Below are 72089 nucleotides of genomic sequence, written 5' to 3' on the forward strand. Positions count from 1 at the left end.
AGGGGATAGTTTTATTGCATTTTTATTAATTATTTTTTTTTTTACTACTAATGGCGGCGATCAGCGATTTTTTTCGTGACTGCGACATTATGGCGGACACTTCGGACAATTTTGACACATTTTTGGGACCATTGTCATGTTCACAGCAAAAAATCCATTTAAATTGCATTGTTTATTGTGAAAATGACAGTTGCAGTTTGGGAGTTAACCACAGGGGGCGCTGTAGGAGTTAGGGTTCACCTAGTGTGTGTTTACAACTGTAGGGGGGTGTGGCTGTAGGACTGACGTCATCGATCGAGTCTCCCCTATAAAAGGGATCACTCGATCGATGCAGCGCCACAGTGAAGCACGGGGAAGCCGTGTTTACACACGGCTCTCCCCGTTCTTCAGCCTCGGGGAGCGATCGCGACAGAGCGTCTATAAACGAATAGCCGCGCCGTCGTCCCGGATCGCTCCCCGCGGGAATCCGACCACCGCACGCAGCGGAGGGGGTCCCGATCGAACCCCCCACCCGCTAGAAGGCAAGGACGTATATATACGCCCATCTGCCTGTCCGTGCCATTCTGCGGACGTAAATAGTCGTGCGGCGGGCGTTAAGGGGTTAAAAAGGTAATTTTTTTTTTCCTCAGTTTAGGACGATACGTATTCTTCTACATATTTTTGGTGGACACTTTTGACACATTTTTGGGACCGTTGTCATTTACACAGCGATCGGTGCTATAAAAATGCTCCGATTACTGTGAAAATAACACTGGTAGAGAAGGGGTTAACCACTAGGGGGCGATCAAGGGGTTAAATGTGTTCCCTAACTGTAGGGGGGAGGGGATGGTCATGGGGCACTCACACCGGCTCCATCAATGCAGCCCATCAGTGCCACCCATCAGTGCCCATCACTGCCACCTATCAGTGCCACCTATCAATGCCTACCAGTGCCACCTGTCAATGCCCACCAGTGCCACCCATCAGTGCCACCTTATCAGGGCCTATCAATGCAGCCTTATCGGTGCCCATCAGTGCAGCCCTTCAGTGCCACCCATCAGTGCCCATCACTGCCACCTATCAGTGCCCCTTCTCAGTGCCACCTATCAGTGCCTATCAATGCAGCCCATCAGTGCCTATCAGTGCAGCCCACCACTGCCGCCTCATCAGCGTACATCAATGAAGAAGAAAAATTACCCGTTTGCAAAATTTTATAACAAAATATTTAAAAAAAAATTAAAAAAATGTGGTCTTTTTATTTTTTTTTTTAAAAAAATAAAAAACCGCCGAGGTGATCGAATGCCACCAAAAGAAATCTCTATTTGTAGGGAAAAAAATATATAAAAAAATGTCATTTTGGGTACAGCGTTGTCATTCAAAGTGCGTCAGCGCTGAAAGCCGAAAATAGGCCCTGGCAGGAGGCGGGGTTTAAGTGCCCCGGTAAGCAAGCGGTTAAATTTGTAAACAAAAAGTTCCAGAAAAGGGGGAGGGGTCAGTGAGCGGTTAGGATCCTCGGTGCTCCGGCGACAAATAGTTGGGCTTATGGTCAAGGCCGTCTTTGATATTGATTGGAAACATTTTCTTGGGCCCCTCCCGAGTCAACTATTTTCAGGCTCAAAGGGGAAGCTGCTTTGGGCCCCACAACAATGACTGGGCCCCGGGGCAGCAGCCCCTTTGGGCCCTCCAGAGTCAATTATTTTCAGGCAGTGTAGGCTCAAAAGGGGCAGCTGCTTTGGGCCCCACAACAATGACTGGGCCCCAGGGCAGCAGCCCCTTTGGGCCCTCCAGAGTCAACTATTTTCAGGCAGTGTAGGCTCAAAAGGGGCAGCTGCTTTGGGCCCCACAATAATGACTGGGCCCCCGGGACAGCAGCCCCTTTGGGCCCTCCAGAGTCAACTATTTTCAGGCAGTGTAGGCTCAAAAGGGGCAGCTGCTTTGGGCCCCACAACAATGACTGGGCCCCGGGGCAGCAGCCCCTTTGGGCCCTCCAGAGTCAACTATTTTCAGGCAGTGTAGGCTCAAAAGGGGCAGCTGCTTTGGGCCCCACAACAATGACTGGGCCCCGGGGCAGTAGCCCCTTTGGGCCCTCCCGAGTCAACTATTTGAGTCAGTGTAGGCTCAAAGGGGCAGCTGCTTTGGGCCCCACAACAATGACTGGCCCCGGGGCAGCAGCCCCTTTGGGCCCTCCAGAGTCAACTATTTTCAGGCAGTGAAGGCTCAAAAGGGGCAGCTGCTTTGGGCCCCACAACAATGACTGGGCCCCGGGGCAGCAGCCCCTTTGGGCCCTCCAGAGTTAACTATTTTCAGGCAGTGTAGGCTCGAAAGGGGCAGCTGCTTTGGGCCCCACAACAATGACTGGGCCCCCGGGGCAGCAGCCCCTTTGGGCCCTCCAGAGTCAACTATTTTCAGGCAGTGTAGGCTCAAAAGGGGCAGCTGCTTTGGGCCCCACAACAATGACTGGGCCCCAGGGCAGCAGCCCCTTTGGGCCCTCCAGAGTCAACTATTTTCAGGCAGTGTAGGCTCAAAAGGGGCAGCTGCTTTGGGCCCCACAACAATGACTGGGCCCCCGGGACAGCAGCCCCTTTGGGCCCTCCAGAGTCAACTATTTTCAGGCAGTGTAGGCTCAAAAGGGGCAGCTGCTTTGGGCCCCACAACAATGACTGGGCCCCGGGGCAGCAGCCCCTTTGGGCCCTCCAGAGTCAACTATTTTCAGGCAGTGTAGGCTCAAAAGGGGCAGCTGCTTTGGGCCCCACAACAATGACTGGGCCCCGGGGCAGCAGCCCCTTTGGGCCCTCCAGAGTCAACTATTTTCAGGCAGTGAAGGCTCAAAAGGGGCAGCTGCTTTGGGCCCCACAACAATGACTGGGCCCCGGGGGAGCAGCCCCTTTGGGCCCTCCCGAGTCAACTATTTTCAGGCTCAAAGGGGGAGCTGCTTTGGGCCCCACAACAATGACTGGGCCCGGGGCAGCAGCCCCTTTTGCCCTGCCATAAAGATGGCCCTGCTTACGGTTACAGTCTCCAGCTGGCAGTTGCTGCAGCACCTGGTTACGTCTTGCCGAGTATTATAAATGAAATACAAAACACGTTCCATATGTAAAGCCCTATGTAAATGATTGGTGACGATCAATACCTGCAATAAGTCAAATATTTATATATTGATTTTTATTGTGATGATATTTTGGGGGTTTTGTGCTGACATAGCCAGTTTTCATAGTCATCATTTAGACAGGAAATTATGTCACTTCCTGTGCCCCGCACTATTCTATTTACAAATCTTCAGTGGTTTGGTCTTCTGCTCGCCGGCGTCTTCCCTTTCGGTCTCCTTTATGGTCTCTTTGATCCACTCCAGATAATTCCTCACTCTGCTGTACATTCCGAATTTGCCACATTCCAGTCCCCAGGAGACAATCCCGCCAAGATACAACCTCTCGTCCTCCACTTCTTCCGACACGTACCGGAACATGAGCGGACCGCCGCTGTCACCCTGACAGCTGTCCTTACCGCCTCCGCCCGCGCAGATCATGTTTTCGGTAAAGACTTGGTCGGTGACCACCGAATTCTTGCAGTCTTCGGTTTTGCGGACAGAAACGGGAGCGTACTGGAGGGTGGCAGTTTTCAGTCTCCTGAAATCATCGTTGGGCTTTCCCCAGCCGGCCACATACCCGACTTCATCTATATCTGGGGAGGAGGCCGTCATATTTTCCGGCAGACATACCGGACATATACAGGGACCCATTTCGATCCTTTGACTCAGCTGGACGAGGGCGATGTCATTGTCGTAATTGCGTCGCGCCTCGTTATTTCCTCGGATCCAGCTGGGGTGGATAATGACCTTCTTGGCCACCAGCTCCACCCCTTTCCGGTGCATGACATCACCGGCGAGTATCCGGGGTAGGTTGTGGTCTTGGACCACGTGAGCAGCTGTGAGGACCCACTGATCGGATATGAGCGATCCTCCTCCGATGTCTCCTGATGGGAAATGGATGACCCAAGGGAAGTACCCGTTCTCTGCTGGGGAGCCGCCATATATTCGGGATTGATGCTGCAAGGTGGTTCTGCCACAGACTGGGAATAAATGTAGACAGATATCGAAGAGTTAGTAAATAAAGTGAAAAAACAAAACAAAGTGAGTCGTTAATGTCGTATCTATGACCCTGAGCAGATTACCATATAACACAAGGGGCCGGATTCAGATAGGTTAGCGGATCTTTAGATCTGATTTACGATCCGCCGGCGCAAGTTTTTGAGGCAAGTGCTTAATTCAGAAAGCACTTACCTCAAAACTTGCGGCGGCGTATCGTAAATCCCCACGGCGGAATTCAAATTCCGCGGCTAGGGGGCGTCTACAATTTAAATCAGGCGCGTCCCCGCGCCGATCCAACAGCGCATGCGCCGCCCGCAAATTTTCCCGGCGTGCATTGCTCCAAATGACGTCGCAAGGACGTTATTGGTTTCGACGTCAACGTAAATTACGTCCAGCCGTATTCGCGAACGACTTACGCGAACGACGTCAAAAATTCATAACTCGGCGCGGGAATGACGGCCATACTTAACAGCCACTGTGCACATGGGTTGGTGGGGCTGGACTTTTCCCCCCAAAAAGAGGGTAAAAAAAAAAGCCTGGTACTTCTGCAGGATGAAAGGAGGAGTGCAATGGAAGGAACGTGAGGAAGAGGGTGAAGGACCGCAAATGACATTGGAGTCACGTGACTTGACTACAAACAATGGTCTCCAGGTGACAAAAGACATAAAAACACAAAACTAGAACCCACATAGAAATATATTCTACCTGGTTTGCAGGTGGGGGGGTCAGTTTGTCCTTTGCTGTTCACCCAGACCCCATCCAAAGAGCAGTGATAGGTCTCTGCAAAAAAAAGAGAAACAGGTGTGTGTAATGGAAACCTAAAGAGAACCTGTCTCCTAAGCACCTAAATGCCTGGAGCCATGAAAACAACCCATAGTCCTCTATCTGGAAGGAAAAGGATAAAAGAGAAGTGATGGATTCCATGGTGAAATGACTGGAGAGAATATTTGGGATTTTCTTGGAGTTACCTACGATTATCGGGAATTAAATAGAACTGTGCCTGGTAGAGGAATTCATAGTAAAATCATATGCAGGCTTTTGTTTGGTTGGAAGATGGCGATACTCTGTGCCCCATGGATACTCCGTGCCCCATGGATACTCCGTGCCCCCATAGATACTCCGTGCCCCATGGACACTGCGTGCCCCCATGGATACTCCGCACCCCCATGGATACTCTGTGCCCCATGGATACTCCGCGCCCCATGGATACTCCGCGCCCCATGGATACTCCGTGCCCCCATGGATACTCCGTGCCCCCATGGATACTCTGTGCCCCCATGGATACTCTGTGCCCCCATGGATACTCCGCGCCCCCATGGATACTCCGCGCCCCATGGATACTCCGCGCACCATGGATACTCCGCGCACCATGGATACTCCGCGCACCATGGATACTCCGCGCCCCCATGGATACTCCGTGCCCCCATGGATACTCTGTGCCCCCATGGATACTCTGTGCCCCCATGGATACTCCGCGCCCCCATGGATACTCTGTGCCCCCATGGATACTCCGTGCCCCGTGGATACTCCGTGCCCCCATGGATACTCCGTGCCCCTTGGATACTCCGTGCCCCCATGGATACTCCACGCCCCCATGGAAACTCCGTGCCCCCATGGATACTCCGCGCCCCATGGATACTCCGCGCCCCCATGGATACTCCGCGCCCCCATGGATACTCCGCGCCTCCATGGATACTCCGCGCCCCCATGGATACTCCGCGCCCCATGGATACTCCGCGCCCCATGGATACTCCGTGCCCCTTGGATACTCCGTGCCCCCATAGATACTCCGTGCCCCCATGGATACTCCGTGCCCCCATGGATACTCCGTGCCCCTTGGATACTCCGTGCCCCCATAGATACTCCGTGCCCCCATAGATACTCCGTGCCCCCATGGATACTCCGTGCCCCCATGGATACTCCGTGCCCCCATGGATACTCCGTGTCCCGTGGATACTTCGTGTCCCGTGGATACTCCGTGCCCCCGTGGATACTCCGTGCCCCGTGGATACTCCGTGTTCCGTGGATACTCCGTGCCCCGTAGATACTCCGTGCCCCATGGATACTCCGCGCACCATGGATACTCCGTGCCCCCATGGATACTCCGTGCCCCCATGGATACTCCGTGTCCCTTGGATACTCCGTGCCCCTGTGGATACTCCGTGCCCCCGTGGATACTCCGTGCCCCGTGGATACTCCGTGTTCCGTGGATACTCCGTGTCCCATGGATACTCCATGCCCCTTGGATACTCCGTGCCCTGTGGATACTCCGTGCCCCGTAGATACTCCGTGCCCCATGGATACTCCGCGCACCATGGATACTCCGTGCCCCCATGGATACTCCGCGCCCCCATGGATACTCCGTGCCCCCATGGATACTCCGTGCCCCCATGGATACTCCGTGCCCCATGGATACTCCGTGTCCCCATGGATACTCCGTGTCCCCATGGATACTCCGTGTCCCCATGGATACTCCGTGCCCCATGGATACTCCGTGCCCCTTGGATACCCTGTGCCCCTTGGATACTCCGTGCCCCATGGATACTCCTTGGATACTCCATGTCCCATGGATACTTTGTGCCCCTTGGATACTCCGTGCCCCATGGATACTCCGTGCCCCATGGATACTTTGTGCCCCTTGGATACTCCGTGCCTCTTGGATACTCTGTGCCCCGTGGATACTCTGTGCCCCCTTGCTCACCGACTCCGTGCCCTGTGGATACTGCGTGCCCCCTTGCTCACCGACTCCGTGCCCCATTAATTGTAAACACAGAAGCCGGCACTCGCTTCATTCTGTTGGCTTCTGTTTTTACAATGATGGCGCACCTCTCAGTCACACGGCTCTGCCCACCACAGGAAATGTAGAAAACGAGGCCGGCAGCACCAAACTCACAGCAGCCGCTCCTCCAGAAGCCCTGGGGGGAGAGCTCTGTACTGAGGGGGGTATTGGGGGAGAGCTCTGTACTGAGGGGAGTATTGGGGAGAGCTCTGTACTGAGGGGAGTATTGGGGGAGAGCTCTGTACTGAGGGGAGTATTGGGGGAGAGCTCTGTACTGAGGGGGGTGTTGGGGGAGAGCTCTGTACTGAGGGGAGTATTGGGGGAGAGCTCTGTACTGAGGGGAGTATTGGGGGAGAGCTCTGTACTGAGGGGAGTATTGGGGGAGAGCTCTGTACTGAGGGGAGTATTGGGGGGAGCTCTGTACTGAGGGGAGTATTGGGGGGAGAGCTCTGTACTGAGGGGGGTATTGGGGGGAGCTCTGTACTGAGGGGAGTATTGGGGGGAGAGCTCTGTACTGAGGGGGGTATTGGGGGAGAGCTCTGTACTGAGGGGAGTATTGGGGGAGAGCTCTGTACTGAGGGGAGTATTGGGGGAGAGCTCTGTACTGAGGGGGGTATTGGGGGAGAGCTCTGTACTGAGGGGGGTATTGGGGGAGAGCTCTGTACTGAGGGGGGTATTGGGGGAGAGCTCTGTACTGAGGGGGGTTATGGGGGAGAGCTCTGTACTGAGGGGAGTATTGGGGGAGAGCTCTGTACTGAGGGGGGTATTGGGGGAGAGCTCTGTACTGAGGGGGGTATTGGGGGAGAGCTCTGTACTGAGGGGGGTATTGGGGGAGAGCTCTGTACTGAGGGGGGTATTGGGGGAGAGCTCTGTACTGAGGGGAGTATTGGGGGAGAGCTCTGTACTGAGGGGGGTATTGGGGGGAGCTCTGTACTGAGGGGGGTATTGGGGGAGAGCTCTGTACTGAGGGGGGTATTGGGGGAGAGCTCTGTACTGAGGGGGGTATTGGGGGAGATCTCTGTACTGAGGGGGTATTGGGGGGAGCTCTGTACTGAGGGGAGTATTGGGGGAGAGCTCTGTACTGAGGGGAGTATTGGGGGAGATCTCTGTACTGAGGGGGTATTGGGGGGAGCTCTGTACTGAGGGGGGTATTGGGGGAGAGCTCTGTACTGAGGGGGGTATTGGGGGAGATCTCTGTACTGAGGGGGTATTGGGGGGAGCTCTGTACTGAGGGGGTATTGGGGGGAGCTCTGTACTGAGGGGAGTATTGGGGGAGAGCTCTGTACTGAGGGGAGTATTGGGGGAGATCTCTGTACTGAGGGGGTATTGGGGGGAGCTCTGTACTGAGGGGGTATTGGGGGGAGCTCTGTACTGAGGGGGGTATTGGGGGAGAGCTCTGTACTGAGGGGGGTATTGGGGGAGAGTTCTGCACTGAGGGGAGTATTGGGGGGAGAGATATGAGTGGGCCCTTACTGACATTAGAAGAATAGAGGGCCCTTGGTTGGGGTTTGGGGCCCCAGTCATCACCACTGTCAGTTAAAAGCTCTAACTGACCTCTAATAATAACATTTGGAATACCGCGATTGATTGATTGGTTCTCACCTTCACCGAGGAGGGAATAATAATCCGACTTGCAGTTGTATTTGGCTTCGGATTGGTAAGTGGTCGATTCAAACTTCATTTCCGCAAAATCGGCTTCTTTAGGATTTCCGCAGTCCACAGCTGGAGAAGAGGAAGACCAAGAATTAGAAATCTTACATTCCTTTATCTAGATACACCACGTCTACGAGACTTCCTTTATCCAGATACACCACGTCTACGGGCCTTCCTTTATCTAGATACACCACGTCTACGGGCCTTCCTTTATCTAGATACACCACGTCTATGGGCCTTCCTTTATCCAGATACACCACGTCTGCGGGCCTTCCTTTATCTAGATACACCACATCTACGGGCCTTCCTTTATCTAGATACACCACGTCTATGGGCCTTCCTTTATCTAGATACACCACGTCTACGGGCCTTCCTTTATCTAGATACACCACGTCTATGGGCCTTCCTTTATCTAGATACACCACGTCTGCGGGCCTTCCTTTATCTAGATACACCACGTCTACGGGCCTTCCTTTATCTAGATACACCACGTCTATGGGCCTTCCTTTATCTAGATACACCACGTCTACGGGCCTTCCTTTATCCAGATACACCACGTCTACGGGCCTTCCTTTATCTAGATACACCACGTCTATGGGCCTTCCTTTATCTAGATACACCATGTCTACAGACCTTCCTTTATCTAGATACACCACGTCTACGGGCCTTCCTTTATCCAGATACACCACGTCTACGGGCCTTCCTTTATCCAGATACACCACGTCTACGGGCCTTCCTTTATCCAGATACACCACGTCTACGGGCCTTCCTTTATCTAGATACACTACATCTACGGCCTTCCTTTATCTAGATACACCACGTCTACGGGCCTTCCTTTATCTAGATACACCACGTCTACGGGCCTTCCTTTATCTAGATACACCACGTCTACGGGCCTTCCTTTATCTAGATACACCACGTCTACGGGTCTTCCTTTATCCAGATACACCACGTCTACGGGGCCTTCCTTTATCCAGATACACCACGTCTACGGGCCTTCCTTTATCTAGATACACCACATCTACGGGCCTTCCTTTATCTAGATACACCACGTCTACGGGCCTTCCTTTATCTAGATACACCACGTCTACGGGCCTTCCTTTATCCAGATACACCACGTCTACGGGCCTTCCTTTATCCAGATACACCACGTCTATGGGCCTTCCTTTATCCAGATACACCACGTCTACGGGGCCTTCCTTTATCTAGATACAAGACGTCTATGGGCCTTCCTTTATCTAGATACACCACGTCTACGGGCCTTCCTTTATCTAGATACACTACATCTACGGCCTTCCTTTATCCAGATACACCACGTCTACGGGCCTTCCTTTATCTAGATACACCACGTCTACGGGCCTTCCTTTATCTAGATACACCACGTCTACGGACCTTCCTTTATCTAGATACACCACGTCTACAGGCCTTCCTTTATCTAGATACACCACGTCTACGGGCCTTCCTTTATCTAGATACACCACGTCTACGGGCCTTCCTTTATCTAGATACACCACGTCTACGGGCCTTCCTTTATCCAGATACACCACGTCTACGGGCCTTCCTTTATCCAGATATACCATGTCTACGGGCCTTCCTTTATCTAGATACACCACGTCTACGGGCCTTCCTTTATCTAGATACACCACGTCTACGGGGCCTTCCTTTATCTAGATACACCACGTCTACAGGCCTTCCTTTATCCAGATATACCACGTCTACGGGCCTTCCTTTATCTAGATACACCACATCTACGGACCTTCCTTTATCTAGGTGGCAGCTCACCTCTAATGTCAGTTCACTTTAAATATTTCAAGCAATGTAAAATATCTGATGTGATGAGCGCTTACGCTGGCATTGCAGGTGGGCGTTGCTCCAGGTTCCATCTGCTTGGCATTTGGCCAGGAACGACAGCGTTTTTTTCTAAAAAGAAGAGAGGAGAGGAATTTATGGTAGGAAGACATCTTCAGCTTTGTTATATTTTGTTATACTTTGTTATACTTTGTTGTATTTTGTTATACTTTGTTGTTGTATTTTGTTATACTTTGTTATATTTTGTTATTCTTTATTATATTTTGTTATATTTTGTTATGCTTTGTTATACTTTGTTATATTTTGTTATACTTTGTTATACTTTGTTATACTTTATTATATTTTGTTATTCTTTATTATGTTTTGTTATACTTTGTTATATTTTGTTATACTTTGTTATACTTTATTATACTTTGTTACACTTTGTTATATTTTGTTATACTTTGTTATACTTTGTTATATTTTGTTATACTTTGTTATACTTTGTTACACTTTGTTACATTTTGCTATATTTTGTTATACTTTATTATACTTTGTTATATTTTGTTATATTTTGTTATACTTTGTTATACTTTGTTATATTTTGTTATACTTTGTTATGCTTTGTTATACTTTGTTATATTTTGCTATATTTTGTTATACTTTATTATACTTTGTTATATTTTGTTATATTTTGTTATACTTTGTTATACTTTGTTATACTTTGTTATACTTTGTTATGCTTTGTTATACTTTGTTATACTTTGTTACACTTTGTTACATTTTGCTATATTTTGTTATACTTTATTATACTTTGTTATATTTTGTTATATTTTGTTATACTTTGTTATATTTTGTTATACTTTGTTATGCTTTGTTATACTTTGTTATATTTTGTTATGCTTTGTTATACTTTGTTATATTTTGTTATACTTTGTTATATTTTGTTATATTTTGTTATACTTTGTTATATTTTGTTATATTTTGTTATACTTTGTTACACTTTGTTACATTTTGCTATATTTTGTTATACTTTGTTATTCTTTGTTATATTTTGTTATACTTTGTTATACTTTGTTATACTTTGTTACACTTTGTTACATTTTGCTATATTTTGTTATACTTTGTTATACTTTGTTATATTTTGTTATACTTTGTTATATTTTGTTATACTTTGTTATACTTTGTTGTATTTTGTTATTCTTTGTTATATTTTGTTATACTCTTTTCCATTATGACCACTTACATCTCCGGCCACAATCTCGAATCCTTCCTCGCACCTGACAGTCACCATGTCTTTAAATATATATTTGGCGTTCTGAGGATCCAGGATAGAATTCTCTGTTACCTGATTGGGGCAAGGAATAGCTGTAGAGTAAAGAGAATAAATAAAAAATAAAAAAATGATACACCTTTTATTATTAGTACATTACAATTTTTTAAGGCTAGATACACAGATTCTTGCAGAAGTCCTATGGTGACCCGTTCTTTTTAAGCCCCGCCTCTACCAATTGGTTAAAGCGGAGGTCCACCCAAAAAAAGAAAAAATAGAGTTACGTACCGGTAACGTCTTTTCCAGTAGTCTTTCAGGACAGCCCACAATTGAGAGATACTCCTCCTCTTCCTCTAGGAAACACTGCGCCAGCCCATAAATTTCTCACTCCCCCTGCCAGACCTCAGTTTTTATACGAGCACCTCCGGTCAGCTGGGGAGACACAAGAACATGTTAATAACATACAATTACATATCAACATCATGTCCTGGTCTTGAAATCAGACTTCCTCTATTCGGGTGGGTACCCAGGGCTGTCCTGAAAGACTACTGGAAAAGACGTTACCGGTACGTAACTCTATTTTTCCCCTCCCGTCTTTCAGGACAGCCCACAATTGAGAGGATAACCGAGAACTTACCAACTAGGGTGGGACTATGGCTTGCAAAACCTTTCGTCCAAAGGCTTGCTCACCTGCCGAAACCAGGTCCACCCTGTAGTGTTTAACGAAGGTGGTGTAGCTGGACCATGTTGCTGCTTTGCAAATCTGTTCCGGCGTTGCTCCCGCTCTTTCTGCTTGAGAGGTTGCCAGCGCTCGAGTGGAGTGTGCTTTAATTCCTGTAGGGATATCCCTACCAGCCAAAGTGTATGCTTGCTCAATGCTTAGTCTTAGCCACCTGGCAATAGTGCGCCTGGATGCTTTGCATCCCTTCCTGGTTCCAGAAAATAAAACAAATAGTGAGTCTGACCGTCTAAACGGTTTAGTCACCTCTAAATAATGTAGGATACTTCTCCTAACATCTAACGTACTGAAACGTCGTTCCCTTTCCCCCGAAGGGTTGGAACAAAAAGAGGGTAAAACTATATCTTGACTCCTGTGAAACTTTGAAGTCACTTTAGGAAGAAAGGCTGGATCGGTCTTGAAAACGACCCGATCCGGGAAAATAACACAAAAAGGGGGTCTGATCGATAGAGCTTCTAGCTCGCTGACCCTCCTAGCAGTGGTCACTGCAACCAAAAAAGCTGTTTTTAAGGTTAAATCCCTTAGAGAACAATTATCTAAGGGCTCAAAGGGAGTACCCGTTAGGGTACGCAATACCAGAGACAGGTCCCAACTGGGGAAGGGTGGCCCTCGAGCTGGTCTCTGTCTGGATAGTGCTTTAAAGAACCTGACTATCCAGGGACTGGTGGCCAGAGGTTTTTCTAAATACACCGTAAGTGCCGAAACCTGCCCTTTAAGGGTGCTAACCGAAAGACCCTTATCTGCCCCACACTGAAGAAATTCTAAGACAGCCGTGGGGCTCTGTACAGAACAGGGGCAATTTACACACCATTCGTTGAAACGAAGCCAAACCTTCTTGTAAATTTTGCGGGTCTCCTTTTTTCTACTATTAAGGAGGGTGGCAATTAAACCTTCGGAAAATCCCTTGGATCTTAGTATGGCTTCCTCAGTAGCCACGCTGCTAGCCTCCACCTGTGGACTTGTGGACATAGGACTGGGCCCTGTGATAGAAGATCCTCCCACTGAGGTAGAAATAAGGGTGGTTCTGCCGCTAATTGTTTGAGGACTGAGAACCAAGCCCTCTTGGGCCAGTAAGGAGCTACCAGGACTAGAGAGGTGTGCTCTAATTGGAATTTTCTCAGTACTGCTGGAAGAAGTACCGGAGGTGGGAATGCATAGCATCTTCCGAACTTCCAGCTTTGGGACAGGGCATCCACTCCCCTTGCTCCTTCTCCCTTGTTCAGGGAGAAGAAACAGGGGGCCTTCGCATTTTCTCTTGAGGCGAAGAGGTCCACCTCCAGAGTTCCCCATCTCTTGTTCAGGAGCTGAAAGACCTCCTGGTTGAGGGTCCACTCGCCCTCCCTCAGCTGCCTCCGACTGAGGAAGTCTGCTGTTACGTTTCTTTCTCCCCTCAGAAAGACCGCCGAAAGGTAGAGGGTGTGGATCTCGGCCCAGCCCAGAATCTCTGCTGTCAGGACCGACAAACTTTCGCTTCTCGTGCCGCCCTGCTTGTTTAAATAGGCTACGGCCGATGAATTGTCCGATCTCACCTGAATGTGGTGCCCCTGGAGTTCCTCCTGAAAGAACCTGAGGGCTAGGCCCACTGCCCTCAGCTCCTTCCAATTGGAAGATCTCTTTAGATCTTGGAGACCCCAGGTACCCTGCGCTGGAAGGGACCCCAGGTGCGCTCCCCAGCCCTTGCCGCTTGCGTCTGTGGTTACCACCCGAGACACCGGGATAATCCACAGACGTCCTTGGGTTATGTTGGTGGCCTTTCTCCACCACCAGAGGGATCTTTTTACCTGAAGGGGTACTAGAATCAAGGAGTCTAGGGCTTCTAGGCTGTGATCCCAGACCCTTAGTAGGAAGGCCTGCAGTGGGCGAAAGTGAATCCCTGCCCACTGTACGGCTGGGAGGGCAGATGTCAGCAGACCTAGCGTTGACATCAGGGACCTTAGTGACACCTGTTGATTGTTTTGGAGGGAAGCTACTGCTCTGTCCAACTTCTTGACTTTCTCTACCGGGAGGAACACTCTTGAGAGAGTAGAATCCAGCAGGTACCCTAGGTAAGTGATCTGTTGGGATGGAATTAAACTGGACTTGTCTAGGTTCAGTAACCACCCTAGGTCTGTTAGAACCTTCTTGGTCACTTCCAGGTCCCTGGATAGCTGCTCTGGCGAGGCTGCGAAAAGTAGCAGGTCGTCCAGATAGGCTATGATGGATATTCCCTGAAGTCGCAGAAACGCTAAGGGTTCTGCCAGGATTTTGGTAAAAATCCGGGGCGAGGAGGATAGCCCGAATGGCAGAGCCTGGAACTGGAGGTGTACAATCGTTCCCTCTAGGTCCACGGCCAATCGCAGATAACTCTGAGAATTCTCTGCGATCGGGACGTGTAAGTATGCGTCTCTGAGGTCCAGAGATACCATGAAACAATTGAGGGGAATGAGGGCTCTGACTGTATAAATTGATTCCATACGGAATTTCCTGTATGAAATGGATCTGTTCAGAGGTTTTAGGTTTAGGATTAACCTGTATTTTCCCGAGGGCTTCTTTACCACAAAGATGTGTGAATAAAATCCCCTTCCTTCCTCTGCCCTTGGAACTCTGAGGATGACACTCTGATCCTCTAGCTCCCTTAGAGCTCCCAACAAGGCTTCGGATTTCTCCTTGTCCCTGGGTAGATGGGTGACTAGGTATCTCTGGGGGGGAGGTGATGAAAATTCCAGTCGGTATCCCCCTCTTATGACCGCCAGGACAAACTGGTTTGGGGAGATTGATTCCCATTGTGGGAGAAAGGTCCCCAGTCTTCCTCCCACCCTGACTAACAAGTCATGGGTTTTTAGGGGGCTGGACAGGAGGGTGAAAAATCGCTCCACCTCTGCCTCTGCCCCTGGGGGTCCAAACCCTCTTTTGGCCTGCTGGTTTGGCCCCTTTTTGCTTATGCGGACGAAACCCCCTTCCTGCCTGTACTGTGACTCTCTTTTTAGGAGGAAAGGCTTTCTTTTTGTCCGCCGTGCGGTCTAGTACTGCTTCAAGGCCTGGGCCAAAAAGCAGGTCCCCTGTGAAGGGAATACCACATAACTTGGATTTAGAGGCGCTGTCGCCAGTCCAAGTCTTGAGCCAGAGGGCCCTTCTGGCCGAGTTAGCCAGAACCGCCGATCTGGCCGACATGCGGACTGACTCCGCTGAGGCATCCGCTATATAAGCGACTCCTTGCAGGATAGTAGGGAAGGAGGCTAAAATAGTTTCTGTGACGGTATCGGTATGATATCCCCGTCAACGTTCCCTTCTTCCCATAACGACAATCACCCCAATATTCCACGAGGAGGGATATCCCTGGAATCGCCCAGAAAGCCACACATGAGACAAGCTTACTGCTAGAACAAGACACTTTATTGACACAAAAACTCAGCTTATATGTGGTTACAGCCTGTTAGGAACGCCCCCCTCACACAGTGGGGTTTCCCATACAGATTATAGGAGACAAGTCGGAGCCGACCATGCAGACACGTTTCTTTAGATAAAGACATCAGCGGAGTTAATTACTAGGTGTAACAGCCTGACCACAATGAAGCAATCAGAATAATTAACATGAGCCCCTTATCTAATCATTGTAAACAGTAAGGCCGGTCTCCTTCCCACACACAATAAATCAATTACCATTTGAACTAGGGAGCTGGCTGAGGAAGGGTCATTAACATGTCAATAGCTTGTGACACATGAACCAAGCAGGGAGATTTACACTGACATCCTTCACAATGGCCCCCCTTTTTCTCCCTGCTCCGGCAAACCCGGTTGGACCTTCCCTGGTCCAGTAGGGTTGACGGGTTCAGAGCTTTTAGTCCGAGGTTAACTCCGTTTGGCGTGACTGACCTCCATTGGTAACTGCTTCCGACTCAGGTATGCTACCGGGTCGTCAGATCACACGCCGGTCAGTCCCCAAGTCTTTGTGCGATCTGCAAAGTCACCAGAAGTCAGTGTGAAGACAGCGAATGGGTCTGTGCGCCGCCGTCTAGGTGTCCCGCTATGGGAGGGGGCAGGTTATGGCTCTGAAGTGACAATCACAGGAGATTCATAAAAAGAAAAAGTTATATTTGTTGAAATGCTGTAGCACTGGTGCTCAGAGTCCGGGGGGGGGGGGAGAGGGGACTCAGAGCCCCATAAGGTCAGCCACCCCCTGCTCCCTCCGCAGCCGCCGGTTCTCCTCTTTGAGCTTCTCCAGCTCCATCTCCAGTTCATGGAGCCTGGGGGGGTCAGCCCGCTGTGACCTCAGGTGGTTGTTCTCCTCCTCCATGCGGCTTATGCACTCCTCCAGCTCTATGTACTCACGGATCAGATCCTGCTTGCTCATGTCCTGCAGGCTCTCCACGTGGTCCTTCATCATCAGGAACTGGGTGGTGGTGTAAGGGGCCACCGGTGGGCCCTTGGCGAACATCTCGGCCCGCATCTGGGGTGCCCGCTGCGATTCCATCTCCTCCAGTCGCTTCTTCTCCTCCCAGGTCCGCTGGTTATATGACTTCCAGGACCTCTTCTTCTTGGAGGGTAGCTGGCGGTGCCTCTTTCTGCCCAGCTCCCTCCAAGGCCCCTCCGGCTCATGGCTGTCGCCCATGACCAGCTGACAATGGTGTTCCCTGTTGTCCGTAATAACAGATTGTACCATGAGGGCTTCGTAAGGGGTGCCCAATGGTTCTTCCGGACCCAGCTCCTGGAGATCCCAAGCCGAGTCTACACAATGGGCTGCTGCTGGTGGGCGGTACCCAGGTTGAGACCAATTTGACCTGGTGTTGTCGTTCATGGGGCAATTCTGCTTGAAGTGACCCAACTGTTTGCACCGGAAGCAGCGTTGTTCGTTGTCCTCCTGGCGTGGGTAGCGAGGGCTAGATGTCATCGGTCTGTTAGGCGGTTGGTATCTAGCGGCTGGTGGGTGTGAGGGCGCCGTTGGTTGTGGAGGTTGTACCCGTGGTGTGACCTGGTTTGTCTTGCGAGTATCCGCATATTCATCCGCCAACTTCGCGGCCTCTGGTAGAGTCATGGGCCTGCGATCTCTCACCCAATCTTTGACATCCGTCTGGATGTGATTGTAAAATTGCTCCAGGAGCATTAGTTGCAAAATGTCCTCTGCGGTGGTGGCCTGGCTGCTGTTAACCCAGTTAGAGGCCGACAGGGACAGCTGGCATGCCCATTCTGCGTAAGAGTCTTTCGTGGTTTTGCGCGAGTCCCTGAACTTCTGTCGGTGGGACTCTGGGGTTACTGCATAACGAGCCAGGAGCACTTCTTTAACCCTGGCGTAGCTATGGATATCCTGATCTGGCACGGTACGGAAAGCATCAGAAGCTTTGCCTGACAGTTTGCCTGACAATATTGAAACCCACTCTCTTCTAGCTATTCGGTGCAGGTTACATTGTCGCTCAAAATCCGCCAGGTAGTTATCAATTTCACAGTCCTTTTCATCAAAAGCTTTAAAAGCGCTAAACGGAATCTTCCTTGCGTCTGCTGTGCTGTACTCACTGTTCGTAGAAGGTGCGGCTGCTTGTTGGACTGCTGCCAGTTTTAACTGTAGTTCTGCGTCCCTTATTTGTTTAGCCTCCTCCGCTAACAGGTCCATCACTTTCAGAACCACATCCGGCGTTGGGTTCGGGCCGAACCACGCTAGCTTCTCTCTCATTAGCTTGTTGTTTGGTGACTCCTCCTGAATCACTGGTGTCTCCATCTCTTGTACTGCTGGCGTTGCTGCAATCCCGTCCTCCTGGTCTAGCTCCATTAATTCCGCTATGATGACCCGCTTGGTTTTGTTGCTAGCGATCCTTCCACGAACTTCCAGTAGTTCTTCCAGTGTCTGCTTGGAATCCGGGTGTGAAGGGGAATAGAAGGGAAAAATCCCGCTGCTACCAACCAATTGTGACGGTATCGGTATGATATCCCCGTCAACGTTCCCTTCTTCCCATAACGACAATCACCCCAATATTCCACAAGGAGGGATATCCCTGGAATCGCCCAGAAAGCCACACATGAGACAAGCTTACTGCTAGAACAAGACACTTTATTGACACAAAAACTCAGCTTATATGTGGTTACAGCCTGTTAGGAACGCCCCCCTCACACAGTGGGGTTTCCCATACAGATTATAGGAGACAAGTCGGAGCCGACCATGCAGACACGTTTCTTTAGATAAAGACATCAGCGGAGTTAATTACTAGGTGTAACAGCCTGACCACAATGAAGCAATCAGAATAATTAACATGAGCCCCTTATCTAATCATTGTAAACAGTAAGGCCGGTCTCCTTCCCACACACAATAAATCAATTACCATTTGAACTAGGGAGCTGGCTGAGGAAGGGTCATTAACATGTCAATAGCTTGTGACACATGAACCAAGCAGGGAGATTTACACTGACATCCTTCACAGTTTCCTTATCCGTACCAGCTTCAATGTGCTCCTGAATTTTAGAGAGCCAATGCTCCAGATTGCGAGCCATTACCGTGACGGCAAGTTCTGGTTTAAGATTCCCCATAGTAGAATCCCAACATTTCTTTAATAGGGAATCCATTCTTTTGTCCATAACATCGGACAAAACCCCCATGTCCTCGAACGCTAAATCCGTGTTCCTGGACACTTGGGAGAAGGCGGCGTCTAATTTGGGGCTTTTGTTCCAAACAGATAAAGGATCCTCTGAGAAAGGGAATCTCCTCTTTAGGGATCTGGAAAAAAAGGGTTTCCTTTCAGGATCCTGCCACTCCTTCTTAATGGTCTCAACCAGTATATCATGTACTGGGAAGACCTTTTTCTCTTGCTCCTCCAGACCCCTGTACATTCGATCATGGAGGGTAAGAGGTTTCTTGTCGGTTTGGATACCAAGGGTTGTGTAAACTGCCCCTAAGAGGTCCTCTACCTCATCCAGTGACAATTTGTACCTAGAGGGCTTCCTGGACTCCCCGTCCTGGTCCTCTCCCTCTGACCCCTCTTGAGAATCAGAGGTGGCACTATCTGGAGGAACCTGTTCCTCTTGGGAAGGGCCTGCGGAAACATCTGCCATAGCTGCTGCAATGGGTATGACAGGAGCAGGACCCTGAGCCTGTGGCTGGGTTGTAACCTGGGTAGGGACAGCCAAAGGCTGTAACCTCTCAAACAGAGATTTGAATGAGGAGAACGTGGATGACAGTTCTTTAACAGAGGCTGCAAGTCCTGACTCCTGTTCTAATTCATTTTCCCTGACCAGGGATTGAATGCAATCCCTACATAGGACCTTAGTCCATGTTTCTGGAAGGACATCCCTACAGGAGGCACACTTCCTCTTTGAGCTATGCCTTCCACTACCCGTTTTTTCAATGGCTTTCTGAAACACAGAAAGGGCAGAAAACAACAGTTATAAAAATAAAAAATTTAAAAAATTTAAAAAATTTAGTTACAACCCTGGGAGTGCACCTAGCCCCCTATAAACCCTGGGACTAAGGACTCCCCCTCCCCTGGCCACCCAGGGGGCTTGCCTCCCCATGCATTGAACCCTACATGGAGAGGCAAACCTAAGCTAGAGAGCGCCCCTCCCCAGGGTACTCTTACCTTAGGCTCGCTGGAGGTAGCGTCAGTTGTCAGGGCTGGCTCTGGAGATGCTGCCGACATGACTGCAGGTGGCTGCTTGCTGAGAGCTTCTCCTCGCCTGTGCGAGATCCGACTCCCTCCAGCGTCCGCCCGGACCTCCTATCAGCACCGCGACCCGGAACCGGAAGTCGCGGTTCAAAGGGGAGACATCCGCTCTACGCCGGAAATGACGTCACCCGCCGTCCAGCCCGCTCGGTTCAAAAAAATTCTTTGCGGCCTGTAGTACAGGGCGAGCCTGGATGTCCCCCCCGCTGCGCCCCGCTGGACGAGATAGGGGTCCCCCGCAACCAGGAGCCGCGCTCGGCGTGGAAGGGGTGGCTAATGGTGGGCCTGCACCGCACCAGGATTCACCTGGAAGCCTCTGCTTCCTTAAGGTAAAATAGATGGCCTCAGTCCTCTGCCTGAATTGGCCTAGGTTCCCATGCACAGTGTCTCCCCACCGGAGGAAACACTAATACTGAGGTCTGGCAGGGGGAGTGAGAAATTTATGGGCTGGCGCAGTGTTTCCTAGAGGAAGAGGAGGAGTATCTCTCAATTGTGGGCTGTCCTGAAAGACGGGAGGGGAAAACACAAACACGGGCTCCTTAAAAGAATGGACACTTACCTGTCCTGGGCGCCCGCAATGTCGGCCACCCGAGGCCAACCTGTCCCTCAGTCCTCGGATGCTGCCATCTTTGGTAAGGGAATCAGGAAGCGGCTTCACTTCCCGGTTCCCTACTGCGCATGCGCGAGTCGCGCTGCGCAATCGAAATGGTCCCTGCTGTCTTCTGGGACCCGTGTGTCTCCCAGAAGACAGCGGGGGGCGGGGAGGGGAAGTGGCGTAAGCCCCGCGGGAGTCTATGCCCGGAAATGGGTGCAAATACCTGTATTATTGTGGCATAACCCCCGCGGGAGTCTATGCCCAGAAGTGGGTGCAAATACCTATATTGTACAGGGAACTGCACCCCCCTTCCCCCTGAAAGGTGCCAAATGTGACACGGGGGGGTCCAAAAAGCGGAGGTTCCATTTTTCTGCGTACCTCCGCTTTAAAATACATAAAAAAACAATTAAAAAAAATAATAATTTTTACTTACCTTCCGATCTTCCTTCATGTCCTCCCTCGCGTTGTCTTCTGGGGAATGGAGGCGCGCTGTCTTCTGGGTGATGTGATGGTGAGGCTCTGATGTGATGGGAGGCTCTGATGTGATGGGGGGTCCTCTAATGTGATGGTGAGGCTCTGATGTGATGGGGAGGCTCTGATGTGATGGGAGGCTCTGATGTGATGGGGAGGCACTAATGTGATGGGGTGGTTCTGATGTGATGGGGGACCTCTGATGTGATAGGGAGGCTCTGATGTGATGGGGAGGTTCTGATGAAATTGGGGGTCCTCTGATGTGATGGGGACCTCTGATGTGATAGGGAGGCTCTGATGTGATGGGGAGGTTCTGATGAAATTGGGGGTCCTCTGATGTGATGGGGAGGCTCTGATGTGATAGGGAGGCTCTGATGTGATGGGGAGGTTCTGATGAAATTGGGGGTCCTCTGATGTGATGGGGAGGTTCTGATGAAATTGGGGGTCCTCTGATGTGATGGGGAGGCTCTGATGTGATAGGGAGGCTCTGATGTGATGGGGAGGTTCTGATGAAATTGGGGGTCCTCTGATGTGATGGGGAGGTTCTGATGAAATTGGGGATCCTCTGATGTGATGGGGAGGCTCTGATGTGATGGGGAGGTTCTGATGTGATGGGGAGGCTCTGATGTGATGGTGAGGCTCTGATGTGATGGGGAGGTTCTGATGTGATGGGGGACCTCTTTGTTATATTTTGTTATACTTTGTTATACTTTGTTATACTTTGTTATATTCTGATGTGATGGGGGGGGCCTCTGATGTGAAGGGGGTGGGGCTTTAATGTAATGAAGGAACCTCGGATGTGATGGGGGAGGGGGGGGGGGGCTTTTATGTCACAATAATTTCATCAAGGTGATGGTGTGCATTTTCCGAGGCTCAGGATTCCCACTAATAAAACTAGCAGCTAAAACATGATTGGTTAATGCGGACATCACAGACACTTCTTTCTGCCTTTGTTTCTGAACTAAAGTCCCCTTTAAAATAAAGTATAAATCCGATATTATTATCTCACCGTCTTCTGAGTAGCGCAATTTCCAGCCTTTGTTGTCTCCGCCGCTGTCTGTTTGGAAAAGGACATCCACTTCATAGCTCCCCGTCTCAATGGGGGGAGGGGGGCTTTTCCCACAGAAAGGACCGAACTTGCGCCCTTTGGCTTTTATCTGTGAGGGGGAATTAAACATGCGCTGCCATTAAACTTTTTTTTTAACCACTTAAGCCCCGCATGAAGAGGCATTGCCAGACACAACCGGTTCCCATTCCAGGTCCTGATGCCTTATTTAGACCCATTAGTGACCCATCACTGGTTCTCTGTGCTTCTGTATTAAACGCAGGCAGATCGTGGATGGTGGGAGGAGCAGTGCCTGAAGAACAGCCCCCTCCGTGTCCTTCTCCACGCCCCGTTCTCCCCCGGCCCCCTCCGTGTCCTTCTCCAGCCCCTGTTCTCCCCCGGCCCCCTCTGTGTCCTTCTCCACCCCCCGTTCTCCCCCGGCCCCCTCTGTGTCCTTCTCCACCCTCCGTTCTCCCCCGGCCCCCTCCGTGTCCTTCTCCACCCCCGTTCTCCCCCGGCCCCCTCCGTGTCCTTCTCCACCCCCTGTTCTCCCCCGGCCCCCTCTGTGTCCTTCTCCACCCCCTGTTCTCCCCCGGCCCCCTCCGTGTCCTTCTCCACCCCCGTTCTCCCCCAGCCCCCTCTGTGTCCTTCTCCACCCCCCGTTCTCCCCCGGCCCCCTCCGTGTCCTTCTCCACCCCCCATTCTCCCCCGGCCCCCTCCGTGTCCTTCTCCACCCTCTGTTCTCCCCCGGCCCCCTCCGTGTCCTTCTCCAGCCCCTGTTCTCCCCCGGCCCCCTCTGTGTCCTTCTCCACCCCCTGTTCTCCCCCGGCCCCCTCTGTGTCCTTCTCCACCCCCCGTTCTCCCCCGGCCCCCTCCGTGTCCTTCTCCACCCCCCGTTCTCCCCCGGCCCCCTCTGTGTCCTTCTCCACCCCCCGTTCTCCCCCGGCCCCCTCTGTGTCCTTCTCCACCCTCCGTTCTCCCCCGGCCCCCTCCGTGTCCTTCTCCACCCCCGTTCTCCCCCGGCCCCCTCCGTGTCCTTCTCCACCCCCTGTTCTCCCCCGGCCCCCTCTGTGTCCTTCTCCACCCCCTGTTCTCCCCCGGCCCCCTCTGTGTCCTTCTCCACCCCCCGTTCTCCCCCAGCCCCCTCCGTGTCCTTCTCCACCCCCCGTTCTCCCCCAGCCCCCTCCGTGTCCTTCTCCACCCCCCGTTCTCCCCCAGCCCCCTCTGTGTCCTTCTCCACCCCCCATTCTCCCCCGGCCCCCTCTGTGTCCTTCTCCACCCCCTGTTCTCCCCCAGCCCCCTCCGTGTCCTTCTCCACCCCCCGTTCTCCCCCGGCCCCCTCTGTGTCCTTCTCCACCCCCCATTCGCCCCCCCTGTGTCCTTCTCCACCCCCCATTCTCCCCCAGCCCCCTCTGTGTCCTTCTCCACCCCCCATTCTCCCCCGGCCCCCTCTGTGTCCTTCTCCACCCTCCGTTTTCCCCCAGCCCCCTCTGTGTCCTTCTCCACCCCCCGTTCTCTCCCGGCCCCCTCTGTGCACTTAGGCGCCCCCCACCTCTGCAGGCGCCTGGGTGCAAAGCACCCTGTGCACCCTGCCTAGGATCGGCCCTGTGTGGAAGAGCCGAGACAGCTGCTGAGGGACCCCAGAAGGACCAGGTTTGGGGCCACTCTGTACAAAAGGAGCTGCACAGTGGAGGTAAGTATAACATGTTTGTTATTTAAAAAACATTATTTTTTTTAACTTTACAACCCCTTTAAAAATAAAAAAAACGACTACAATATTTTGCCGCAAAGGGGGGGGGGTGGGGTTGCGGGCGCAAAGCGCCACCTCCCTGAAACGCGTTTCAGCAGGTTGGGATGTCTGCTGTACAATAGTGAAGGTAAGACTGGAATAATGACGCCTTTTTGGAATCGGATGCTCACCATCAAACTGTCATAAGAACAACTCCCATCATCTGCCTCCTCAATATCGAAATCCGTTGGCTGAAAGGTGAGGATGACCTGGTAGCCGGGCTCCAGCAGCACTTTATATTCGCAGAGAGAGTTCTCGGGGTACGGCGAGGGGTATCCAGGGCTGCTAATCTGGCCTCGTAGTTCTGTATACCGGCCCCCGCTACAGTTCACTGCCAAATAGAAAAAAAACATTCGGCTCGCGTTACACATTTCTCAGTATTTTCCTTTCATAGATTCCATTATCACCAACAAAAATTAACCACTTCGGCCCCCGGACCAATATGCAGCTAAAGGACCTGGCCCCTTTTTGCGATTCGGCGCTGCGTCGCTTTAACCGACAATTGCGCGGTCGTGCGACGTGGCTCCCAAACAAAATTGGCGTCCTTTTTTTTTTATCGCCTCCGCGGTTTTTATTTTTCGCGCTATAAACAAAAATAGAGCGACGATTTTGAAAAAAAAAAAAATGCAATATTTTTTTTACTTTTTGCTACAATAAATATCCCCCAAAAAAAGATATTAAAAAAACGTTTTCCTCAGTTTAGGCCGATACGTATTCTTCTACTTATTTTTATTAAAAAACATCGCAATAAGCGTTTATTGATTGGTTTGCGTAAAAGTTATAGGGCCAGATTCTTGTAGAATCTGCGGCGGCGTAGCATAAGCCATTTACACTACGCCGCCGCAAATTACTGGAGCAAGTGCCGTATTCTCCACGCACTTGCTCCGTAATTTGCGTCGGCGTAGTGAAATTGGCCCGGCGTAAGGCCGCGTAATTCAAAGGGGGCGGCTTGTATTTAAATTAAGCGCGCACCCCGCGCCGATCGAACTGCGCATGCGCCGGGCGGAAAAATAGCCCAGTGCGCATGCTCCAGCTCACGATGGAAAACGTCAATGACGCCGACGTGAGCGTCATTGACATAAGGTCGTATTCGACTAACGAAAATGACGTAAACGACGGAAAAAGCCGACGCTGACCCGACGCCATACTTAACTTACGGAACGACGGACCTACGTAAACTTGCCCCTCATTATAGCAGGGGCAAGTTTACGCTTACGGAAACGTCGTAAAATCACTGCGTCGTCCGCGCGTACGTTCGGGAATATCGAGTAAATAGCTAATTTGCATAGACGACGGGGAAAACGACGGAGGCGACACCTAGCGGCGGGAAAAAAAATTGCATTGAAGATCTGACAGCGTAAGAGACTTACGCCTGTCGGATCTAATGGGTATCTATGCGTAACTGATTCTAAGAATCAGTCGCATAGATACCCTGGGCCAGATTAGGACTTACGACTGCGCAAATGGCGTTGCGCCGTCGTAACGCCTTTGAGAATCTGGCCCATAGCGTCTACAAAATAGGGGATAGTTTTATGGCATTTTTATTATTATTATTTTTTTCTAGTAATGGCGATCTGCGATTTTTATCATGACTGCGACATTATGGCGGACACATCGGACACTTTTGACACATTTTTGGGACCATTCACATTTATACAGCGACCAGTGCTATAAAAATGCACTGATTACTGTGAAAATGACACTGGCAGTGAAGGGGTTAACCAGGAGGAGGCGCTGTAGGGGTTAAGTGTGCCCTAAGGGAGTTTTCTTACTGTGTGGGGGCGTGGCTGGGCGTGTGACATCACTGATCGTCGTTCCCTAACACAGGGAACAGACGATCAGTGACAGCCACACTAGGAAGCACAGGGAGAGGTTTGCTTACACTTACCTCTCCCCGTTCTTCCTCTCTGTGACCCGATCGCGGGACACCGGCGGCGATCGGGTCCGATGTTCCCGCGGGGACGGTCAAGGAGGAGAGGACCGGCTCGCGAGCGTGCCGCGCGACCCGCGGCTCAGCTCTTAAAGGGGACGTCACGTACATGTACACCCTTGTGCCCAGCCGATCCATTTTGTTGACGTATATCTGCGTGCGGCGGTCCTCAAGCGGTTAAACAGGACAGTATAGGGTGACCACATTTCCAAACTGTCGTTCAGTGACACCCAAAAATCAGCTTGTGCTGTAACGAATCACAGCACAGCTGGGGGCGGCGGGTGCGCGCACAGAGGGGGAGAGCAGAACGGCAGCGGCACAGAGGGGGAGAGCAGAACGGCAGCGGCACAGAGGGGGAGAGCAGAACGGCAGCGGCACGGAGGGGGAGAGCAGAACGGCAGCGGCACGGAGGGGGAGAGCAGAACGGCAGCGGCACGGAGGGGGAGAGCAGAACGGCAGCGGCACGGAGGGGGAGAGCAGAACGGCAGCGGCACGGAGGGGGAGAGCAGAACGGCAGCGGCACGGAGGGGGAGAGCAGAATGGCAGCGGCACGGAGGGGGGGAGCAGAATGGCAGCGGCACGGAGGGGGGAGCAGAATGGCAGCGGCACGGAGGAGGAGAGCAGAACGGCAGCGGCACGGAGGGGGGACACAGGAGCATGGAGGGAGAGCCAGGTATCGGTAAAGTACTCGGGGAAATGCTTGGTATCGGTCCCGATACTGATACTAGTATCGGTATCGGGACAACCCTGGTTCAAAGAATGTCGGGCAAAACGGTCGGCCCTCGCGCATGTTCACTTCATCAAATCTGGCCCTTGTTAAAAAAAAGTTTGGACACCCCTGCAGTAATGTATCATGAATTGTACTGTAGATACACTGTAGTACTTTTTATCAGGGGGTTCCCTCAAACTGGAAAGTTATTTCAAGGGTTCCTTTGCATTCAAAAAATTGCAGAAGGCCGATCCAGCCCACGGCAGGGTCCCTACATTTGCTATTGGAAACAAAGACAATAAGATCGTTGGGTTACGGCAGGGCTCCTAAAACTTTTTAAACAGGGGGCCAGTTCACTTTGTTGGGGGCCGGATCAATGCAGCCTCATAAATGCCCAACAACGCAGCCTCACCAGTGCCCAGCAATGCAGCCTGTCCAGTGCCCAGCAATGCAGCCTGACCTGTGCCCAGCAATGCAGCCTGACCAGTGCCCAGCAAAGCAGCCTGACCAGTGCCCAGCAATGCAGCCTGTCCAGTGCCCAGCAATGCAGCCTGACTAGTGCCCAGCAACGCAGCCTGACCAGTGCCCAGCAATGCAGCCTGTCCAGTGCCCAGCAATGCAGCCTGTCCAGTGCCCAGCAATGCAGCCTGACTAGTGCCCAGCAAAGCAGCCTGACCAGTGCCCAGCAATGCAGCCTGTCCAGTGCCCAGCAATGCAGCCTGACTAGTGCCCAGCAACGCAGCCTGACCAGTGCCCAGCAATGCAGCCTGACCAGTGCCCAGCAAAGCAGCCTGACCAGTGCCCAGCAATGCAGCCTGTCCAGTGCCCAGCAATGCAGCCTCACCAGTGCCCAGCAACGCAGCCTTACCAGTAATGCAGCTTTACCAGTGCCCATCTATGCAGCCTGACCTGTGCCAAGCAATGCAGCCTGACCTGTGCCCAGCAATGCAGCCTGACTAGTGCTCAGCAATGCAGCCTGACCAGTGCCCAGCAATGCAGCCTGACCAGTGCCCAGAAAAGCAGCCTGTCCAGTGCCCAGCAATGCAGCCTGTCCAGTGCCCAGCAATACAGCCTGTCCAGTGCCCAGCAATGCAGCCTGTCCAGTGCCCAGCAATGCAGCCTGTCCAGTGCCCAGCAATGCAGCCTGTCCAGTGCCCAGCAATGCAGCCTTTCCAGTGCCCAGCAATACAGCCTGTCCAGTGCCCAGCAATGCAGCCTGACCAGTGCCCAGCAATGCAGCCTGACCTGTGCCCAGCAATGCAGCCTGACCTGTGCCCAGCAATGCAGCCTGACCTGTGCCCAGCAATGCAGCCTGACCTGTGCCAAGCAATGCAGCCTGACCTGTGCCCAGCAATGCAGCCTGACTAGTGCCCAGCAATGCAGCCTGACCAGTGCCCAGCAATGCAGCCTGACCTGTGCCCAGCAATGCAGCCTGACTAGTGCCCAGCAATGCAGCCTGACCAGTGCCCAGCAAAGCAGCCTGTCCAGTGCCCAGCAAAGCAGCCTGTCCAGTGCCCAGTAATGCAGCCTGTCCAGTGCCCAGCAATGCAGCCTGTCCAGTGCCCAGCAATGCAGCCTGTCCAGTGCCCAGCAATGCAGCCTGTCCAGTGCCCAGCAATACAGCCTGTCCAGTGCCTAGCAATACAGCCTGTCCAGTGCCCAGCAATACAGCCTGTCCAGTGCCCAGCAATGCAGCCTGACCTGTGCCCAGCAATGCAGCCTGACTAGTGCCCAGCAATGCAGCCTGACCAGTGCCCAGCAAAGCAGCCTGTCCAGTGCCCAGCAATGCAGCCTGTCCAGTGCCCAGCAATGCAGCCTGACCAGTGCCCAGCAGTGCAGCCTGTCCAGTGCCCAGCAATGCAGCCTGTCCAGTGCCCAGCAATGCAGCCTGACCAGTGCCCAGCAATGCAGCCTGACCAGTGCCCAGCAATGCAGCCTGTCCAGTGCCCAGCAATGCAGCCTGTCCAGTGCCCAGCAAAGCAGCCTTTCCAGTGCCCAGCAATGCAGCCTGTCCAGTGCCCAGTAATGCAGCCTGTCCAGTGCCCAGCAATGCAGCCTGTCCAGTGCCCAACAAAGCAGCCTGTCCAGTGCCCAGCAATACAGCCTGTCCAGTGCCCAGCAAAGCAGCCTGTCCAGTGCCCAGCAAAGCAGCCTGTCCAGTGCCCAGCAATGCAGCCTGTCCAGTGCCCAGCAATGCAGCCTGTCCAGTGCCCAGCAAAGCAGCCTGTCCAGTGCCCAGCAATGCAGCCTGTCCAGTGCCCAGCAAAGCAGCCTGTCCAGTGCCCAGCAACGCAGCCTGTCCAGTGCCCAGCAATACAGCCTGTCCAGTGCCCAGCAATGCAGCCTGTCCAGTGCCCAGCAATGCAGCCTGTCCAGTGCCCAGCAATGCAGCCTGTCCAGTGCCCAGCAATGCAGCCTGTCCAGTGCCCAGCAATGCAGCCTGTCCAGTGCCCAGCAACGCAGCCGGTCCAGTGCCCAGTAATTCAGTCAGCCTCTTCTGTACCCAGTAATGCAGCCAGCCTCTCCAGTGAACAGTAATGCAGTCTGGCCTGTGCCCAGTTATGCAGCCTGACCTGTGCCCAAAAGGGCAGGAGGGCCGGGCAAAAGACCTTGGTGGGCCGTATCTGGCCCGCGGGCCGTAGTTTGAGGACCCCTGGGTTACGGTATGTTGATAAAACCATCTAGTGCCGGGTAACGGGCATGTTAGAACCTGAACCTGGTTTTCTTTCACAACACTACGTCTGGGATTTGGGATTACAGAAACGAAACCCATTTTTATGCCACGGGTATAACATGGTTCGTCTCACACAGCAATTCTTACCCATGACGAAGGGTTGGCACAGAAAAAACGATCAAGTCGTTACATGCCCGCTGCTTGGCTCTGGGTGGATTTTTAATCTTGTTTAAATAAAAGTAACATTTTTCTGGAGATCATAGAGGCAAGAGATAAAACAAAGTCATCTTCCAATCTGTCTTTAAAGAGCACCTGTCATGGTCTATTCCTGAGCATTTGTAGATTTCTAATGCATTTGTTCAGTTGGATTGTCAGACATAAGATCTGAGAATGATACAAATATTACATTTTCACAAAGTCGGCTGCCTCCGTTCTTATTAGGGTTGTCCCGATACCACTTTTTTAGGACTGAGTACAAGTACCGATACTTTTTTTCAAGTACTCGCCGATACCGAATACCGATACTTTTTTTAAAATGTGTCCCCAAATGCAGCCATGTCCCCCCCACAGATGCAGCCATGTATCCCCCCATCCAGCCATTGTCTCCCCCAGGGCAGGACTTAGGGTGGTGGGGGCCCCTGGGCTTGAGTGTTGAAGGGGCCCCCTGGAGCCGAGAATTGGGGGGGATCGAAGTTGTTGAGCGGGGGGGGGGGGGGGGGCGAATTGAAGTTGTTGAGCGGGGGGGAGCGCATTAAAGTTGTTGAGCGGGGGGGGATTTTGCAGTTGTTGAGCGGGGGAGTGCCTCTCACCTGTGCCAACAGCCGGGGCCACAGACTGTCATTAGCCCGGCTCTCGCCTTTCTTCCCTTCAGCAGCCACAGTCCTCCACACACCACTCCGGTTCCTCCTGCTTCCGTGCTGCCTCCTCTTGCAGTGCGGGAAAATTAACCCTTTTGCGGGACTGCGGGAAGAAGCTGTCTGTGCGGGAAAGTCCCACAGAATCCGTGCGTGTTGGGAGGTATGCGCAGGGCCGCCATCAGGAATTTTGGGGCCCCTTGCACAGCTTAAGGCATGGGCCCCCTGAAGCAGAGAACCTAGGGGGGGGTGGGGGTGCTGCCGCCTGAAATTGAGAAGCGTGGGGGCCTTTACAAAAAAAAGAAGAAATAAAGAAGAAAACAAATATATATAAATATATGTAGCCATCCGGGGCCCTGGGGACCTCTGGGCCTTTTAATAAAAAGAAAAAATAAACCTCTGGGCCCTTTAATAATAAAAAAAAAAACATTTATAAAAAATACATAAAAAAAGGGAGGTTGCCAAACCCGGGGGCCCTGGGGACCTCTGGGCCTTTTAATAAAAAATAAAAAAATAAACAAAAATAAAAAAATAAACAAAAATAAAAAAAATAAAAAAGGGGGGGGTTGCCACATGGGGCCCTGGGGACCTTTGAGCCCTTTAATAAAAAAAAAAATATATATATATATATATATATATATAAAAAAATGTAATTTTTTTTATAAAAAAATAAAAAAGGTGGGTTGCCATCCGGGGGCCCTGGAGACCCCTGGGCCCTTTAATAATAATAATAAAAAATATATATATATATATATATATATATATATATATATATATATATATATATATATATATATATATATATATATATAATATTATATATATAAAAATAAAAAATATATAAAAAAAAACATTTTTTTACAAAAAATAAATAAAAAAAAGGGGGGTTGCCGTCCGGGGCCCTGGGGGCCTCCGGGCCCCTGGGGACCTCCGGACCCCTAAAAAAAAAAAAAAAAAAAAAAGTTTTTTTTTTTTTTTTTTTTTTTTAAAGGGGGCCCCCTATTGGGTGGGGCCCCTGGGCTTGAGCCCAGTCAAGGCCAATGGTAAGTCCGGCCCTGGTCTCCCCCCATATGCAGCCATGTATCCCCCCATCCAGCCATTGTCACCCCCCATGCAGCCATTGTCACCCCCCCATGCAGCCATTGTCACCCCCCATCCAGCCATTGTCTCCCCCCATGCAGCAATGTATCCCCCCATCCAGCCATTGTCACCCCCATCCAGCAATGTATCCCCCCATCCAGCCATTGTCACCCCCCATCCAGCAATGTATTCCCCCAGCCATTGTCTCCCCCCATCCAGCCATTGTCACCCCCCCATGCAGCCATTGTCACCCCCCATCCAGCCATTGTCACCCCCCATGCAGCCATTGTCACCCCCCATCCAGCCATTGTCTCCCCCCATCCAGCCATTGTCACCCCCCATCCAGCCATCGTCTCCCCCCATGCAGCCATTGTCACCCCCCCCCCCCCCATCCAGTGTCTCCCCCCATCCAGCGTCTCCCCCCATGCAGCCATTGTCACCCCCCATCCAGCATCTCCCCTCATCCCCCCCATCCAGCCATTGTCTCCCCCCATCCAGCGTCTCCCCCCATGCAGCCATGTCCCGCTTACCTGCATCCCCGCTGCCGCCGACTGTGTAATACGCCGGGAACATTACAGCTTTGAATAGCTGTAATGATTCGCACCGCGTATAGACACTCCCCCTCGCTCGGGATTGGACAGTTCACCCGAGCGAGGGGGAGTGTCTATGCGCAGTGCGAATCATTACAGCTATTCAAAGCTGTAATGTTCCCGGCGTATTACACAGTCGGCGGCAGCGGGGATGCGGCGAATGGCGGCGGGATGCGGCGTCACGGCGGCGGCGGCGGGGGGGGAAGTATTTTATATTGGTATCGGGGGTATTTGCGGGAGTACGAGTACTCCCGCAAATACTCGGAATCGGTCCCGATACCGATACTAGTATCGGTATCGGGACAACCCTAGTTCTTATGATGGAAATTTACATCATACTCCAGAATGTTATGAAGAGCGATCAGATGAATTGCAATTATTGCGAAAAGTCCCTCTTTGCCATGAAAATTAACTTAATCCCATTAAAAAATAAATAAAATGACACTGCGTTTGTGAAGAAGGTTTCAGGACACCCAAGGAAGTCCAGCCAGCACCAGGGATTCAGCTGCGGGATCGGAGCACCACCAGTGCAGAGGAGGGGGTGAGGGCACCACCAGTGCAGAGGAGGGGCCGAGGGCACCACCAGTGCAGAGGAGAGGGGTGAGGGCACCACCAGTACAGAGGAGGGGCCGAGGGCACCACCAGTGCAGAGGAGAGGGGTGAGGGCACCACCAGTGCAGAGAAGGGGGGTGAGGGCACCACCAGTGCAGAGGAGGGGGGTGAGGGCACCACCAGTGCAGAGGAGAGGGGTGAGGACACCACCAGTACAGAGGAGGGGGGTGAGGGCACCACCAGTGCAGAGGAGAGGGGTGAGGGCACCACCAGTGCAGAGGAGGGTGGTGAGGGCACCACCAGTGCAGAGGAGGGGGTGAGGGCACCACCAGTGCAGAGGAGAGGGGTGAGGGCACCACCAGTGCAGAGGAGGGTGGTGAGGGCACCACCAGTGCAGAGGAGAGGGGTGAGGGCATCACCAGTGCAGAGGAGGGGGGTGAGGGCACCACCAGTGCAGAGGAGAGGGGTGAGGGCACCACCAGTGCAGAGGAGGGGGGTGAGGGCACCACCAGTGCAGAGGAGAGGGGTGAGGGCACCACCAGTGCAGAGGAGGGTGGTGAGGGCACCACCAGTGCAGAGGAGAGGGGTGAGGGCATCACCAGTGCAGAGGAGGGGGGTGAGGGCACCACCAGTGCAGAGGAGAGGGGTGAGGGCACCACCAGTGCAGAGGAGGGGGGGTGAGGGCACCACCAGTGCAGAAGAGGGGATGAGGGGCACCACCAGTGCAGAGGAGGGGGGTGAGGGCACCACCAGTGCATTGGAGGGGGGTAAGGGCACGAGCAGGGCAGAGGAGAGGGGTGAGGGCACCACCAGTGCAGAGGAGAGGGGTGAGGGCACCACCAGTGCAGAGGAGGGGGGGTAAGGGCTCCACCAGTGCAGAGGAGGGGTAAGGGCACCACCAATTCAGAGGAGGGGTAAGGGCACCACCAGTGCAGAGGTGGGGAATCGGGGCACCAGCAGTGCAGAGGTGGGGGTTTGGGGCACCACCAGTGCAGATCTTGCTCAGGAATGGCAGCAGGCAGGTGTGAGGACATCGGCACACACAATGAGGAGAAGACTTTTGGAGGACGGTCTGGTGTCAAGAAGGGCAGCAAAGAAGCCATTTCTCTCCAGAAAAATCATCAGGGACAGACTGGACAGACTGATGTTCTACAAAAGGTCCAGGGATTGGACTGCTGAGGACTGGGGGGGGGTCATTTTCCCTGATGAATCCCCTTTAACATTGTTTGGGGCATCCGGAAAAAACTTTCCCTGGAGAAGAAAGGGTGACGCCACCATCAGTCCTGTGTCATGCCAACAGTAAAGCATCCTGAGACCATTCATGTGGGGGGGGGGGGGGTCCTTCTCAGACAAGGGAGGGGGGCTTGGAGGGGGGGGGCTCACTCACAATTTGCCATGAATAAAGAATGGTACAAAAACCTCCTCCGAGAACAACTTCTCCCAACCATCCAAGAAGAGTCTGGTGAGGAACAATGTCTTCTCCGGCATGGTGGACCTCCTTCCCATAAGGAAAAAGTCATAACTACGTGGCTTGGGGAACAAAACATTGGAGTTTTGGGTCCCTGGCCAGGAAACTCCCCAGACCTTAATCCCATTGAAAAAGTGGAGGATCCCCCAGGGTGGGGCTTTTTAGGCAACAGTAGTACAAGTAGTCATAGTAGATACAAATCCCATTGAGAACTTCTGGTCAATCCTTAAGGGGCGGGTGAACAAAAAAAAAACACAAATTCTGACAAACTCATTCACGAATCACTTACGCAAACTACGTAAAATTCAAATTTTGCGACGCGGGAACGACGGGTATACGAAAGACGCCGTACGGAAACGACGTAAACTGCGTACGCAGGGCTCGCGCAACGTTGTGAATCGGCGTTAGGGGGGTCTATGCTGATGGAGGGGGTCTGCACTGGGGGGTGTCTATGCGGGGGGGGTCTGCACTGAGGGGAGTCTATGCTGATGGAGGGGGGTCTGCACTGGGGGGTGTCTATGCTGATGGGGTCTGCTCTGGGGGGGGTCTATGCTTATGGAGGTCTGCACTGGGGGGGTCTATACTGAGGGGGGTCTATGCTGATGGAGGGGGGTCTGCACTGGGGGGTGTCTATGCTCAGGGGGTCTGCACTGGGGGGTCTACGCTGATGGGGGTCTGCACTGAGGGGGGGTCTATGCTGATGGGGGTCTGCACTGAGGGGGAGGTCTATACTGATGGAGGGGGTCTGTACTTAATGGGGGGTTTATACTGAGGAAAGGGGGTCTGTAGTTAGTGGAGGGGGGTCTGTACTGAAGAGGGACTATAGTTGGTGGATGGGGGGGGGGGGGTAACACCAATTTTTTTTGCACCGGGTGACACCACTGTTAATATTTGTGTCATTTATAAAACGTATGGCCGCGGCTGTAGAATCCCACATACGATATAACAATTGGAGAGTATAAAAAGTATGGCGGCCAATCAGGTCCTTCCATTCTGTGGTCCATATACTGTATATGGGGACATGTAATACTATAGATCCAGGGCTGGGGGTCTTTACCTCCACAGGTGTGCTGGTCCTCATGCAGGTCGTACTCGGGTGGGCAGGAGCAGAAGTAACCTCCGATGTAGTTGTTGCAGAAATGTGAGCAGGGATTAATGGCGCCGTCTTCACACTCGTCCACGTCTGAGAATAAAAGACACGGAGGAAATCATTACACAGGATTGTCAGGGCCGGGACTTGAACCCGAGACCCCCGCCTGAGTGTGGAGACCACTCTTCTCGCTGGACTTCCTGAGACCCCCGCCTGAGTGTGGAGACCACTCTTCTCACTGGACTTCCTGAGATGCTGGACAGCTCCCTGTCTGACCCATTGGACAACTTCTGCTGAACCTTGAACCCTTTTGCTCCGCCCACGAACTTCCTGATTTAAGCCACGCCTCTGCACTTCCTGTTTGCCGGATTATTTTGCTCTCTCCAGCCAATGGGGTAGATTCAAGAAGCAATTGCGCCTGTGTAACCATAGGTTACACAGCGCAATTGCTTTCTTTCCCCCGGCGTAACGAGTGCTCCTGATTCAGGAACCTCGTTACGCCGACTGCAGCCTAAGATCTGCGCGGCATAAGGCTCTTATGCCCGCATATCTTAGGCTGCATTCTTGCGATGGCCGCTAGGTGGCGTTCCCGTTGTGCTCAGCGTATAGTATGCAAATTGCATACTAACGCCGATTCACAACGTTGCGCGAGCCCTGCGTACGCAGTTTACGTCGTTTGCGTACGGCGGTTTTCGCGTAAGGCTGCCCCTGCTATTAGCAGGGGCAGCCCATGTTACGTATACCCGTCGTTCCCGCGTCGCGAAATTTGAATTTTACGTAGTTTGCGTAAGTGAATCGTGAATGGCGCCGGACGCCATTCACGTTCACTTTGAAGCAAATGACGTCCTTGTGACATCATTTGCCGCAATGCACGTCGGGAAAGTTTCCCGACGGAGCATGCGCTCTACGATCGGCGCGGGAAGGCGCCTAATTTAAATGATTTCCCGCCCCCTACGGGATCATTTAAATTGCGTGCTCTTGCGCCGGGCATTTTTTACCGGCGCGCACGCGCAATTTACGGAGCTTCTGCTCCGTGAATCAAGGGCAGCGGAGCAAATTTGCGGGGGCGCAGGGCAAAAACGTTGCCCTGCGCCTCCGTAAATAATGCGCAATTCTACCTGAATCCGGGCCAATATCTTTAAAATGTACTCAACTGATTATCGGCCTAGATTGATCGATCCGTCTATCGATCTCAGTAAATGTCTGCATTTAAGCAGCAGTTTAACCCCTTCCTTACCGGGCACCTCAACCCCTCCTCCTGCCCAGACCAGTTTTCAGCTTTCAGCGCTGACGCATTTTTTAATGACAATTGCGCGGTCATACGACGCTGTACCCAAATGACATTTTTATATTTTTCCCCCCCACAAATAGAGCTGGTGGTATTTTCTCATCCTCTGCGGTTTATATTTTTTGTTAAAAAAAAAAAATACACAATTAAAAAAATATATATATTGAGGGCTGGATTCAGGTAGAATCGCGCATTGTTACGGCGGCGTAGCGTATCGTATTGACGCTACGCCGCCGTACGTAAGTGAGGCAAGTGCTGTATTCACAAAGCACTTGCCTCTTAAGTTTACGGCGGCGTAGCGTAAATGGGGCCGGCGTAAGCGCGCCTAATTTAAATGAGGATGAGGGGGGCGTGTTTTATGTAAATGAGTGGTGACCCGACATGATACACGCCGTCCGTGTACATGTCCCAGTGTGCATTGCTCCAAAGTACGCCGCAAGGACGTATTGGTTTCGACGTGAACGTAAATTACGTCCAGCCCTATTCGCGAACGACTTACGCAAACGACGTAAAAAATTCAAAATTCGACGCGGGAACGACGTCCATACTTAACACTCATAGACGCAGGAGCAACGTTACGCCGGAAAAGCCTTACGCAAACGACGTAAAAAAAATCCGCCGGGCGCACGTACGTTTGTGAATCGGCGTATATAGGTCATTTGCATATTCTACGCCGAAAACGACGGAAGCGCCACCTAGCGGCCAGCGTAAATATGCACCCTAAGATACGACGGTGTAAGAGACTTACGTCAGTCGTATCTTAGCCTAATTTCGGCGTATCTTGCTTTCTGAATACAGAAAGAAGATACGCCGGCGCAGCTTTGAATTTACGCGGCGCTATAGATACGCCGGCGTAAATTCTTGCTGAATCCGGCCCATATTGTTTTTATATTTTGTTATAAAATTTTGCAAACGGGTGATTTTTCTCCTTCATTGATTTACGCTGATGAGGCTGCACTGATGGGCTGCACTGATGGGCACCGATAAGGCGTCACTGATGGGCACCGATAAGGCGTCACTGATGGGCACCGATAAGGTGGCACTGGTGGGCACTGAGAGGTGACACTGAGAGGTGGCACTGATGGGTGGCACTGAAGAGCATTGATAGGTGACACTGGTGGGCATTGATAGGCGGCACTGGTGGGCACTGAGAGGTGACACTGAGAGGTGGCACTGAAGAGCATTGATAGATGACACTGGTGGGCACTGAGAGGTGACACTGAGAGGTGGCACTGAAGAGAATTGATAGATGACACTGGTGGGCACTGATAGGCAGCACTGGAGGGCACTGATGGGTGGCACTAAAGAGCATTGATAGGTGACACTGGTGGGCATTGATAGGCGGCACTGGTGGGCACTGAGAGGTGACACTGAGAGGTGGCACAGATGGGTGGCACTAAAGAGCATTGATAGGTGACACTGGTGGGCACTGATAGGTGGAACTGGTGGGCACTGAGAGGTGACACTGAGAGGTGGCACTGAAGAGCATTGATAGGTGACACTGGTGGGCACTGATAGGCAGCACTGGTGGGCACTGAGAGGTGGCACTGATGGGTGGCACTGAAGAGCATTGATAGGTGACACTGGTGGGCTCTGAAAAGTGGTACTGAGAGGTGGCACTGATGGGTGGCACTGAAGAGCATTGATAGGTGACACTGGTGGGCACTGATAGGTGGAACTGGTGGGCACTGAGAGGTGGCACTGAAGAGCATTGATAGGGGACACTGGTGGGCACTATTAGGCAGCACTGGTGGGCACTGAGAGGTGACACTGAGAGGTGGCACTGAAGAGCATTGATAGCTGACACTGGTGGGCACTGATAGGCAGCACCGGTGGGCACTGAGAGGTGGCACTGATGGGTGGCACTGAAGAGCATTGATAGGTGACACTGGTGGGCACTGAAAAGTGGCACTAAAAGGTGGCATTGATAGGTGGCACTGATGGCTGGCAGTGATGGGCACTGATGGCTGGCATTGATTGGATTTAATGGGTGGCAGTGATGGGCACTGATGGGTGGCAGTAATGGGCACTGATGGGTGGCAGTAATGGGCACTGATAGGCAGCACTGCTAGGTGGCACTGATGAGGTACTTGGTACTTGGCACCACGTGTCGGCATTAATAGGTGGCACGCATGGGCATTGATAGGTGGCACTGATGAGGTACTTGGTACTTGGCACCACGTGTCGGCATTAATAGGTGGCACGCATGGGCATTGATAGGTGGCCACGCATGGGCACTGTGGGCACTAGCAGGGGGTACTGTGAGGAGGTACTGATGGCACAGAGGAGGCAGATGTGCCTCTTCCCCCTCAGGACCGATGTTCCTTACACATATGCCGGTGATCGGCTTTTTTTTCTCCTTGCGCTGTCAACATGAGGAGAATAAAAAAAACGATTACCGTCTTTTGTTTACATCACGTGATCCGCTGTCATTGGCTGACAGCTGATCACGTGGTAAGGGGCCGGGACCGAGTCTCAGTGACTCGGATGATCACAGCGCGCCCTGCAGGGGTGCACGGGGAGCGCGCGAAGGGGAGGACGTCGATTGATGTCCCCCCGGCATTTGGGGTCCGCGCTGTGGCCGTCATACGGCTATAGCGCGGGCGCCAAGTGGGTAATGGTATCAGAGATGATTGTGCCATAGTGGCCCTTTGGTGGCCCTATCTTCTTCTTCTTCTACTAGGTAGGACAAGGACGCACACATACCCACTGCCACGTAGTAGGCAGAGAATCCCGTGTAGCGCTCCTGGTTGGAGAAGTCAGATGTGAAGAGCAGTTGTAGTGTGTTGGAGGGGTAGTATCTTTCTTTTATGGGGTGTCCGGGGGCCCCCCCCACGTTTCGTCCACATATGGCGTCCTCCACGGCATCTCCGATTACTACCTGGATCAGAAAGAGACACGTTACACCGAAGTCACCGCTAAACCTAAACACTCCTCACAATGACCACTTGTGTAAAGACGTCACATTTCCAGACAGAGAGAGAGGGGGGAGGGGGGAGGGGCATCCACTAACAGGAAATCTGTGTACCCCAAAACCCCCGTCTTCTGATAGTCCTCCTAGCTGCTTAACCACTTCAATACCGGGGGGGCACTTACCCCCCTTCCTGCCCAGGGCAATTTTCAGCTTTCTGCGCTGTCACACTTTGAATGACAATTGCGCGGTCGCGCTACGCTGTACCCAAACTACATTTTTATAATTGTCCCCCAACAGATAGAGATTTCTTTTAGTGGTATTTGATCACCTCTGCGGTTTTTATTTTTTTTCTACTGATGGGCACTGATGAGGAGGCACTGATATGTAGAATTGATGGGCACTGATAGGCGGCAACAATATGCAGCACTGATGGGCACCAATATGCAGCACTGATGGGCACTGACAGGCGGCATTGATTGTCACTGATAGGCGGTACTAATTGGCACTGACAGGTGGCACTGATGGGCAGCACTGATGATGGGGGATATTGACAGGTGTTACTGCTGGGCAGTGATTAGCAATGAGGTGGGCAATGATTGGCACTGTGAAGGACAGTGATTGGCAATGTGGAGGGCAGTGATTGGCAATGTGGTGGGCAATGATTGACACCGTGAAGGGAAGTGAATGGCACTATGGTGGACAGTGAATGGCACTGTGGTGAGCAGTGAATGGCACTGTGGTGGGCAGTGATTTGCAATGTGCTGGGCAGTGAATGGCACTGTGGTGGGCAGTGAATGGCACTGTGGTGGGCAGTGATTGGCAATGTGGAGGGCAGTGAATGCAACTGTGGTGGGCAGTGAATGGTACTGTGATGGGCAGTAATTGGCAATGTGGTGGGCAGTGATTGGCACTGTGATGGGAAGTGATTGGCCCTGAGATGGGCAGTGATTGGCAATGTGGTGGGCAGTGATTGGCAATGTGGTGGGCAGTGATTGGCACTGTGATGGGCAGTGATTGGCTATGTGGTGGGCAGTGAATGGCACTGTGGTGGCCAGTACATGGCACTGTGGAGGGCAGTGAATGGCACTGTGGAGGGCAGTGATTGGCAATGTGGTGGACAGTGATTGGCAATGTGGTGGGCAGTGATTGTCAATGTGGTGGGCAGTGATTGGCACTGTGATGAGCAGTGATTGGCTATGTGGTGGGCAGTGATTGTCAATGTGGTGGGCAGTGATTGGCAATGTGGTGGGCAGTGATTGGCAATGTGGTGGGCAGTTATTGGCACTGTGATGAGCAGTGATTGGCTATGTGGTAGGCAGTGATTGGCACTGTGGTGGCCAGTACATGGCACTGTGGAGGGCAGTGAATGGCACTGTGGTCGGCAGGGATTGGCACTGTGGTGGGCAGTGAATGGCACTGTGATGGGCAGTGATTGGCTATGTGGTGGGCAGTGATTGGCAATGTGGTGGGCAGTGATTGGCACTGTGATGGGCAGTGATTGGCTATGTGGTGGGCAGTGAATGGCACTGTGGTGGCCAGTACATGGCACTGTGGAGGGCAGTGAATGGCACTGTGGAGGGCAGTGATTGGCAATGTGGTGGACAGTGATTGGCAATGTGGTGGGCAGTGATTGTCAATGTGGTGGGCAGTGATTGGCACTGTGATGAGCAGTGATTGGCTATGTGGTGGGCAGTGATTGTCAATGTGGTGGGCAGTGATTGGCAATGTGGTGGGCAGTGATTGGCAATGTGGTGGGCAGTTATTGGCACTGTGATGAGCAGTGATTGGCTATGTGGTAGGCAGTGATTGGCACTGTGGTGGCCAGTACATGGCACTGTGGAGGGCAGTGAATGGCACTGTGGTCGGCAGGGATTGGCACTGTGGTGGGCAGTGAATGGCACTGTGATGGGCAGTGATTGGCAATATGGTGGGCAGTGATTGGCACTGTGGTTGGCAGTGAATGGCACTGTGTTGGGCAGTGATTGGCAATGTGGAGGGCAGTGAATGGCACTGTGGTGGGCAGTGAATGGTACTGTGATGGGCAGTGATTGGCACTGTGATGGGAAGTGATTGGCCCTGAGATGGGCAGTGATTGGCAATGTGGTGGGCAGTGATTGGCAATGTGGTGGGCAGTGATTGGCAATGTGGTGGGCAGTTATTGGCACTGTGATGGGCAGTGATTGGCTATGTGGTGGGCAGTGAATGGCACTGTGGTGGCCAGTAAATGGCACTGTGGAGGGCAGGGATTGGCACTGTGGTGGGCACTTGCATATTTTATTAATGGGGCACTGCTGGGCACTGGTTTGCAGGTGATTGGTACATTTGGGGGGGGCTGTGCTGATAAACAATGTGCTGATTATCAGTACAGCCCCCCCCCCCCTTTTTGACAGGAAGAGCCGCTGATCGGCTCTCCCTGTCAGTGAACCAAAAAATGCCTCCTGGTTCACGCGATGATCAGCTGTGATTGGTCCCAGCTGATCACGTGGTAAGAAGCCTCTGACGGACTGACAAGCCGCACTCGCGATCGCTGCGCTGCACGCCCCTCGCGGGCGCGCGCTGGCATGTTATCCTGCTGCACGTCAATAGACAGGATAACACAACCACCATTTTTTTTTGCAAAATGTGGTAGATTCTGGTGCTGCTAACAGAAAAAGATGACGAAACTTCACCAGAATCTACCAAATTGTGCAGAAAAAAAATGGCAAAAATGTCGTCTCCTAGTGCCCCCCCCCCCCCCCTCACCCACAACTAACTACATAGATTTTCATATCTGCCTCAAGCTTTGTTTTATGGCAAGCGTGTTGTGCTAAACCAGGGGTGTCTAAACTTTCTAAACAAAGGGCCAGTCCTTCAGACTTTAGGGGGTCAGACTGTGGCCAGTGGCAATAGAAAATGTCCTGGTGTCAGTAAACAATACCCCATCATTGGTGTCAGTAAACAATACCCCATCATTGGTGTCAGTGGGAGGAATAGTGTCCCATCATTGGTATCAGTGGGAGGAATAGTGTCCCATCATTGGTGTCAGTGGGAGGAATAGTGTCCCATCATTGGTGTCAGTGGGAGGAATAGTGTCCCATCATTGGTGTCAGTGGGAGGAATAGTGTCCCATCATTGGTATCAGTGGGAGGAATAGTGTCCCATCATTGGTGTCAGTGGGAGGAATAGTGTCCCATCATTGGTGTCAGTGGGAGGAATAGTGTCACATCATTGGTGTCAGTGGGAGGAATAGTGTCCCATCATTGGTGTCAGTGGGAGGAATAGTGTCCCATCATTGGTGTCAGTGGGAGGAATAGTGTCTCATCATTGGTGTCAGTGGGAGGAATAGTGTCCCATCATTGGTGTCAGTGGGAGGAATAGTGTCCCATCATTGGTATCAGTGGGAGGAATGGTGTCCCATCATTGGTGTCAGTGGGAGGAATAGTGTCCCATCATTGGTGTCAGTGGGAGGAATAGTGTCTCATCATTGGTGTCAGTGGGAGGAATAGTGTCCCATCATTGGTGTCAGTGGGAGGAATAGTGTCCCATCATTGGTGTCAGTGGGAGGAATAGTGTCTCATCATTGGTGTCAGTGGGAGGAATAGTGTCCCATCATTGGTGTCAGTGGGAGGAATAGTGTCCCATCATTGGTATCAGTGGGAGGAATGGTGTCCCATCATTGGTGTCAGTGGGAGGAATAGTGTCCCATCATTGGTGTCAGTGGGAGGAATAGTGTCTCATCATTGGTGTCAGTGGGAGGAATAGTGTCCCATCATTGGTATCAGTGGGAGGAATAGTGTCCCATCATTGGTGTCAGTGGGAGGAATAGTGTCCCATCATTGGTGTCAGTGGGAGGAATAGTGCCCCATCATTGGTATCAGTGGGAGGAATAGTGTCCCATCATTGGTGTCAGTGGGAGGAATAGTGTCCCATCATTGGTGTCAGTGGGAGGAATAGTGTCCCGTCATTGGTGTCAGTGGGGGGAATAGTGTCCCATCATTGGTGTCAGTGGGAGGAATAGTGCCCCATCATTGGTATCAGTGGGGGGAATAGTGTCCCGTCATTGGTGTCAGTGGGAGGAATAGTGCCCCATCATTGGTGTCAGTGGGAGGAATAGTGTCCCATCATTGGTGTCAGTGGGAGGAATAGTGTCCCATCATTGGTATCAGTGGGAGGAATGGTGTCCCATCATTGGTGTCAGTGGGAGGAATAGTGTCCCATCATTGGTATCAGTGGGAGGAATAGTGTCCCATCATTGGTGTCTGTGGGAGGAATAGTGTCCGATCATTGGTGTCAGTGGGAGGAATAGTGTCCCATCATTGGTATCAGTGGGAGGAATAGTGTCCCATCATTGGTGTCTGTGGGAGGAATAGTGTCCGATCATTGGTGTCAGTGGGGGGAATAGTGTCCCATCATTGGTGTCAGTGAGAGGAATAGTGTCCCGTCATTGGTGTCAGTGGAAGGAATAGTGTCCCGTCATTGGTGTCAGTGGAAGGAATAGTGTCCCATCATTGGTGTCAGTGGGAGGAATAGTGTCCCATCATTGGTATCAGTGGGAGGAATAGTGTCCCATCATTGGTGTCAGTGAGAGGAATAGTGTCCCGTCATTGGTGTCAGTGGAAGGAATAGTGTCCCATTATTGGTGTCAGTGGAAGGAATAGTGTCCCATCATTGGTATCAGTGGGAGGAATAGTGTCCCATCATTGGTATCAGTGGGAGGAATAGTGTCCCATCATTGGTGTCAGTGAGAGGAATAGTGTCCCATCATTGATGTCAGTGGGAGGAATAGTGTCCCATCATTGGTATCAGTGGGAGGAATAGTGTCCCATCATTGGTATCAGTGGGAGGAATAGTGTCCCATCATTGGTGTCAGTGAGAGGAATAGTGTCCCGTCATTGGTGTCAGTGGAAGGAATGGTGTCCCATCATTGGTGTCAGTGGAAGGAATAGTGTCCCATCATTGGTATCAGTGGGAGGAATAGTGTCCCATCATTGGTGTCAGTGGGAGGAATAGTGTCCCATCATTGATGTCAGTGGGAGGAATAGTGCCCCATCATTGGTGTCAGTGGGAGGAATAGTGTCCCATCATTGGTGTCAGTGGGAGGAATAGTGACCCATCATTGGTATCAGTGGGAGGAATAGTGTCCCATCATTGGTGTCAGTGGGAGGAATAGTGTCCCATCATTGGTGTCAGTGGGAGGAATAGTGTCCCATCATTGGTGTCAGTGGGAGGAATAGTGTCCCATCATTGGTGTCAGTGGGAGGAATAGTGTCCCATCATTGGAGTTGGTGGAAATTGTGCCCCATTGTTGTGTTAATGGATGAAATTGGGCCCCAAGAGATGGATAAAGACAAGCAAAGGGCCAGTTCTGGCCCCAGGGCCGCAGTTTGGAGACCTCTGTGCTATGTCACTTCCTGTCTGGAGTTCCCCTTTAAATCTGTAGGCCCAGAAATGTCTGGCAGTGCCGCGTTCACCTTCAGGGCGTCGTACTCGCACCCATCGGAGGGCTCGATGTCCAGGTGAATGAAGTACAGTCGGATTCCGTAGCCCTCCGGCACCCGCACATCCCAGGATTCCTTGGCGTTATCGGGGTAACCTTGGGGGTAATTGGGAGACGTGATCTCCCCAAACATGGGGGGTGACTCCGCCCCGACACACCCCAGGACAGCGAGAAGCAGCCACCTGCTGAAAAAAAAAAAAAAAAGAAGTCTTATTTATCAAAGGATCTGAAATAAAAACTGTCTGTATTGCTTTACAGCCACCAGTTGCAAGTCAGGTGTTCATTCCTCCCCAGCCAATCTTGGGTCTCGATAGTTGATTGAGTTGGTTGGCGTCCAATCAAAACTGATTGAGTGGGGGAAAGACTAAAACCTCTGCCAGGTTACTACGATCCGGGGGTCTCCAGGAGAGAGATTTCCCAATACTTCCTGGTGACAACCAGACAGGAAGTGAGGGAAAATCTCCAGTACACCACAAATGTATATATATATCAGGGGGCAACAGGCATTACACCTGTAAGGGGCCCGGCTGGCCCCCCCTTCCCGTTTAAAATAATAATAATAATATTTTTTTGCATTACACGAAACGTGGCCGGCGCCTAGTGCAGCACTGCTGTCCCCGCCCACCTTGGAGCCTCCTCCTACTCCAGCACCCAGCGGCAAGCAGCAGGGCAAGCAGCGCTGCATCTGGTGGCAGGCTATGGGTGCCAAGCGGCGCTGCATCTGGTGGCAGGTTTTGGGTGGCAAGCAAGCGGCTCTGCAGCTGGTGGCAGGCTATGGGTGGCAAGCGGCGCTGCATCTGGTGGCAGGCTATGGGTGGCAAGCGGCGCTGCATCTGGTGGCAGGCTATAAATGGCAAGCAGCGCTGCATCTGGTGGCAGGCTATGGGTGCCAAGCGGCTCTGCATCTGGTGGCAGGCTATGGGTGGCAAGCGGCACTGCATCTGGTGGCAGGCTATAAATGGCAAGCGGCGCTGCATCTGGTGGCAGGTTTTGGGTGGCAAGCAAGCGGCTCTGCAGCTGGTGGCAGGCTATGGGTGGCAAGCGGCGCTGCATCTGGTGGCAGGCTATGGGTGGCAAGCAAGTGGCGCTGCATCTGGTGGCAGGCTATGGGTGGCAAGTGGCGCTGCATCTGGTGGCAGGCTATGGGTGGCAAGCGGCGCTGCATCTGGTGGCAGGCTATGGGTGGCAAGCGGTCGCTGCATCTGGTGGCAGGCTATGGGTGGCAAGCGGCGCTGCATCTGGTGGCAGGCTATGGGTGGCAAGCGGTCACTGCATCTGGTGGCAGGCTATGGGTGGCAAGCGAGTGGCTCTGCATCTGGTGGCAGGCTATGGGTGGCAAGCGGCGCTGCATCTGGTGGCTATGGATGGCAAGCGGTTGCTGCATCTGGTGGCAGGCTATGGGTGGCAAGCGGTCACTGCATCTGGTGGCAGGCTATGGGTGGCAAGCGAGTGGCTCTGCATCTGGTGGCAGGCTATGGGTGGCAAGCGGCGCTGCATCTGGTGGCAGGCTATGGGTGGCAAGCGGCGCTGCATCTGGTGGCGAGCTATGGGTGGCAAGCGGTCGCTGGATCTGGTGGCAGGCTATGGGTGGCAAGCGGCGCTGCATCTGGTGGCAAGTGGCACATTCACCTGACAAATAACCCGCCGACAAATTCCCAATGAACCCCGAGACTACATTTACCCCCGCCCCCCCCCCCCCCTCTCATCTTTTTGTTGGGGGGAAGGTGAGAGGTGTGTCCCTGAATGGCACTTTGGACATGTGGCCACCCTAGCGCACGCGTGCTCGCCGCGTACTCCGTGGCAGTGCCCGTGGGTCCCGCTGACTCTATGTCCACCGGTGCTCCGCGAACGTGTTACGGAGCTATGCCTATGTAAACCAAGCATTTCCCCGTTCTGCCTAGTGACAGGACACTGATTTACTGCTCCCTGTTATCGGGAGCGGTGATCAGTGTCGTGTCACTTGTAGCCACGCCCCTCACAGTTAGAATCACTCCATAGGACACACTTAACCCCTTCCTAGCCCCCTAGTGTTTAACCCCCTATCTCCTATACGCTACGCCGCCGTAACTTTGAGAGGCGAGTATAGTATTCTCAAAGATTTTGCCGCCGAAGTTACGGCGGCGTAGCGTATTAGGGCCGGCGTAAGCCCGCCTAATTCAAATGTTGAAGCTGTGGGCGTGTTTTATGTATATTAAGTGTGACCCCACGTAAATGACGTTTTCGATCGAACGGCGCATGCGCCGTCCGTGGACGTATCCCAGTGCGCATGCTCCAAATGACGTCGGCAAATCGTCAATGCTTTCGATGTGAACGTAACTTACGCCCAGCCCCATTCACGGACGAGTTACGGAAACAACGTAAAATTTGACGCGGTTCCGACGTCCATACTTAACATTTGGCTGCGCCATCTTTTGGGTGGTTTATCTTTACGCTTGAAAAGCCCTTACGTAAACGGCGTATCTTTACTGCGACGGCCGTGCGTACGTTCGTGAATAAGCGTATCTAGCTGATTTACATATTTCTAGGCGTAAATCAGCGTACACGACTTAGGAAAACGACGTACCCGACGGGAAAAGACGACGCGGACCCGACGCCATACTTAACATGGCATACGTGGGACTGGCGTAAGGTTACCCCTCATATAGCAGGGGTAACCTTACGCTTACGCAAACGACGTAAGCGACGGTTACGCGACGCGATTTCGTTCGGGAATCGGCGTATCAGGCTCATTTGCATAAACAAATGAGACCTGAACGTAAACGCCACGTAGCGGCCGGCGGCGAATTACATTTAAGATCCGACAGTGTAAGTGACTTACACATGTCGGATCTTCAGCGTATCTATGCGAAAATGATTCTAGGAATCAGGAGCATAGATACGCGGGTCAAAAAAGAGAGATACTCCGTCGTAACTCTTCTGAGAATATGGCCCCTTGTGACAGCAATAAAAAGTGATGTATAAAAATTAAAGCAACAGTATAAAAATAAATAAATAGATAAATAAATAAAGGAACGATAAAAAATAAATAAATAAATAAAATAAAAGGAATGATAAAAATAAATAATAAATAAATAAGTGTCCGCCGTAATGTCGCAGTCACGAAAAAAATCGATGATCGCCGCTGTTAGTAGTAAAAAAATTTTTTTTTATAAAAATGCCATAAAACGACCACCTATCTATGTAGAGGCTGTAACTTTTGCGCAAAAAAAATCAATAAACGCTTACTGTGTTTTTTTTTAGCAAAAATAAGTAGAAGAATACGTATCGGCCTAAACTGAGGAAAAAAAAAAAATGTTATATATTTTTGGGGATATTTATTATAGAAGTAAAAGATATTGCATTTTTTTTTTCAAAATTGTCGCTCTATTTTTGTTTATAGCGCAAAAAATAAAAACCGCAGAGGTGATCAAATACCACCAAAAGAAATCTCTATTTGTGGGGGGAAAAAAGGACGCCAATTTTGTTTGGGAGCCACGTCGGCGTCGCACGACCGCGCAATTGTCAGTTAAAGCGACGCAGCGCCGAATCGCAAAAAAGCGGCCCGGTCCTTTAGCTGCAAAATGGTCCGGGGGCTAAAACGTATGGGATAGGACAAATTTAGATGGGGGGCGCCCCCGATTTTTAGTCTCAGCACAGAACCAAAAATCCACCACTGACCAGCACCATATAAAATAAAGACCCCCCCCCCCTCCCAAAGTGCAATCCTATCGATTGCTAGCTCTGCGGGCTAACAAGTGCTTCTGAGGGTTAAAAAGACGTCTCACTCACCTTGTAGCCATTGCTAAGTTTGAGAGAGAAGGGAAAATTCTGCAGGGAAATTTGGATCTATCTTCATGCAGTTGTGATCGTCTCCCTCGCATTCACGTCTCTGGACCCCCCCCCCCCTCGCATTCACGTCTCTGGACCCCCCCTCCCCCCCCCCCCACCTCCTCCTAACGGGAGTGCAGAACCAGGGACTTTTTTTTGTCCATGTTCTGAACTTTGGAGTCCCCCAGCGGCCAACAACGGATATATACTCTCCTGTATAACAAACCAGAGGAGGGATGTGGTGGGGGGGTGTGAGGGGGGGGGGGGGGGGGGGGTGAGGGAGATGTGGGGGGGGGGGGTGTGCTCATGACGACTTAGGGCTCCGGGGGAATTTCCCAAATTTTGAAAAACAAGAAATAAAGAAAACGAGAGATGTGCAGGAGAGCAGGGCTGTCTTAATGAGAGGGCACACCTGGGCACTGCCCGGGGGGCCCAGCTGCATGGGGGGCCCCTGCCCTTTTCCCAAAGTAGCTGATGATTGAGCCCGGCTGCCCTTCCACATCCCAGATATCCCCCCAGCACTCTGACCCCTCTACACCCCAGATATCCCCCCAGCACTCTGACCCCTCTACACCCCAGATACCCCCCTGAACTCTGACCCCTCTACACCCCAGATATCCCCCCCAGCACTCTGACCCCTCTACACCCCAGATATCCCCCCAGCACTCTGACCCCTCTACACCCCAGATATCCCCCCCATCACTCTGACCCCTCTACACCCCAGATATCCCCCCAGCACTCTGACCCCTCTACACCCCAGATATCCCCCCAGCACTCTGATCCCGCTACACCCCAGATATCCCCCCAGCACTCTGACCCCTCTACCCCCCAGATATCCCCCCAGCACTCTGACCCCTAACACCCCAGATATCCCCCCAGCACTCTGACCCCTCTACACCCCAGATATCCCCCCAGCACTCTGACCCCTCTACATCCCAGATATCCCCCCAGCACTCTGACCCCTCTACACCCCAGATATCCCCCCAGCACTCTAATCCCTCTACACCACAGATATCCCCCCAGCACTCTGACCCCTCTACACCCCAGATATCCCCCCCAACACTCTGACCCCTCTACACCCCAGATATCCCCCCAGCACTCTGACCCCTCTACACCCCAGATATCCCCCCCATCACTCTGACCCCTCTACACCCCAGATATCCCCCCAGCACTCTGACCCCTCTACACCCCAGATATCCCCCCAGCACTCTGATCCCGCTACACCCCAGATATCCCCCAGCACTCTGACCCCTCTACACCCCAGATATCCCCCCAGAACTCTGACCCCTCTACACCCCAGATATCCCCCCAGCACTCTGACCCCTCTACACCCCAGATATCCCCCCAGCACTCTGACCCCTCTACACCCCAGATATCCCCCCAGCACTCTGACCCCCCTACACCCCAGATATCCCCCCAGCACTCTGACCCCTCTACACCCCAGATATCCCCCCAGCACTCTGACCCCTCTACACCCCAGATATCCCCCCAGCACTCTGACCCCTCTACACCCCAGATACCCCCCTGAACTCTGACCCCTCTACACCCCAGATATCCCCCCCAGCACTCTGACCCCTCTACACCCCAGATATCCCCCCAGCACTCTGACCCCTCTACACCCCAGATATCCCCCCCATCACTCTGACCCCTCTACACCCCAGATATCCCCCCAGCACTCTGACCCCTCTACACCCCAGATATCCCCCCAGCACTCTGACCCCTCTACATCCCAGATATCCCCCCAGCTCTCTGACCCCTCTACACCCCAGATATCCCCCCAGCACTCTGATCCCGCTACACCCCAGATATCCCCCCAGCACTCTGACCCCTCTACACCCCAGATATCCCCCCAGCACTCTGACCCCTCTACACCCCAGATATCCCCCCAGCACTCTGATCCCGCTACACCCCAGATATCCCCCCAGCACTCTGACCCCTCTACACCCCAGATATCCCCCCAGCACTCTGATCCCTCTACACCCCAGATATCCCCCCAGCACTCTGACCCCTCTACACCACAGATATCCCCCCAGCACTCTGACCCCTCTACACCCCAGATATCCCCCCCAACACTCTGACCCCTCTACACCCCAGATATCCCCCCAGCACTCTAATCCCTCTACACCACAGATATCCCCCCAGCACTCTGACCCCTCTACACCCCAGATATCCCCCCCAACACTCTGACCCCTCTACACCCCAGATATCCCCCAGCACTCTGACCCCTCTACACCCCAGATATCCCCCCAGCACTCTGACCCCCCTACACCCCAGATATCCCCCCAGCACTCTGACCCCTCTACACCCCAGATACCCCCCTGAACTCTGACCCCTCTACACCCCAGATATCCCCCCCAGCACTCTGACCCCTCTACACCCCAGATATCCCCCCAGCACTCTGACCCCTCTACACCCCAGATATCCCCCCCATCACTCTGACCCCTCTACACCCCAGATATCCCCCCAGCACTCTGACCCCTCTACACCCCAGATATCCCCCCAGCACTCTGATCCCGCTACACCCCAGATATCCCCCCAGCACTCTGACCCCTCTACCCCCCAGATATCCCCCCAGCACTCTGACCCCTAACACCCCAGATATCCCCCCAGCACTCTGACCCCTCTACACCCCAGATATCCCCCCAGCACTCTGACCCCTCTACATCCCAGATATCCCCCCAGCACTCTGACCCCTCTACACCCCAGATATCCCCCCAGCACTCTAATCCCTCTACACCACAGATATCCCCCCAGCACTCTGACCCCTCTACACCCCAGATATCCCCCCCAACACTCTGACCCCTCTACACCCCAGATATCCCCCAGCACTCTGACCCCTCTACACCCCAGATATCCCCCCAGCACTCTGACCCCCCTACACCCCAGATATCCCCCCAGCACTCTGACCCCTCTACACCCCAGATATCCCCCCAGCACTCTGACCCCTCTACACCCCAGATATCCCCCCAGCACTCTGACCCCTCTACACCCCAGATACCCCCCTGAACTCTGACCCCTCTACACCCCAGATATCCCCCCCAGCACTCTGACCCCTCTACACCCCAGATATCCCCCCAGCACTCTGACCCCTCTACACCCCAGATATCCCCCCCATCACTCTGACCCCTCTACACCCCAGATATCCCCCCAGCACTCTGACCCCTCTACACCCCAGATATCCCCCCAGCACTCTGACCCCTCTACATCCCAGATATCCCCCCAGCTCTCTGACCCCTCTACACCCCAGATATCCCCCCAGCACTCTGATCCCGCTACACCCCAGATATCCCCCCAGCACTCTGACCCCTCTACACCCCAGATATCCCCCCAGCACTCTGACCCCTCTACACCCCAGATATCCCCCCAGCACTCTGATCCCGCTACACCCCAGATATCCCCCCAGCACTCTGACCCCTCTACACCCCAGATATCCCCCCAGCACTCTGATCCCTCTACACCCCAGATATCCCCCCAGCACTCTGACCCCTCTACACCACAGATATCCCCCCAGCACTCTGACCCCTCTACACCCCAGATATCCCCCCCAACACTCTGACCCCTCTACACCCCAGATATCCCCCCAGCACTCTAATCCCTCTACACCACAGATATCCCCCCAGCACTCTGACCCCTCTACACCCCAGATATCCCCCCCAACACTCTGACCCCTCTACACCCCAGATATCCCCCAGCACTCTGACCCCTCTACACCCCAGATATCCCCCCAGCACTCTGACCCCCCTACACCCCAGATATCCCCCCAGCACTCTGACCCCTCTACACCCCAGATATCCCTCCAGCACTCTGACCCCTCTACACCCTAGATATCCCCCCAGCACTCTGACCCCCCTACACCCCAGATATCCCCCCAGCACTCTGACCCCTCTACACCCCAGATATCCCCCCAGCACTCTGACCCCTCTACACCCCAGATATCCCTCCAGCACTCTGACCCCTCTACACCCTAGATATCCCCCCAGCACTCTGACCCCTCTACACCCCAGATATCCCCCCAGCACTCCAACCCCTCTACACCCCAGATATCCCCCCAGCACTCTGATCCCTCTACACCCCAGATATCCCCCCAGCACTCTGACCCCTCTATGCCCCAGATATCCCCCCAGAACTCTGACCCCTCTACACCCCAGATATCTCCCCAGCACTCTGACCTCTCTACACCCCAGATATCCCCCCCAGCACTCTGACCCCTCTACACCTAGATATCCCCCCAGCACTCTGACCCCTCTACACCCCAGATATCCCCCCAGCACTCTGACCCCTCTACACCCCAGATATCCCCCCAGCACTCTGACCCCTCTACATCCCAGATATCCCCCCAGCACTCTGACCCCTCTACACCCCAGATATCCCCCCAGAACTCTGACCCCTCTACACCCCAGATATCTCCCCAGCACTCTGACCCCTCTACACCCCAGATATCTCCCCAGCACTCTGATCCCTCTACACCCCAGATATCCCCCCAGCACTCTGATCCCTCTACACCCCAGATATCCCCCCAGCACTCTGACCCCTCTACATCCCAGATATCCCCCCAGCACTCTGATCCCTCTACACCCCAGATATCCCCCCAGCACTCCGACCTCTCTACACCCCAGATATCCCCCCAGCACTCCGACCCCTCTACATCCCAGATATCCCCCCAGCACTCTGACCCCTCTACACCCCAGATATCCCACCAGCACTCTGACCCCTCTACACCCCAGATATCCCCCCAGCACTCTGACCCCTCTACACCCCAGATATCCCCCAGCACTCTGACCCCTCTACACCCCAGATATCCCCCCAGCACTCTGACCCCTCTACACCCCAGATATCCCCCCAGCACTCTGACCCCGCAACACCCCAGATATCCCCCCAGCACCCTGACCCCTCTACACCCCAGATATCCCCCCAGCACTCTGACCCCTCTACACCCCAGATATCCCCCCAGCACTCTGACCCCTCTACACCCCAGATATCCCCCCAGCACTCTGACCCCTCTACACCCCAGATATGCCCCCAGCACTCTGACCCCTCTACATCCCAGATATCCTCCCAGCACTCTGACCCCTCTACACCCCAGATATCCCCCCCCAGCACTCTAACCCCTCTACACCCCAGATATCCCCCCAGCACTCTGACCCCTCTACACCCCAGATATCCCCCCAGCACTCTGACCCCTCTACACCCCAGATATCCCCCCAGCACTCTGACCCCTCTACACCCCAGATATCCCCCCAGCACTCCAACCCTTCTACACCCCAGATATCCCCCCAGCACTCTGATCCCCTCTACATCCCAGATATCCCCCCAGCACTCTGACCCCTCTACACCCCAGATATCCCCCCAGCACTCTGACCCCTCTACACCCCAGATATCCCCCCAGCACTCTGACCCCTCTACACCCCAGATATCCCCCCAGCACTCTGACCCCTCTACACCCCAGATATTCCCCCAGCACTCTGACCCCTCTACACCCCAGATATCCCCCCAGCACTCTGACCCCTCTACACCCCAGATATCCCCCCAGCACTCTGACCCTTCTACACCCCAGATATCCCCCCAGCACTCTGACCCCTCTACACCCCAGATATCCCCCCAGCACTCTGACCCCTCTACACCCCAGATATCCCCCCAGCACTCTGACCCCTCTACACCCCAGATATCCCCCCAGCACGCTGACTCCTCTACACCCCAGATATCCCCCCAGCACTCTGACCCCTCTACACCCTAGATATCCCCTACCTCCTAGATTTAATTCTCCATTGTAGGGGGCCCCAGAGCATCACTTTGCCCAGGGGCCCATGATGCTATGAAGATGGCCCTGCAGGAGAAGGGGGGGGGGTGGGGGGGTCAGTCGGCCTGGAAATGCCGATGGGAGAAAACAAAAAACAAAAAAACTGGTCAAATCTAAACAGCCAATGGGATTCTGTATGGGAATGTCCGTGATTTCACAAGACTTGGGAAGGATTTGGTTGAAAACAGCTGATTTCCAATAAATGAGTACTGAGGGGGGAGGGGGGGGGGTAGGGGGGCCAATGCCCCGTCCAATCAAAGTTATCCTGACTATCTTTGAATAAATAAACACCTGGCCCGACTCCAGAACCCGGCAAGGAGAGAGAAGAGCCAACGTGATAGAACTTGTGCAATAAAAATAAAATGACTGCAAGGAAATGTGTAATAATATATCTTATATATTGCCACCTGTCCAGGATTCACCCGGACAGCTTGGGTTTGGACTCTTGTTATTAACTTCATACGATAGAAATTTGTATTTAACCGCTTAACGACCGCCGCATGTACATATATGTCCACAGAATGGCACGGACAGGCACATTGGCGTACATGTACGTCCCTGCCTTTTCGCGGGTCGGGGGTCCGATCGGGACCCCCCCCGCGCGACATGTGGCGGTCGGAAACCCGCGGGGAACGATCCGGGACGAGGGCGCGGCTATTCGTTTCTAGCCGCCCCGTCGCGATCGCTCCCCGGAGCTGAAGAACGGGGAGAGCCGTATGTAAACACGGCTTCCCCGTGCTTCACTATGGCGGCGTATCGATCGTGTCATACCTTTTATAGGGAGACTCGATCGATGACGTCAGTCCTACAGCCACACCCCCTACAGTTGTAAACACACACTAGGTGAAACGAAACTCCTACAGCGCCCCCTTGTGGTTAACTCCCAAACTGCAACTGTCATTTTCACAATAAACAATGCAATTTAAATTCATTTTTTGCTGTGAAAATGACAATGGTCCCAAAAATGTGTCAAAATTGTCCGAAGTGTCCGCCATAATGTCGCAGTCATGAAAAAAATCGCTGATCGCCGCCATTAGTAGTAAAAAAAAAAAAAATTATAAAAATGCAATAAAACTATCCCCTATTTTGTAAAAGCTATAAATTTTGCGCAAACCAATCGATAAACGCTTATTGCGATTTTTTTTTACCAAAAATAGGTAGAAGAATACGTATCGGCCTAAACTGAGGAAAAAATATTTTTTTTATATATTTTTGGGGATATTTATTATAGCAAAAAGTAAAAAATATTGCATTTTTTTCAAAATTGTCGTTCTATTTTTGTTAATAGCGCAAAAAATAAAAACCGCAGAGGTGATCAAATACCACCAAAAGAAAGCTCTATTTGTGGGAAAAAAAGGACGTCAAATTTATTTGGGAGCCACGTCGCACGACCGCGCAATTGTCTGTTAAAGCGACGCAGTGCCGAATCGCAAAACCTGGCCTGGGCATTTAGCAACAAAATGGTCCGGGGCTTAAGTGGTTAATAGCAAATTATATGTAAAGTTTATACTATATAAAAAAACAATTGCTGTGGCACTGTAATGGGTAAACACTCATTTAGTCTATGGGGGGGGCACAGGGGGTAAGGTGTATCTCCTAATCTCAAGGGCCACATTCCTTCCTCAATTTGTCCCCCGCAGCATCCTTTCTGAACAGCTTTGGGCTGCAAGGGTTAAATGCTGATTCAGGGGTGCAGGGGTAAGGGGTATTACTGATGATACATGCGGGCTCCGGCAGGCTTCCTCATCTCATGTGACTGGTCCCCCCCAAATTTTGGGGCCCCTTACACAGCTTTAGGAGAACCAGGGGGGGTGCTGAAAAAAAAACAAAAAAACAAGCGTAATCTCTTCTCTCCTGACGCGAGATAATAAGTAGGGGGGGGGGGGGGCCTGGTGACCATCGGGCCCCTTACAGGTGTAATGAAAAAATGGGAGGGGGGGCCTGTAAGGGGCCCTTGGGACCATTGGGCCCCTTACAGGTGTAATGCAAAAAATAAAATAAAAAAAAACAGATGCAATGGTTAAATCCTTATTAAGGTGCAAGGGTAAGGTGTATTCATTACCTGTATGCAGGCTTCCTCAATCCATGCATTCTCAGTTATGCTGCCAGTATTTAGGAGAATAGGAATGTGGTAGAGTGGCGGCTGGTGCTCAAAATATTTGAGGGGGGGGGGGGGGCACAAAAAAAAACAGAAAAACACTGAAAAAAACACATCATATTCAGCCACTGTGCCCATCAAATGCAGCAACTGTGCCAATCATATTCAGCCACTGTGCCCATCATATTCAGCCACTGTGCCCATCATATACAGCCACTGTGCCCCATCATATGCAGCCACTGTGCCCCATCATATGCAGCCACTGTGCCCATCAAACGCAGCCACTCTGCCCATCAAATGCAGCCACTGTGCCCATCAAATGCAGCCACTCTGCCCATCAAATACAGCCACTGTGCCCATCAAACACAGCCACTGTGCCCATCATATTCAGCCACTGTGCCCATCATATACAGCCACTGTGCCCCATCATATGCAGCCACTGTGCCCATCATATTCAGCCACTGTGCCCATCATATACAGCCACTGTGCCCATCAAATGCAGCCACTCTGCCCATCATACACAGCCACTGTGCCCATCAAACGCAGCCACTGTGCCCATCAAACGCAGCCACTGTGCCCATCATATACAGCCACTCTGCCCATCATATACAGCCACTGTGCCCATCAAATGCAGCCACTGTGCCCATCATATACAGCCACTCTGCCCATCATATACAGCCACTCTGCCCATCATATACAGCCACTGTGTCCATCAAATGCAGCCACTGTGCCCATCAAATGCAGCCACTGTGCCAATCAAATGCAGCCACTGTGCCCCATCAAATGCAGCCACTGTGATCCATCAAAAGGAACCACTGTACCCATCAAATGCAGCCACTGTGCCCATCAAATGCAGCCACTGTGCCCATCATATTTGTGCCCCATCAAATGCAGCCACTGTGCCCATCATATTTGTGCCCCATCAAATGCAGCCACTGTGCCCCATCAAATGCAGCCACTGTGCCCATCATATACAGCCACTGTGCCCCATCATATGCAGCAACTCTGCCCATCATATACAGCCACTGTGCCCATCAAATGCAGCCACTGTGTCCATCAAACGCAGCCACGGTGCCCATCATATTTGTGCCCCATCAAATGCAGCCACTGTGCCCCATCAAATGCAGCCACTGTGCCCATCAAATGCAGCCACTGTGCCCCATCAAAGGCAGCCACTGTGCCCCATCAAAGGCAGCCACTGTGATCCATCAAAAGGAACCACTGTACCCATAAAATGCAGCCACTGTGCCCATCATATGCAGCCACTGTGCCCCACCCTCCCCGCCCACCGTCTTGCTGTTTGACCGGCACTTACCCCATCTTGGTGGCAGGTGACGGCGGCGAGCTGTGAGACGGGTGGCTCCCGTGTCCTCCCTGCGTCTCTTCTTCCCTTCTGCTAGGCGTCCAATAGGATCGCCTGTGCCTTCAGCCAATCAGGTGACGGGTATTCGACCCGCGCTTCCTGATTGGCAGAGAGGCGGTTCAGTGTTAGAAAATCGAATATTAATTTGCTTTTCTAACACACCTGGGTGGGCTCCGAGCGCAATGCTCTGCGCCACGAGTCCACTTTTTTTTTAAAGCCTATAAGAGCCTATTGCTCTAATCGGGTGCTTAAAAAAAATAACAGCCCCCCCCCCCCCGCCGCTGTAACTCAGGCGCCCGGCGTCCGAAAAGGGACCGGACACCTGAATAGGGGGCGGCCACGGATAGAATCATGCAATGCATGAATTTATCCATTATGCATAGAGGGGGTGGGGCGATAGAGGGGGCGGCGCCCCGTGCGCCCCTGACTGGTGTGGTAGTCGGGGAAGTGAAGTGTTGTATTCTTAGTAATATTCAATGGCCTGGATTCAAGAAGCAATTGCGCCTGTGTAACCATAGGTTACGCAGCGCAATTGCTTACTTGCCCCGGCGTAACGAATGCTCCTGATTCAGGAACCTTGTTACGCCGACTGCAGCCTAAGATCTGCGCGGCATAAGGCTCTTATGCCCGCATATCTTAGGCTGCATTCTTGCGATGGCCGCTAGGGGGCGTTCCCGTTGTGCTCAGCGTATAGTATGCAAATTGCATACTAACACCGATTCACAACGTTGCGCGAGCCCTGCGTACGCAGTTTACGTTGTTTCCGTACGGCGGTTTTTGCGTAAGGCTGCCCCTGCTATTAGCAGGGGCAGCCAATGTTACGTATACCCGTCGTTCCGCGTCGCGAAATTTGAAATTTACGTAGTTTGCGTAAGTGAATCGTGAATGGCGCTGGACGCCGTTCACTTTGAAGCAAATGACGTCCTTGCGACGTCATTTGCCGCAATGCACGCCGGGAAAGTTTCCAGACGGAGCATGCGCTCTACGATCGGCGCGGGAACGCGCCTAATTTAAATGATTCCCGCCCCCTACGGGATCATTTAAATTGCGCGCGCTTGCGCCGGGCATTTTGCCGGCGTGCGCCGCGCAATTTACGGAGCTTCTGCTCAGTGAATCAAGGGCAGCGCAGCAAATTTGCGGGGGCGCAGGGCAAAAACGTTGCCCTGCGCCTCCGTAAATAATGCGCAATTCTACCTGAATCCGGGCCAATATATGCAACACATGTAAAACATTTCCCCAAGGGGTGAATTTCCGCACCTTCCCATGTTGTGGGGATGCTGAGCTGCACCACTGTGTGTTGTCGTATCATGCAGTGCCATCTTCAGGCCAAAGGTGGAAACTGCAGGTAACTCTAATTAAAAAGAAAATATATATATTAAAACATGAGGGTCTCCTTTCTTCACTACTCTAAATTACTAACCCAGAACAAGTGTGCACTACATATATTTTTCAATCATTCTAACTCACGGCTTTAACCACTTAAGACCCGCACCATTATGCAGGTTAAGGACCAGGCCCCTTTTTGCGATTCGGCGCTGCTGCCGCTTTAACTGACAATTGCGTGGTCGTGTGACGTGGCTCCCAAACAAAATTGGCGTCCTTTTTTCACCACAAATAGAGCTTTCTTTTGGTGGTATTTGATCACCTCTGCGGTTTTTATTTTTTGCGCTATAAACAAGAATAGAGCGACAAATTTGAAAGAAAATATTTTTTTTCCTTTTTGCTATAATAAATATCCCCCAAAAAATATATAAAAACATTTTTTTCCTCAGTTTAGGCCGATACGTATTCTTCTACCTATTTTTGGTTAAAAAAAAATCGCAATAAGCGTTTATCGATTGGTTTGCGCAAAATGTATAGCGTTTACAAAATAGGGAGATCGTTTTATGGCATTTTTATTAATATTTTTTTTTTTTACTACTAATGGCGGCGATCAGCAATTTTTTTCGTGACTGCGACATTATGGCGGACACTTCGGACAATTTTGACACATTTTTGGGACCATTTTCACAGCAAAAAGTGCTATAGAAATGCACTAATTACTGTGAAAATGACAATCGCAGTTTGGGAGTTAACCACTAGGGGGCGCTGTAGGGGTTAAGTGTGACCTAATATTTGTTTCTAAGTGTAGGGGGGCGGGGCTGGACGTGTGACATCATTGATCGTCGTTCCCTATATCAGGGAACAGGCGATCGATGAAGCTGCCACTGTGAAGAACGGGGAAGGTGCATTTACACTCCCCTCTCCCCGTTCTTCAGCTCCGGTGACCGATCGCGGGACAGTGGCAGCGATCGGGTCTGCGGGTCCCGCAGCCACGATCGTGGAGCTTTGGACCGGGTCGTGGGTGCACGCCCGCACGACCCACGGCTGGGCACTTAAAGAGGACGTACCTGTTCTTGATTGTGCCCAGCCGTGCCATTCTGCCGACGTATATCGGCGTTAGGCGGTCCTTAAGTGGTTAATAAAAAAATAAAAAATGTATTTAGACCGTGTCCCCATTGTAGAGATTTCCCGTCACTTCCTGTCTCCATAGAAGACCAATGTTGGGGGGGATTCTGTATTTATTTGGAATTCTAAACCACAGAGATGATACCACGGGAAACGACGGACAACATGGATTCATTGCACCAATAAAGTGATCAGATTTACAAAAACAACCTACATTCTGCCTCTTGATACAGCAAGGGGGGGAGGGGGGGCACTCTTTTTTTCTTTATATTAAAGTTGAACTCCAGAGCAGGGGGTCTCCAAACTACGGCCTGCGACTATTATAAGGTCAGCAATAGCTGCTTCTGCCTCATCAACCTGCACCCTGACTCTGGAAGGAGGGACTCTGCTGGGGGCCCTTAACCCCTTCCATACCGGGGGGGGCACTTAAGCACCTTCCCGCCCAGGCCAATTTTCAGCTTTCAGCGCTGTCGCACTTTGAATGACAATTGCGCGGTCGTGCGACGTGGCTCCCAAACAAAATCGGCGTCCTTTTTTTCCCACAAATAGAGCTTTCTTTTGGTGGTATTTGATCACCTCTGCGGGGTTTTTTTTTTGCGCAACAACTAAAAAAAGACTGAAATTTTTTTAAAAAAATTTAGTTTTTATGTTTTTCTGTTAATTTTTTTGTAAATAAGTAAGTTTTCTCTTTCAATTACGGGCACTGATATGGTGGCACTGATGGGCACCGATGAGATGGCACTGATGGACATCGATGAGGTAGTACTGACGGGCACAGATGAGGTGGCACCGATTGGCGGTGCTGGTATGCGGCACTGATGGGCACACATAGACGGCACTGATGGGCACACATAGGCGGCACTGATGGGCACACATAGGCGGCACTGATGGGCACTCATGGGTGGCACTTATGGATACTTATGGGTGGCACAGATGCGCACTGATAGGTGGGCACTGGGCATGGATGGGCACTGTGGGGTGGCATTGATGGACACTGTGGGGTGGCACTGATGGACACTGTGGGGCAGCACTGATGGACACTGTGGGGCAGCACTGATTTACCCATGTTGCCAGTCAGTGCCCATTTGTGGGCACTGATTGGCATCTTTTTTATTTTGTAATGCTTTTTATTCCCCAGACTTTTTTTTTTTGCCCTTCCCTGGTGGTCCATGTGGCGATCCGAGGGGGGGCTGCTCTGATAAACAATCAGCGCGAACCCCCCCTGTCAGGAGAGCCGCCGATCGGCTCTCCTCTACTCGGGTCTGTCAGACGCGAGTGAGGAAGAGCCATCAACGGCTCTTCCTGTTTACATCGTGATCAGCCGTGGTTGGACACTGCTGATCACGTGGTAAAGAGCCTCCGCCGGATGCAGGGTGTCAGACTGACACTCCGCATCACCGATCGCCGCGCTATGCGCCCCCACGGGCGCGCGCGGCATGAAATCCATGGACGTCCAGTCAGGATTTCAAAACCACTTCCCGGACGTAAATCACCTATAGGCTGGGCGGGAAGTGGTTAATGTAAGAGGGGGGAGGGAACCCTGATGTAAGGGGGGGGGCTCTGATGGGGACCTTGATGTAAGGGGGGGACTCTGATGGGGACCTTGATGTAAGGAGGGGGACTCTGATGGGGACCTTGATGTAAGGGGGGGACTCTGATGGGGACCTTGATGTAAGGAGGGGGACTCTGATGGGGACCCTAATGTAAAGGGGGGACTCCAATCGGGGCCTTAATCTAAGAGGTGGGAGGGAACCCTGATGTAAGGGGGGCTCTGATGGGGACCTTGATGTAAATAGGGGGACTCTGATGGGGACCTTGATGTAAGGAGGGGGACTCTGATGGGGACCCCTATGTAAGGGGGGGACTCTGAGATAGGGTTGGATTCTAATGGCCACTTTGATATAAGGGGGGACTCTAATGGGGACAAGGGGGGGGAGGGGACTGTGTTGAGAACTCTAAAGTAAGGGGGGACTCTGGTGTGGATTCTGATGTAAAGGGGACGCCTTATAAGGACCCTGATGTAAGGGAAGGCAGACCTAAGCCCAGTTTGTTTTTGATATTATTGTTTATTTTATATTATTATATGTTATATTTAGTGAGATATATACATACAGGTGATACTCTAAAAATTTGAATATGGTGCAAAAGTTTATTTATTTCACAAATGCAACTAATCTATGAATATATTTTATTTTCTTGTCTCCTCTTTTGAACCTTGATCGTGTCCTGAAGAAGCCTAACGGCGAAACGCGTAGACGCACAAGGGCTCACTGTACAAGCTGTACCATTTTTATATGATTTTTTATTCTTGAACACTGTTATTATACTATGTACTTTATATAAATATTATTTTTGATATTCACTTCTCCATTGTTTCCATGCCTAAAAAGTCCAACCCTTGGTTACTGTAAGGAGTCACCTTCTCTAATATATGAGAGAGACTCGTTACAGGCAAAGCAAGAGGGTTCAAGCCGTGATTTGTCATCATTGTGAGGATTGTGCCTTCCAGCTCATGAAAACCCCAAATCCACAATCTCAGAAAATGAGAATATTCCATGCAATCAATAAAACACGGATTGTACAGAGAAGGATATCGCACCTCTGAAAAGTAGAAGCTGCATATGTACTCAGTACTTGCTTTGGGCCCCTTTGTACTTGCTTTGGGCCCCTTTGTACTTGCTTTGGGCCCCTTTGTACTTGCTTTGGGCCCCTTTGTACTTGATTTGGGCCCCTCAGTACGTGGTTTGGGCCCCTTAGTGCTTGGTTTGGGCCCCTCAGTACTTGGTTTGGGCCCCTCAGTACTTGGTTTGGGCCCCTCAGTGCTTGGTTTGGGCCCCTCAGTACTTGGTTTGGGCCCCTCAGTACTTGGTTTGGGCCCTCACTACTTGGTTTGGGCCCCTTAGTACTCGGTTTGGGGCCCTCAGTACTTGGTTTGGGCCCCTTAGTACTTGGTTTGGGCCCCTCAGTACTTGATTTGGACCCCTCATTACTTGGTTTGGGCCCCTCAGTACTTGGTTTGGGCCCCTCAGTACTTGGTTTGGGCCCCTCAGTTCTTGGTTTGGGCCCCTCAGTACTTGGTTTGGGCCCCTCAGTACTTGGTTTGGGCCCCTTTGTACTTGATTTGGACCCCTCATTACTTGGTTTGGGCCCCTCAGTACTTGGTTTGAGCCCCTCAGTACTTGGTTTGGGCCCCTCAGTTCTTGGTTTGGGCCCCTCAGTACTTGGTTTGGGCCCCTCAGTACTTGGTTTGGGCCCCTTTGTACTTGATTTGGGCCCCTCAGTACTTGGTTTGGGCCCCTCAATACTTGGTTTGGGCCCCTCAGTACTTGGTTTGGGCCCCTTAGTGCTTGGTTTGGGCCTCTTAGTACTTGGTTTGGGCCCCTTAGTACTTGGTTTGGGCCCCTTAGTACTTGGTTTGGGCCCCTTAGTACTTGGTTTGGGCCCCTCAGTACTTGGTTTGGGCCTCTTAGTACTTGGTTTGGGCCCCTTAGTACTTGGTTTGGGCCCCTTAGTACTTGGTTTGGGCCCCTCAGTACTTGGTTTGGGCCCCTCAGTTCTTGGTTTGGGCCCCTCAATGCAGTGTGGCATGGAAGTGATCAGCCTGTGGCACTGCTGAGGTGTTATGGAAGACCCGGAGGCTTCAATAGCGCCCTTCAGCTCTTCTGCATTGTTGGGTTTCATGTCTCTCATCTTTCTCTTGGCCCCACAGATTCTCCATCACAGATTCTCCATCACAGATTAATGGACACCGTGCCGGTCCTGAGGAGCTGTGGACAGGAGTTTTTAGGCTTCGGCCTAGTCAGCGGCGTCCGGCCTCCAGGCCTAGGCCGAAGCCGCGGCCTTGCCTAAAAGCTCCTGCCCGCAGCTCCTCAAAGCCGGCGTGGTGTCAGCACCGGTCCTGGTAAAAAGAAAATCAAAAAAATCGATTTACTGAAAATCTGAATCGATTTGACCTCTCAACTAGATTGTAGACTGAGCGCCGGCCATCTGAATAACAGCGGTGGGGGTGTTTTGGAAGTGCCTGATTAGAGCCATCGGTCTGTGTGCTCTAATAGGCTTCCAAATGGTTAAACAGCGGGCGCACAGGCGGGCGCTCCATGGTTAAACAATGCTTCCCTAACACCGACCCGCCTCTCAGCAAATCAGGTGCCAGTCTGGTTACCGGTTACCTGATTGGCTGAAGCAACATCGAGGATGGAAGAAGACATTGAGGGAGCGTGGAGGAGGACGGGACTGACCCGAGGAAGGTAAGTGCCAGGCTGGAAACAAACTGGCTGTATTTGAGGAGAAACTGGCTGTATTTGAGGGGAAACTGGCTGTATTTGGGAGAAACTGGCTGTATTTGGGAGAAACTGGCTGTATTTGGGGGCAAACTGGCTGTATTTAGGGGCAAATTGGCTGTATTTGAGAGGAAACTGGCTGTATTTGGGGGCAAACTGGCTGTATTTTGGGGCAAACTGGCTGTATTTGAGAGAAAACTGGCTGTATTTGGGGGCAAACTGGCTGTATTTTGGGGCAAACTGGCTGTATTTGGTGGAAACTGGCTGTATTTGAGAGGAAACTGGCTGTATTTGAGAGGAAACTGTCTGGATTTGAGAGGAAACTGGCTGTATTTGAGGAGAAACTGGCTGTATTTGAGAGGAAACTGGCTGTATTTGAGGGGAAACTGGCTGTATTTGGGGAGAAACTGGCTGTATTTGGGAGAAACTGGCTGTATTTGAGGGGAAACTGGCTGTATTTGAGGAGAAACTGGCTGTATTTGAGGAGAAACTGGCTGTATTTGAGAGGAAACTGGCTGTATTTGAGGGGAAACTGGCTGTATTTGGGAGAAACTGGCTGTATTTGAGGGGAAACTGGCTGTATTTGAGGAGAAACTGGCTGTATTTGAGGAGAAACTGGCTGTATTTGGGGAGAAACTGGCTGTATTTGGTAGAAACTGGCTGTATTTGAGGGGAAACTGGCTGTATTTGAGGAGAAACTGGCTGTATTTGGGGAGAAACTGGCTGTATTTGAGAGGAAACTGGCTGTATTTGGGGAGAAACTGGCTGTATTTGAGAGGAAACTGGCTGTATTTGGGGAGAAACTGGCTGTATTTGGGAGAAACTGGCTGTATTTGAGGGGAAACTGGCTGTATTTGAGGAGAAACTGGCTGTATTTGAGGAGAAACTGGCTGTATTTGAGAGGAAACTGGCTGTATTTGAGGGGAAACTGGCTGTATTTGGGGAGAAACTGTCTGTATTTGAGGGGAAACTGGCTGTATTTGGGAGAAACTGGCTGTATTTGAGAGGAAACTGGCTGTATTTGAGGGGAAACTGGCTGTATTTGGGGAGAAACTGGCTGTATTTGAGGGGAAACTGGCTGTATTTGGGAGAAACTGGCTGTATTTGGAGGGAAACTGGCTGTATTTGGAGGGAAACTGGCTGTATTTGGGGAGAAACTGGCTGTATTTGAGGGGAAACTGGCTGCATTTGAGGGGAAACTGGCTGTATTTGGGGACAAACTGGCTGTATTTGGGGACAAACTGGCTGTATTTGAGGGGAAACTGGCTGCATTTGGGGGAAACTGGCTGTATTTGAGGGGAAACTGGCTGTATTTGGGGAGAAACTGGCTGTATTTGAGGGGAAATTGGCTGTATTTGGGAGAAACTGGCTGTATTTGAGGGGAAACTGGCTGTATTTGAGGAGAAACTGGCTGTATTTGAGGAGAAACTGGCTCTATTTGAGGGGAAACTGGCTGTATTTGGGGAGAAACTGGCTGTATTTGAGGGGAAATTGGCTGTATTTGGGAGAAACTGGCTGTATTTGAGGGGAAACTGGCTGTATTTGAGGAGAAACTGGCTGTATTTGAGGAGAAACTGGCTGTATTTGGGGAGAAACTGGCTGTATTTGGTAGAAACTGGCTGTATTTGAGGGGAAACTGGCTGTATTTGAGGAGAAACTGGCTGTATTTGAGGAGAAACTGGCTGTATTTGGGGAGAAACTGGCTGTATTTGAGAGGAAACTGGCTGTATTTGGGGAGAAACTGGCTGTATTTGAGAGGAAACTGGCTGTATTTGGGGAGAAACTGGCTGTATTTGGGAGAAACTGGCTGTATTTGAGGGGAAACTGGCTGTATTTGAGGAGAAACTGGCTGTATTTGAGGAGAAACTGGCTGTATTTGAGAGGAAACTGGCTGTATTTGAGGGGAAACTGGCTGTATTTGGGGAGAAACTGTCTGTATTTGAGGGGAAACTGGCTGTATTTGGGAGAAACTGGCTGTATTTGAGAGGAAACTGGCTGTATTTGGAGGGAAACTGGCTGTATTTGGAGGGAAACTGGCTGTATTTGGGGAGAAACTGGCTGTATTTGAGGGGAAACTGGCTGCATTTGAGGGGAAACTGGCTGTATTTGGGGACAAACTGGCTGTATTTGGGGACAAACTGGCTGTATTTGAGGGGAAACTGGCTGCATTTGGGGGAAACTGGCTGTATTTGAGGGGAAACTGGCTGTATTTGAGGGGAAACTGGCTGTATTTGAGGAGAAACTGGCTGTATTTGAGGAGAAACTGGCTGTATTTGAGAGGAAACTGGCTGTATTTGAGGAGAAACTGGCTGTATTTGAGGGGAAACTGGCTGTATTTGGGGACAAACTGGCTGTATTTGGGGACAAACTGGCTGTATTTGAGGGGAAACTGGCTGCATTTGAGGGGAAACTGGCTGTATTTGAGGGGAAACTGGCTGTATTTGAGGGGAAACTGGCTGCATTTGAGGGGAAACTGGCTGTATTTGAGGAGAAACTGGCTGTATTTGAGAGGAAACTGGCTGTATTTGAGGAGAAACTGGCTGTATTTGAGGGGAAACTGGCTGTATTTGAGAGGAAACTGGCTGTATTTGAGGGGAAACTGGCTGTATTTGGGGGAAACTGGCTGTATTTGAGGAGAAACTGGCTGCATTTGGGAAGAAACTGCCTGTATTTGGGGAGAAACTGGCTGTATTTGAGGAGAAACTGGCTGTATTTGAGGAGAAACTGGCTGTATTTGAGAGGAAACTGGCTGTATTTGAGAGGAAACTGGCTGTATTTGAGGGAAACTGGCTGTATTTGAGAGGAAACTGGCTGTATTTGAGAGGAAACTGGCTGTATTTGAGAGGAAACTGGCTGTATTTGAGAGGAAACTGGCTGTATTTGGTGGAAACTGGCTGTATTTGGGAGAAACTGGCTGTATTTGAGAGGAAACTGGCTGTATTTGAGAGGAAACTGGCTGTATTTGAGAGGAAACTGGCTGTATTTGAGAGGAAACTGGCTGTATTTGGTGGAAACTGGCTGTATTTGGGAGAAACTGGCTGTATTTGAGGGGAAACTGGCTGTATTTGAGAGGAAACTGGCTGTATTTGGGGGCAAACTGGCTGTAGTTGGTGGAAACTGGCTGTATTTGGGAGAAACTGGCTGTATTTGAGGGGAAACTGGCTGCATTTGAGGGGAAACTGGCTGTATTTGAGGGGAAACTGGCTGTATTTGAGGAGAAACTGGCTCTATTTGAGGGGAAACTGGCTCTATTTGAGGGGAAACTGGCTGTATTTGAGAGGAAACTGGCTGTATTTGGGGAGAAACTGGCTGTATTTGAGGGGAAACTGGCTGTATTTGAGGGGAAACTGGCTGTATTTGAGGGGGAAACTGGCTGTATTTGAGGGGAAACTGGCTGTATTTGGGAGAAACTGGCTGTATTTGAGGGGAAACTGGCTGTATTTGGGAGAAACTGGCTGCATTTGAGTAAGCCTAGGGCCCTGGGGACCATCTGGCCCCTTACAGGTGTAATGCCTGTACCCCCCTGATGGCGGCGCTGCATGTGGTGAGTCTCTCTTCTCATATATTACTTTCACCTTTTTAAGTTGCATTACTTTTGCACCATATTCAATTTTTTTTAGTTTTACCTGTACCTTCCCCCTGAAAAATACCTCCCCCAGAGAAATACCACCCCCCCCCTGAGAAATAGTACCCCCCAGCAAGGGGAGGGGCACTATCAGAGAATTTAGTAAGTCTAGAGTTAGAAGTCGGCAAGCGGACATCTTTATACACCCGCCGGAGTCTCGCTTTTCACACTTATATTTTAACAGTAAACCCGACTTTTATAGTTAAAAATGACTGTGAAAAACAAGACTCTGGTGGGTGTATAAAGATGTCCGCTTGCCGACTTCAAAGTCTAGGCTTACTGTGGACCAGTACGGGTGTACCAAGATGGCCGCAACGCAACGTCACTTCAGTTGCCTATTCAGATGGGTAGCGGCTTCCTGACAGAACACCTGCCTGCTCGCTCAGTGACGCGCCAGCCCGTTCACCAGCCTGACCGCTCCGCCGGCATGATTTCTCACTCACGGGCCTGCCTGTCCACTCACTCACCCGCCGGCCAGCTCAGTCACCCACCGGCTCACCCGCTCATTATTTTCTCAGGGGGGGGAGCAATTGCCCCATTGCTTCACTGGTCCCCCTGCATTCTGCTCTGGTCCCCCTGCTTGCTGCTCTGGTCCCCCACGTGCTCTGCTGGTCACCTGCATGCTGCTCTGGTCCCATCCATGCTGCTCTGGTCCCCTACGTGCTGCTCTGGTCCCCCGCATGCTCCGCTGGTCCCCCTGCATTCTGCTCTGGTCCCCTGCTTGCTGCTCTGGTCCCCCACGTGCTGCACTGGTCCCTCGCATGCTCCGCTGGTCCCCCTGCATTCTGCTCTGGTCCCCTGCTTGCTGCTCTGGTCCCCCACGTGCTGCACTGGTCCCTCGCATGCTCCGCTGGACCCCTGCATGCTGCTCTGGTCCCCATGCTTGCTGCTCTGGCCCCCCACGTGCTGCACTGGTCCCTCGCATGCTCCGCTGGACCCCTGCATGCTGCTCTGATCCCCCATGTGCTCTGCTGATTCTCCACGACAGCAGACAGGATGGAGAGCGGGGGAAGGAAAGAGCAGGAGAACGAGTGTCGAGGAAGCTTATGTCACATGGAAACTCCCGGTAGTCCCGATGGCCAGTACATGCCTGGACATTTGGCAACCCTGGTGATTATGGTGTGCCCAGGCACACCCGGCCCGTGCACACACCTATGGGGACCTGTCATGCTTTTTTCTATTACAAGGTGTGACGGTATCGGTATGATATCCCCGTCAACGTTCCCTTCTTCCCATAAAAGAAATCACAGCAGCACCCATACATGAGCCAAGGCTTAATGCTGGTATAACACAGAGTTTTAATAGTAAGAAACCAGAGTTTATATGTGGTTACAACTGTTACAATGACAAATCTCCGCCCCCCCTCACACAGTGGGGGGTCTTCAATACAGCTCCTTTGAAATAAAGATATTTCTTTGAACTACTCAGTAGCTAGCCGGCTCGGCACCGCATATAGAGAGATAATTATCACAAGGAAGCAATCAGCATAATTAACACAAACCACTTATCTAATCACAGTAACCAGTAAACACAGGGCTAGAACAATTAACATTTGAAACAGGGCTAGCTGCAGAAGAGTAATTACAATTAACAGCCTTAAACAAGCAGGGAGGATTAAACTGACATATAGGTAAAAAGTCCATCACAATGGCCCCCCTTCTTCTCCCTGCTCCGGAAAAGCCTGTTGGACCTTTCCTGGTCCAGTAGGGTTGACGGGTTCAGAGCTTTTAGTCCGAGGTTAACTCCGTTTGGCGTGACAATCCATCAGCATTCCCGTTTTGCTTGCCTGGGCGGTAATGAATCGTAAAGTCATAGGGCTGTAAGGCCAAGCTCCAGCGTAGCAAACGTGCGTTGTCCCCTGAAACCCGGTTAAGCCACACCAAGGGGTTGTGATCGGTGATGAGAGTGAAAGCCCGGCCATAAAGGTAAGGTGTGAGCTTTTTGAGTGCCCATACCAAGGCCAAACACTCTTTTTCAATGGTGGCGTAACTGACCTCCCTTGGCAACAGCTTCCGACTCAGGTATGCCACCGGGTGCTCTCCTCCATCCTCCCCGATCTGGCTTAGTACTGCCCCCAGTCCAAACATTGAAGCATCTGTGTGGACAATAAATCTTTTGTTAGGATCTGGGGTAACCAACACCGGAGCATTAACCAGAGCAGTCTTTAGGGTTTGGAAAGCCACCTCGCATTCCGGGGACCACAGGACTTGTCGGGGTAGCTTCTTTTTGGTCAAGTCGGTCAGGGGTTTGGCCAGGGCGCTATAGTCGGGTACAAAGCGTCTGTAATAGCCGGCTGTGCCCAAGAAAGCCATGACTTGTGTCTTGGTGTGGGGAGTGGGCCAATTGGCAACGGCCTCGATCTTGGCCGGCTCCGGCCGTTGCTTACCACATCCTACTCGGTGGCCCAAATATTGTACCTCCGCCATACCCAAATGACATTTGTCGGGTTTCAGGGTCAGCCCGGCCCCCTTGATCCTATCCAATACTACCCCTACGTGTTCTAGGTGCACTTCCCATGTATTGCTGTAGATGGCGATGTCATCCAGATAAGCGCATGCAAAGCTCTGGAGACCCCCAAGTAACTGATCCACCATCCGTTGGAAGGTGGCCGGGGCGTTCTTCATCCCGAACGGCATAACCCGGAATTGGTATAGGCCGAACGGGGTGATGAAGGCCGACTTGAGTCTGGCATCTTCTGCTAGAGGAATCTGCCAATATCCCTTGCATAGGTCTATTGTGGTCAGATACTTCCCTGCAGAGATACGGTCAAGCAGCTCGTCCATCCGAGGCATCGGATAGGCGTCCGTAACTGTCTTGTCGTTGAGGCGCCGGTAATCTACACAGAAGCGGGTTGTCCCATCCTTCTTTGGCACTAAGACTACCGGCGAGGCCCAAGGACTTTCTGAGGGTTCGATTACGCCTAGCCGAAGCATCTCATCTATCTCCTTCCGCATTCCTTCCCGGACTGCTTCGGGGATACGGTAAGGAGGCTGTCTCAGGGGTGTCTGTCCTGGAGTCTCCACCTTGTGTACGGCTAGGCGTGTGTATCCAGGCTCCTGCGAGAATGTGGCCTGTTTTTCTTCTAGTAAGCGGCCAGCTTGAGCCCGCTCTTGCGGCTCCAGCTGTTCACCTAGCTGGACTTTCTCTATCTGGGTCATCCCTTTGCTACTGCCCAATAGGTCGGGAAGGGGTAGGGTCTCTGTGTCTTCTCCTGCTGGTGCACAGATAGCGGCTACCTCCTCTGCCCGTTCCTGATAGGCCTTGAGCATGTTGATGTGAAAGGTTCGTTTCACATCTTCATCCTCGCAACTGGCTATCGTGTAGGTAGTGTCGCATATCTGTCCTATAACTTTATAGGGGCCCTGCCAGGCAGCCTGGAGCTTGTCAGTTCGGACCGGCCTTAATACCATGACCTTTTGGCCTATCTGAAAGCTCCGGTGCCTAGCCCATCGGTCATACCATACCTTCTGGCGCTGTTGGGCCGCCTGGAGGTTTTCTCGCACTGTCTGGGCTAATTCCTCCATGCGATCCCTCAGCTCCAGGACATAAGGTACAACCGGGGTCCCCTCAATTTCTGTTTGCCCCTCCCAGTGATCCTTGATGAGATCTAAGGGCCCCCTCACCCGCCTCCCATAGAGAAGTTCGAAGGGTGAGAATCCGGTCGATTCCTGCGGTACCTCTCGGTAGGCAAAGAGAAGGTGCGGCAGGAATCGCTCCCAATCCTTGTACGCCCCTGTGAACGATTTCAACATTTGCTTTAGCGTTCCATTGAAGCGCTCGCACAGGCCGTTAGTCTGGGGGTGGTATGGGGAGCTAGTCAGGGATTTAACTCCACAGGTTTTCCATATCTGCTGGGTTACCTCGGCCGTGAATTGGGTACCTTGGTCGGACAGAACCTCCTTGGGAAAGCCTACTCGGGAAAATACTTTAACTAGGGCCTCTGCTACAGTCTCAGCCTGTATGTTAGAGAGAGCTACCGCTTCGGGGTAACGGGTGGCGTAGTCTACTACGGTGAGTATATACCGCTTGCCGGAACGGCTAGGTTGGGCCAGGGGCCCTATAATGTCCACGGCTACCCTTGTGAACGGTTCTTCAATAATGGGCATGGAAACTAGTTTAGCCTTTGGGTGGTCTCCCTTTTTACCTATACGTTGGCATACCTCGCACGTTTGACAATACGCCCTGACGTCGTCGGATACCCCAGGCCAGAAAAAGTTCTGGGTTATCCG

General features: G+C 52.0%; 1 protein-coding gene across 2 annotated transcripts; it reads right to left on the bottom strand.

Moving 5' to 3' along the window:
* Positions 1-3119: 3119 nt before the first annotated feature.
* On the bottom strand, positions 3120-48319 carry C1S (complement C1s). 2 transcript variants are annotated; one of them, XM_040361208.1, is made up of 11 exons: positions 48211-48319; positions 44417-44624; positions 38759-38933; positions 34732-34857; positions 23949-24148; positions 21993-22140; positions 11530-11651; positions 10343-10415; positions 8445-8564; positions 4769-4843; positions 3120-4044 (listed from the first exon to the last, which is right to left on the bottom strand). In XM_040361208.1, exons 1-11 carry the CDS (start codon positions 48300-48302, stop codon positions 3242-3244), a joined length of 2142 nt encoding a protein of 713 aa, XP_040217142.1. In that variant the 5' UTR covers positions 48303-48319; the 3' UTR covers positions 3120-3241. The 2 variants fall into 2 exon arrangements, with proteins under 2 accessions (XP_040217142.1, XP_040217141.1); XM_040361207.1 differs by having other exon boundaries at positions 44417-44627.
* Positions 48320-72089: the final 23770 nt, after the last annotated feature.

Source organism: Rana temporaria, chromosome 8 (genome assembly GCF_905171775.1).
Source record: "Rana temporaria chromosome 8, aRanTem1.1, whole genome shotgun sequence".
In the NCBI taxonomy this organism is placed as follows: Eukaryota; Metazoa; Chordata; class Amphibia; order Anura; family Ranidae; genus Rana; species Rana temporaria.

Coding starts and splice junctions, on each gene's coding strand:
- C1S (XM_040361207.1), bottom strand. CDS start 48,302: ATGCGAGGGAGACGATCACAACTGCATGAAGATAGATCCAAATTTCCC. Junction 22,141..23,948: donor GTTCTTATGACAGTTTGATG/GTGAGCATCCGA, acceptor TCCCCCTCACAG/ATAAAAGCCAAAGGGCGCAA. Junction 11,652..21,992: donor ATTGCGCTACTCAGAAGACG/GTGAGATAATAA, acceptor TTTACTCTACAG/CTATTCCTTGCCCCAATCAG.